Below are 51177 nucleotides of genomic sequence, written 5' to 3' on the forward strand. Positions count from 1 at the left end.
CTAAACAGTATCCTCTTTCCTAAAACCCTTCTCACTCTCCTCTGAGGGTGCACTCACACTAGGGGCCCTACTTTAACGGTCTGAAACGCAAGTGGGAAGCGCAAAGCGCAAGTAGCTTTGTGGGCGGTTCTACGGCGCTATCGCTATTTTACAGGCGGATCGCCAGAACACGCCTCCTCCTTCCGCCGAACCGCCCCTTGGGGCGCATGATCAATCCCTAATTTACCGGCGAGTGGCGGTGGTGGGAAAAGAACGCTCTGCGCCAGTTGTAAACTAGCAACGACACATGCGCCAGTGACTAAGTCACTTGCGCCAGATGCAAGATAGGGCCCTAGGCCATCTGGCCGTGGCCGTTTTCACACCTAACCGTGCTCAAATCTGCCAGTGTGAGTGTGGCCAGTGTGGCCAGGCCAGGCCAACTTGGCCACTTGGGAGAGGTGTGCTGCTACGGTACGGGCCGCCACAGTACAGATGCTAATGAGCCGACACGCGCACACGCACGGCTACGCAACCTGAGCTGGATGATGTATAGTCCATGCGACGACCATGGACATAATAAAGGCGACGAGCCTTCTTTCCAATTAAATGGTAAACATGGCGTCAAGCGGTTCAACTGTTGGTTCACGTTGGTCCCATAGAAAAGTCGAGTGTCTGTTAGCCATTTGGGCAGACGATAAGCAACAGACTCAGCAAAGTGCGAACTGTGTTCTCTGTGTTGTTGTCCATTGCTGTTAAAACTCTGACCGGCGGCAGACTTTATTATGGTCCATGCAGCGGACGCTTGGTGATGACGTGTTACGACGTGATGACGTATGTACAAGAGCCTTCCATGGCCAGGCCACAGTTGCGACGGCCAACGGCCACGGCCAGATGGCCTAGTGTGAGTGCAGGCCAGAGAACAATGGGGCCAGTTGAGCACGGTTAGGTGTGAAAACGGCCAACGGCCACGGCCAGATGGCCTAGTGTGAGTGCACCCTCAATGTCATGAATCAGACCACGTTTATTTTTTCTGGCCTGGTTTAGTGGTCATGGGCACTTACCGATGAGCCAAGCTGGCCCATGTTCAGACATGAGGGGGCCGTGCTCTGTTGTAAACATGTAAACTGTTGGCTTATTGATGGATTTAATGGACATACATGTACGATTTAACACCAAAGAGTAGTTCAAATTGAAAACTACAGGAGTAAATGGGAAGCAATAATTATAATTAATGCTTGACACATGGCAATAGAGTCTCTATAATCTTAATGTCACCTATGCCAGATAGAAAGCAATGTGCCATTGGTGCATTTCATTGAGGTCAAGACATAATAGACTCAAGGCTACAAAAACAACTTCGGACGACAATAATGTGATGAAGAAATTATATATTAAGCCAGTGGTTTTCAACCTGTGGGGCGCGCCCCCCCTGGGGGGCGCCAGAGTTCTACAGGGAACAAAAATAAACCCGAAAAAAACCCTGAAAGTCGATGATTCAAATCATCAGTCGTACTTCAACTGTAGAAGTAACATAACTAAATAAATTGTCAACCGTTTATCTTCGTGCAAACCATTTAACAAATCTACACACTTGTATCTTCAATAATGTCCAAACAGAATTTCGATATCATTTAAAATTTCTTCAGAATCAGTTTTAGTTTCATACCGCTTTGTTTTCAGCTGTTTTCATTGAAGACGTCAGCCCATTCTGATACACCTACTTCTAGACATCGTAACTCATTCATTTTTCAACCGTTTACCATCGTTCAAACCATTATGCAAATCTACACACTTGTATCTTCAATACTATCGAAACTGAATTTTGATAGCATTTATATTTTTTTCAGAATCACAGTTTTAGTTTCAAACAGGAATCGTTTTCAGTTGCTTATAATAATTTAGGTCACCATAGCAACGCCGGTAAACAAACCCCGCCGAATAGAGTGGCGAAGTCACGCCCCTTCCGGTAGAGCTCATGGGACCTATGAGATCGAAAAATATGAATGGGCGTCAATGGAGAGAAAATAATTATTTTCTGGTCCCGGTCTTAATATGCCCTGGATTACACATATGTTGTTTGTGGATTTAAATGATATTTTTTCATGCAAAGAGTTCAACCGTTTATTGTGCAATTGTTCAGATAAAGGCTGTAGAGAAAACACAACGAGAAAGACTACACGGCTGACGTCACGCTCCCTGCGACTGGCGTGGAGAAGACCGACAATCTTCCCATCGGCATAACTGAAACTCTGCACGTGCCCCGATTTATGATGGTTTTCACCTCTTTCGATGCTTTTATCCTCCCCTTGGAAACAGCGGTGAAGTGGGGCAGAGAGATCGCCATCTCTGTGCAGAGTTCCAAGTGCGGGTGTTGTGACGTATATCATATGCGTCGAGAGCAGCGAAGAGCTGTAGCTCACAAAGCGGCCTCACATAAAACCTAAAATTATCAATCTTCTTCACGAAAATTTTTAGTTTTCTTTGCATGAAAAATTATCATTCAAATCCACAAACAACATATGTGTAATCCAGGTCATATAAAGACTGGGACCAGAAAATAATTATTTTCTCTCCATTGACACCCATTCATATTTTTCGATCTCACAGGTCCCATGAGCTCTACCGGAAGAGGCGTGACTTCGCCACTCTATAGAGTGGCGAAGTCTTTGGGCGAATCTCATTCCTTTGCTACATGGAAAATCTCAGCCCTAGCCCTCGCTGTTGCGCGTTCACGCGCCGTGGAGCCATGTCCCAATACAGTTTTAAGGTAGCTTAAGGGGTAAGGGGGAGGGCTAACATCCCCTCAAAATTGAGATTTTCGATGGGCACCCTCAAAGCGCTTCAGTTGTGACTTGCTCCCACAATACCTTGCGAGAAAACGGAAAATCAAGAAATATCCTAGACAAGATGGAGGGCGAAAAGATGCGACAGGATTGGAAAAACCCAAATGTAAGTGTTTTCTCTGTAATTAACTGTAATTATTTTATTAATTATATTCTGCAGCCCGGCCGCGGGCTTTGAAGCCCGGCCGTAGACTCTCGGAAGATTGCGAAAGTCCGCGGCCGACTTTCGCGGAAGATCGCGAGGCTGACTTTCGCGGGCTGCCCGACCCCGGTTCTCGGCCGGCAGCCCGGCCATCGACCGGGCTCAGCAGCCCGGCCGTCAACCGGGCTCTGCAGCCCGGCCATCGACCGGGCTGCAGACCGGGCTGCATATCATGTCGTATGATATCCAGATCTTCCATTTTCTAGTGACTCCAGGTTAAAAATAAGATTTATACTAATATATTATATTGTATTAGTAATATTCTATAAGTAATATTATATATACTAATATATTATATTATATTAGTAATATTACATGGTTAATCAATGTATTTTTTGGCAGTACTATATTGTGTACATAGCTATTATATATTGTACATAACATATGGCCATATCAACCAGTTCTGGCATATAATTCCTAATTCCTTCTTATTCGTTTTCTTTCAGGACTTCGTTGAGTCCACTGCCACCAGCCCCCCCCCCACCTCTCCCTCATGCTCCTCCACCCAGGCACCTCTTCCACCACCCCAGACACCCCTTCCAAGAGGAGAGTGCCATGGAGCAGGCGAGGCATGAGGAGAGCGAGGCAAAGTTGGCGGAATGGTTGAGAAGATGTGATTCTCCACCATTCTCTCAAAAGCTGAGAGAGAGAGTGTGTGTGTGTGTGTGTGTATTTTTAGATGCGTGTGTGTGTATTTTTAGATGCGTGGTTCAGTGTTCCTTATTTAAATAAAGTGTTTCTTCTAAAGTGTTCTTGTTCATAACCGATTATTATCTAAGGGTGCACTCACACTAGGCCATCTGGCCGTGGCCGTGGCCTAACCATGCTCAAATCTGCCAGTGTGAGTGTGGCCAGTCTGGCCAGGCCGGGCCAATTTGGCCACTTGGGAGTGTTGTTGTCCATTGTTGTTAAAACTCTGACTGGCGGCAGACTTTATTATGGTCCATGCAGCGGACGCTTGGTGATGACGTGTTACGACGTGATGACGTATGTACAAGAGCCTTCCGTGGCCAGGCCACAGCTGCGACAGCCAACGGCCACGGCCAGATGGCCTAGTGTGAGTGCAGGCCAGAGAACAATGGGGCCATTTGAGCCCCAGGTGTGAAAACGGCCAACGGCCACGGCCAGATGGCCTAGTGTGAGTGCACCCTAATACCTCCTTTAACATGTAGCTAAGTGACATTCAAAATAAAGGTATATTACGAGGGACAAATAGTATTATTTTTTTTATTTTTTTTAATACTTTATTTAAACATGCCAATTACAAAATATAAATACCATTTCAGGTTAAACATCTTTACAATGGGTCTTGCTCGTTGCCCGAGACAATGGCAGCCAGTCTGTCTCTTGTAACATTACCAGGGGTCTGGTTATCCAACCCGGTATCACGCGATTGCGTGCTCCTGCGCACGAACGTTAATCTATTGAAGCGTGTTCCCGAGCACGATAGTCCGACTTTTTGCGTGTTACACAAAACGAAATGTATACCAATGCATTCTGAATGGGAGTGTTCTAAGACAATTAACGTGCTCCACAAAACGGTACGAGAGAGAGAGAAAGAGAGAGCGGGAGGGACAGAGAGAGAGAGCGAGAGAGAGGCTTCAGAAAGGGTGTGCGCAGATAGTACAGTGCACCCTAGTTATGTTTGTGCCAAAACCTATATATATAATTAGGCTGTGGAAATTGCAATAAGTTAAGAACACAACTTCGCACGTTGAGCACACAGCCGTGTGACTCGTTTATTTTGTAAAAAAGAAAACCCGAAAACAAAGCGTGCTGAAGGTAAACAAATCCAGCATGGTCTGTGACGTCATGAGACGCACGTAATCCTTGGGACCGCGATCCCTGAACCACCAAGAACGTAAATGACATGCAGTAAACAACAACACAATTGAAAGAACAACACATAACGAAATACTGTAGGTGAATTATGTTACGGTCACTACAAGGCTATAATTATATTATTTAGCGTGTAATGAGACAATCTATAGCCAAATTGTCGAAGATGCCCGAGAATCTTCGGGGATATCAGCATGGGAAATCGGCGAATCAGACCCATGAAGGGGGGGGGTGACGGACACATTAGTTGAAGGGGGGGGGGGGGGGGGGGGACACGTTTGTTGAGGGGGGGGGAGGCACGTTTGTAGGGGGGGGCACGCTCAACAACGAGAGTTGGTTTTTATTGAACGCTCGACAACGAGAGTTGGTTTTTATTGAACGAGACTTCAACACGGAACAGCTGCACGAAACGATGGTCACGTCACTCTCGGTGACGGTGTCGACAATAATGAACACACGAACAATGTTAATAGAACAACACACAACCACATAACATCCCGAACCCATTAACCCCACTTAATCCTAACAACAAAACAAGTTAACAAAAGCCCCATTTGTCAACTGAGAACCCCAATTCCCAGAATCCCCCGCGGCTCCGGAACACGGCGTAGCTTATATTAATCTTTATTATCTGAATGGGAAATGCAATATTTTAGGACAGACACACCATTAAACGCGTTTCTAATGACTTTTCTAGCGAGAAATGTACATTTTCCTTACATAATCTTCAGTCAGTGAATGTGTATGATCTTTATTAATCTTTATTATCTGAATGGGAAATGCAATATTTTAGGACCGATTCACCGTTAAACGTGTTTCTAATAACATTTCTAGCGAGAAATATACTTTTTACTTGCATAATCTTCAGTCAGTGATTGTGTCTGATCTTTAGTTTTATAGTTATTAGGATTTGATCGGCTCGCTCGCATGTTTCAACGACGTCAGGTTGCTTTCGCTAAACTAGCAGCTCACGTGCTTCCTGCGTTTGTGTTATTAAACTGTTACTTTATGTAACTTTTAATGATATCATCTTGTTAGAAACACGTATATCTGAGAGCCAACCCAGTCGCCAAAAGCATACGTTGACAGTGTACTTTTCGTGAACACTGGATTACGTCGCATTTCAACATAAAATAGCGTGTTATACACACACACACACACGCACGCACACGCACAGACACACACACACAAGCACACACACGCACGCACAGACACACAGACACAGACACACACACACACACACACACACACACACACACACACGCACACACGCACACGGTGCATTTCGCTGCTAAAACAACAACAAAAAAATATTCCCTAAAATATTATTACTTTCAAAACGTTGGCCAAAATGGCCAATAATATCATTTTTTATTTGTGATGCTTCTAGGACATTTTGGGTGGATTTTGAACGGTATGTGGGGGGCACGTTTTTTGCAGGACCTGGCAACCCTGCGCTGTTGCCCGAGATCTGGATCCACCCCGGCGTGGTGCCGTCTCCTTTTGACCTTTTGACCCCAGACTTCTGGGGGAATAGCTGAATCAATTCATTAGTCAATCAGAAGCATGTAAATATCTTCCCGGTGGCGTAAGAGGACGAACAAGGTGTCCTTCAACATCTACGCTTCCAGGAGATTGCAACGGTGCCACACATGAGCATATTCGAACATGTTTAATGGTAGTAATTAGCTGTCGAAATTGGAGGCCTTAATCAATACTGAGCAGCTATTGATTTGCTTCCCGATAAAGATTTGTCACAAATGACATGTTATTTAGCATTTACACGTTGAGCTGAGTCCAATGACACCAAGAACGACACTCTAGCTAATGGTAACATGTGTTTTACATGGTACACCTAGGTCTAGGACATGATCTCGGTGTAGCAAGAGGCCGAGCTTGATCTCATTGGACTCAGCTTAACGTGTAGATGCTAATTAACATGTAATTTGTCAAAAATCTCCATCGGGAAGCAAATCTATAGCTGGTCATTATTGATAAAGGCCTCCAAAATCAACAGCTAATTACTACCCCGAAACACATTCAAATATGATCATGTGTGGCACTGTTGCAATCGTCTCGAAACGTAGATGTCAAAGGACACCTTGTTTGCTCTGTTGCACCACCGGGAAGATATTTTCATACTTCTAATGGATTGATTCATATTTTAAGGTTCTCGGAGTGAGACTTTAAGTGGCTGCAGCAGAAGTGTTGAGACAAAAGATGATATCAAGAGATTTATAGAATATTCCCATTCACATTATGATTCTTCGTCGTAACATCCGACCAAACATCCTTTACATTCACAGAGCGAAGATTATGAAAGTCCAGGCTCAGCAAGTGCTCCATCTCGTTGCACCTGCACCCAGCGGCTCGCTTGCAAGATTTTGGCCTGAAGTTCTTCCCAGACCAACACCCTAGCCATCCAACATGCATATCTGAGAATCAGGCCTCTCTTTAATAATGACAAAAAGTTATGAGAGAAACACACATTAACTTTTTGTTATCTCATAAGCGGCGTGGTGCCGGCTCCTTTTGACCTTTTGACCCCCGACTTCAAAAACGTGGCCACAGGCCAGCTGTACCGAAACTTGGCCCGGTCGGACCCCGAGGGCAGGAAGGGGGGGCCTGCCCTCGGGGTCTGACCGGGCCAAGTTTCGGGCAGGAAGGGCCCCCCCTTCCTGCCCTCGGGGTCCGACCGGGCCAAGTTTCGGTGCGGAGGTCCCAGTTAGGCCCTAGAATAAGGTATTAAAATTTCAGGGCGGTAGGACCTTCCTATCTCAAAAACTGTTTTTCCACCACATTCTGAACCATTAGGTCTTGCAGGCTATACACTTCTGAGGGGCTTTGGCCATTTTGGCCAACGTTTTGAAAGTAATAATATTTGAGGGAATATTTTTTTGTTGTTGTTTTAGCAGCGAAATGCACCGTGTGCGTGTGTGCGTGTGTGTGTGTGTGTGTGTGTGTGTGTGTGTGTGTGTGTGTGTGTGTGTGTGTGTGTCTGTGTGTGTCTGTGTCTGTGTGTCTGTGCGTGCGTGTGTGTGCTTGTGTGTGTGTGTCTGTGCGTGTGCGTGCGTGTGTGTGTGTGTGTGTATAACACGCTATTTTATGTTGAAATGCGACGTAATCCAGTGTTCACGAAAAGTACACTGTCAACGTATGCTTTTGGCGACTGGGTTGGCTCTCAGATATACGTGTTTCTAACAAGATGATATCATTAAAAGTTACATAAAGTAACAGTTTAATAACACAAACGCAGGAAGCACGTGAGCTGCTAGTTTAGCGAAAGCAACCTGACGTCGTTGAAACATGCGAGCGAGCCGATCAAATCCTAATAACTATAAAACTAAAGATCAGACACTATCACTGACTGAAGATTATGCAAGTAAAAAGTATATTTCTCGCTAGAAATGTTATTAGAAACACGTTTAACGGTGAATCGGTCCTAAAATATTGCATTTCCCATTCAGATAATAAAGATTAATAAAGATCATACACATTCACTGACTGAAGATTATGTAAGGAAAATGTACATTTCTCGCTAGAAAAGTCATTAGAAACGCGTTTAATGGTGTATCTGTCCTAAAATATTGCATTTCCCATTCAGATAATAAAGATTAATAAAGATCATACTGTAGTGACTACATTATAGGTTCGTGTTCCCCTCTTACGGATCGAGTGGGAGGGAACCTGTTAGGAGTCACGGGGCTAGGGGGACGCTTTAGAGTGTTGCACTAGAGTACAAACCATGCGCTGTGACCGATTGTTCTGTTCTGCTTTATTGGAATAAATAGTTATAATTAAGTTGCCTACGTCCTCCTTTTCCTCCGGCACTACACTGGTGACCCCGACGTTCGTTTTTGTTATTTATTTGTTTACGAAAACAAAGAACACTGCGATTCTCAACATGTCCGCCCGAGGGAGACATTCACGGCGGCAGACATCACCGTCCCCTGTCAGGATGACGCAGGCCGTGCGCACCCCCACTCTTAAACTGCCGGAGTTCTGGGAATCAACACCTGCTGCATGGTTCGCTATAGTGGAGGCACATTTCAATAAAAGCGACGTTACCGACGACGACGACCGGTACAACCATGCTGTGGCTATGTTGGGCAGCTCCACCGCAGCGCGTGTGGTGGGGTTTCTCTCCGCCCCCCCGACGACCAACAAATATGGGCGCCTCAAGGCCCTGCTCCTGGAGACATTTGAGCTTTCCACCGCAGAGAAGGTGCGCCGCTTATTTGACGTGTCGGACTTGGGTGATGAGAAGCCCTCGGCCCGTATGGAGAGGATGCTAAACCTGCTCGGTGCAGAAGACCCCATGATCCTCTTCACGGAGCTGTTTATGCGCACGCTGCCAGCTCAGGTCAGGATGGCGCTGGCTAACACCACCATCGTTGGACCCCGCGCCCTGGCCAGGGAGGCGGACCGGTTCGTCTTGGCCATGCCTCAACGGTCCCCCGACCTGCTTGCTCCCGCGGCTGCCCCGCCACCGGACCGTCGCAGGAGGGCGAAGGACGACGCCGGACCCTCTGGCCAGCAGGGTAACGCTGCGGGCCATTGTTTCTACCACGCCAATTTTGGCGCCAAGGCCAAACGTTGCCGCTCGCCCTGCTCCTTTGGACGGACGGGAAACGGCAGGGCCGGCGCTCAGTAGTAGCCCTGAGCGCTGGTGTCACCAACAGGCTGCTCTTCATCCAAGACACCGTCTCCGGTCGCAGATTCCTCTGTGACACAGGTGCCCAGTGGAGCATCATTCCATCAGGGGGATCGGAGGTGGCGAAGGGGGAGCACGGCCCGCAGTTGGTGGGTGCGGACGGCACGCCTATCCGTTCCTTTGGCACTAGAGCGGTGGACGTGTGCTTCGGAGGGCAACGCTTTACCTGGGATTTTGTCGTCGCAGCTGTTACATTTCCCCTCCTTGGCGCAGATTTTCTGTGCGCCCATAACCTGTTGGTGGACGTGGGGAACAGGCGCCTGGTGAACTCACAGACTTTCGCTTCCTTCGCCTGTACGCAGGGGGAGGCGGTCTACAACGGGTTGTCCAACACGCTCGCTGAAAGTGACCAGTACCTTCGGCTGCTGGCAGAATTCCCTGACCTTAGTAGACCCACCTTCTCCGCGCCCACGGTGAAGCACGGAGTGGAGCACCACATCGAGACCAATGGGCCTCCCCTCCACGCCAGAGCCAGGCGCCTCAACCCGGAGAAGCTGTCCGTCGCCAGGGCAGAGTTCGCGCACATGGAGCAGGTGGGCATCGTTCGACGCTCGAACAGCCCCTGGGCGTCTCCCCTGCACATCGTCCCTAATCCAGACGGTGGGTGGCGCCCATGTGGGGACTACCGCCGCCTCAACGACGCGTCCAAGCCTGACCGCTACCCGGTCCCGCATATCCAGGATTTTTCAGCGCACCTGGCGGGCAAACGCATCTTCTCCAAGGTAGACCTGGTACGAGGGTACCATCAGGTCCCGGTGCACCCAGAGGACGTCCCTAAGACAGCCGTCGTCACCCCCTTCGGTCTTTTCGAGTTTCTGCGGATGCCCTTCGGCCTGAGGAACGCGGCGCAGACCTTCCAACGCCTCATGCACTCGGTGCTCCATGACCTGCCCTTCCTCTTCGTCTACTTGGATGACATCCTCGTCGCGAGCACCACGGAAGAGGAACACCTGTCCCACCTCCGGACCCTCTTCACGCGGCTCAGCCAACATGGGCTGATTGTCAATCCGGCAAAGTGTGAGTTCGGAAGGGACAACCTTAACTTTCTCGGGCATCAGGTCTCCGCGGAGGGTGTGATCCCCCTCCCCTCGAAGGTGGAAGCGGTTGCAGCCTTCCCACGCCCCTGCACGGTCAGCGAGCTCAAGGGGTTCATCGGGATGGTGACCTTCTACTACCGTTTCCTCCACCACATAGCTCACATCCTGCAGCCGCTGTACGAGGCCCAGAAGGGCAAAGCTCTGAAACATCAGGTTGACTGGACGGCGGAACGTGTCAAGGCCTTCCAGGACACCAAGGCGGCCCTGGCCCGCGCGGCCATGTTGGCCCACCCCTCACCCTCTGCGCCCACTGCTCTCACCACGGACGCGTCAGACTTTGCCGTGGGCGCAGTGTATGAGCAGTGGGTTGGGGATGCCTGGCAGCCACTCGCATTCTTCAGCCGCCAGCTGTCTCCCAGAGAGCGTAAGTACAGCACCTTCGACAGGGAGCTCCTCGGGCTGTGGCTCGCGGTCAGACACTTCCGTTTTTTATTGGAAGGCCGTGAGTTTACTGCCTATGTGGACCACAAGCCGCTCACACACGCCATGTCCAAGGCAGCGGAGCCATGGTCCGACCGCCAGCAGCGCCAACTCTCCTACATCTCCGAGTTCACCACAGACATCCAGCACGTGGCTGGGAAGTCCAACGTGGTCGCGGATTGTCTCTCCAGGGCGGTGGTCGGTGCAGTCCAGCTGAACCTGGACTACTCCCGCATGGCTGTGGATCAGGCCGCCGACCCCTCCGTCCAAGCTCTGAGGTCGTCGGACACGGGGCTGCGTCTGGAGGAGGTGCTCTTTAGTGATGCAGGGGCCAAGCTCCTGTGCGACGTTTCCACGGGTCAGCCAAGGCCTGTAGTCCCCGCCAACTGGAGACGCCCCGTCTTCGAGGCGGTACACAGCTTGTCTCACCCAGGTCGGAAACCATCCTCGCGGCTGGTGTCAGAGAAGTTCGTCTGGCACGGACTCAAGAGAGATGTGAGGGCCTGGGTCGACACTTGCACTGCCTGTCAACGCGCCAAGGTGCATCGCCATGTCAAGGCCCCCCTGGAACACTTCTCGGTGCCAGAGCGGAGGTTCGACCATGTCAACGTGGACCTGGTGGGACCCCTACCCCCCTCGCATGGCTTCACTTACCTCTTCACCATGGTGGACAGGACGACGCGCTGGCCGGAGGCAGTCCCGCTCTCCTCAACGACAGCCCCCGACCTGGCCCGGGCGTTCATCGCGGTGTGGGTCTCCCGCTACGGCACTCCTGCTGACCTCTCCTCTGACCGTGGCCCGCAGTTTACTTCAGGGCTGTGGGCGGCGGTGGCGGAGAATCTGGGGGTCAAGCTACACCGCACTACCGCCTACCACCCGCAGGCTAACGGACTTGTTGAGCGCTTTCATCGCTCCATGAAGGCCGCCCTTCGAGCCAGCCTCACAGACAGCAACTGGCTCGACAAACTGCCATGGGTCATGCTGGGGCTCAGGACAGCGCCCAAGGAGGACCTCCGGTCGTCGTCGGCCGAGCTGGTGTTCGGACAGCCGCTGCGGGTCCCTGGTGACTTCATCCCCAAGTCGACCGAGCCCTGGTCCGCCTCCGCTCAGCGCGCCTCCCTGCTGGACGGCGCCAGGACCTTCGCCCCGGTCCCAACCACGCAGCATGGCGTCCCTGCTTCGCGGGTGCCCCCGGAGCTGCAGTCTGCGGGTTATGTGTTCATTCGCCATGACGGCCACAGAGCTCCGCTACGACCTCCCTATGACGGACCATTCCGTGTCATCGAGGCAGGAGCCAAGAGCTTCATGGTTGACATGGGGGGTAAGCCTGAGTGTGTGTCGGTTGATCGCCTCAAACCGGCTCACTTGGACCTTGAGCTGCCCCCGGATTTGGCTCTGCCACCGCGCAGGGGCCGCCCGATTGTTCTGTTCTGCTTTATTGGAATAAATAGTTATAATTAAGTTGCCTACGTCCTCCTTTTCCTCCGGCACTACAATACACATTCACTGACTGAAGATTATGTAAGGAAAATGTACATTTCTCGCTAGAAATGTCATTAGAAACGAGTTTAATGGTGTATCTGTCGTAAAATATTGCATTTCCCATTCAGATAATAAAGATTAATATAAGCTACGCCGTGTTCCGGAGCCGCGGGGGATTCTGGGAATTGGGGTTCTCAGTTGGCAAATGGGGCTTTTGTTAACTTGTTTTGTTGTTAGGATTAAGTGGGGTTAATGGGTTCGGGATGTTATGTGGTTGTGTGTTGTTCTATTAACATTGTTCGTGTGTTCATTATTGTCGACACCGTCACCGAGAGTGACGTGACCATCGTTTCGTGCAGCTGTTCCGTGTTGAAGTCTCGTTCAATAAAAACCAACTCTCGTTGTCGAGCGTTCAATAAAAACCAACTCTCGTTGTCGAGCGTGCCCCCCCCCCTACAAACGTGTCTCCCCCCCCCCTCAACAAACGTGTCCCCCCCCCCCCCCCCCCCTTCAACTAACGTGTCCCCCCCCCCCCTTCATGGGTCTGATTCGCCGATTTCCCATGCTGATATCCCCGAAGATTCTCGGGCATCTTCGACAATTTGGCTGTAGATTGTCTCATTACACGCTAAATAATATAATTATAGCCTTGTAGTGACCGTAACATAATTCACCTACAGTATTTCATTATGTGTTGTTCTTTCAATTGTGTTGTTGTTTACTGCATGTCATTTACGTTCTTGGTGGTTCAGGGATCGCGGTCCCTAAGGATTACGTGCGTCTCATGACGTCACAGACCATGCTGGATTTGTTTACCTTCAGCACGCTTTGTTTTCCGGTTTTCTTTTTTACAAAATAAACGAGTCACACGGCTGTGTGCTCAACGTGCGAAGTTGTGTTCTTAACTTATTGCAATTTCCACAGCCTAATTATATATATAGGTTTTGGCATAAACATAACTAGGGTGCACTGTACTATCTGCGCACACCCTTTCTGAAGCCTCTCTCTCGCTCTCTCTCTCTCTCTCTCTCTGTCCCTCCCGCTCTCTCTTTCTCTCTCTCGCGTACCGTTTTGTGGAGCACGTTAATTGTCTTAGAACACTCCCATTCAGAATGCATTGGTTTACATTTCGTTTTGTGTAACACGCAAAAAGTCGGACTATCATGCTCGGGAACACGCTTCAATAGATTAACGTTCGTGCGCAGGAGCACGCAATCGCGTGATACCGGGTTGGGTTATCTGCTAGGGGGCACGGGGAGGCCATGATGACGTCACAGGGTAGGGTTGTCCCATTTGGTAGGGGATCGGTTAGGGGTAGCAATGAGGGGTAGCAATGAGGGGTAGCCATGAGGGTTAGGGTTGAGACAGTGAGCAAAGAAACGGGATTGGGCCTTTATATGACCTGGATTACACATGTTGTTTGTGGATTTGAATGATCATTTTTCATGCAAAGAAAACTAAAAACGTTCGTGAAGAAGATTGATAATTTTAGGTTTTATGTGAGGCCGCTTTGTGAACTACAGCTCTTCGCTGCTCTCGACGCATATGATATACGTCACAACACCCGCACTTGGAACTCGGCACAGAGATTCAAATATGGCGATCTCTCTGCCCCACTTCACCGCTGTTTCCAAGGGGAGGATAAAAGCATCGAAAGAGGTGAAAACCATCATAAATCGGGGCACGTGCAGAGTTTCAGTTATGCAGATGGGAAGATTGTCGGTCTTCTACACGCCAGTCGCAGGGAGCGTGACGTCACATACGAGCCGTGTAGTCTTTCTCGTTGCGTTTTCTCTACAGCCTTTATCTGAACAATTGCACAATAAACGGTCGAACTCTTTGCATGAAAAATTATCCTTTAAATCCACAAACAACATATGTGTAATCCAGGGCATATAAAGACCGGGACCAGAAAATAATTATTTTCTCTCCATTGACACCCATTCATATTTTTCGATCTCATAGGTCCCATGAGCTCTACCGGAAGGGGCGTGACTTCGCCACTCTATAGTCGAATCTCTGGACTGAAAAGGCAGATCTGATTCGACCCTGAATGAATCTGTGTAAACTGGCAGTTTACACCGATTAAGATGTTCAAATGTATTTATGTAGATAAAGTTGTTAAATTGTGTTAAGAAATGTGTTTAAAAACGCACAAAGATGTTGGAATGTTTCAGAAATATGCTTAAAATATTCTGACGTGTTGCTGAAAAAATATGTTTCAAATGTTTCAAAAATATGTTTCAAATGTTTTAAAATTATGATCAGAGATGTTTAAAATGTGTAAAATAATTAAGATAGCTTTCAAAACACAGGTATTTAGAAAAAAAAATTGGGGGGGGCTCAGCTGAAATTTCTTCTCTGAGGGGGGGCTCACTCTCTCACACTTTGAAAACCCCATTAAGCTTTATGCCTTTAAACACAGGTAAACATTATCTTCTCTGAAATGTCTACCTGGATTGTCCACAGTTCAGTTTCAATTGAGTAAAAGTACAGTATCAACATTGCCACTTAACAAGTCACAGTTCAGTATTAATTTGTCTCGTCGTTAATAATTTTGTTGACTTTCAATGTATGTGGCAAAGTCAGTAACAACACTCCACCTAGGTGAATAGGGTTCTCCAGACAAAAGAGGCAGGGTGGTGGCATTAAAAATCTGGTTTATTGCAAATGTTTGATAATTAACATGGCAGGGGTGCTCCACTGCCATCAACATGTGCGCACTGATTCCTCATTGTGCAACAGGTGTGCAGCCTCACCCAGCCCCATAGTCCAATCAGACTCAGTCACGTTAGGCTGCTTAAACCAGCCGTCATCCATACACACCATCAAAGAAAATTAACTGGAACCTGAACCCCATTGTCCCTGCACCCCCTGGGATACACACCAACCCACCCTCCCCCTCCTCCCTGGAGACCGGAGACATGGGATGCTGCCTTGCCTGGCTGAGCTTCAGCGGATGCGTTGGTGGCAGGGCTGTCAGGACAGGGCTGCTGGGGTTGAGGTTCAGATGGGCTACAGTGGAAGCTCCTCGGATGGCCGGAAACAGCCCCTGGTAGGGCCACCTTCTCCCAGGGCCATTCCACAACCCCTCATGTAGCATGCAGCCATTTTTTGTTCCTGTGCTGGCTGGCCGAGGGGTGACTGGGCCTGGGCTGCTTTTGGTGCAGGGCTGGGCTAGCTGTAGACACTTGCCTCCCAGTGGCTGCCTCCCCTGGTCACCACTGCATTGTTGGGGAAAGGGCTGATGCTGGCTGCCCATCTCCGCTGCTGGTGGTCAGTGCGTCCCTGGACATTCCTTCTGGGGCCCCAGCGGTTTTGAGAGGCCCCACATTGGCCGCCAGTGTAAGACTGGCTATTGCCAGGCCAAGATCAATCGTAGATTGCACGTTGGTCTGGGAAAGCTGCCGTCATTTTCTTCAGCACAAGAGGCATGATCAACGGGCCTAGTTCAAATGACTCTGTACGCGATTGGCTGCTTGCTGTTGCTTCCCTGTCGTCATTGTGTTAAACCAGCCAATAGCGCGCCAAGGGTAAAAGCCAACTTGGTAATTGGCTCCCGCAAAAAAGCTTCAGAAGCAGAAAGAAATGTATTGCTCTTCTCCAGACCCTTGTGCAGGGCGAACCCAAATCGCCGGCAGAATGGGCGGGGGTACCCAGTTTATGCCAGTGTAGCAAAGGCCATGCCACACTCCACCGAAGAGACTCTTCCAGCCGTCATCCAAACACCAGAAAAGTCCCCTAGGCTCCTCCAAACATGAAGGACAGGACAAGGGTGGTGATGTTAAATCTGGTTTATTGTTAATGAACATGGCAAGGGTGCTGTGCTGCCATACATGAGATCTGTGTGGAGATTGCTGGTTAAGCCAGTACACACTGATTACCCAATGTGCAACATGTGTGCAGCAGGGTCCAAAGCAGCCATCATCCATACACTGCCACAATGTCAACATTGTAAAGTAGACACTCAATACGATTATCAAGAACATATCGACATGTATTAAATTAAGTCTCATTAAATAACGGTTATAACAGTTTCATTATTTAATCAACCACATGAATAGCAACTTTTTCCAACTCATTTTCTTCAACTAATATTGTAATTGAGTGCTTACTGCATACATACCAATCTATATTTCTTTAATTTGTATATAAATACAAAGAGCAATACTTTATGGTAGCGTGACTGTATTATACTACTATATGCACAGCCAGTAGTAACCATGAGGACAATTCATTGATTGCTGGTCTGATGAACATTAAGGTAGAGAACAGCGAGCAGAGTGAGTGAGCGGTAGTTGGATCCGCCGGCCAGGGCCAGATTATCCATAAGGGCATGTGGGCCCGTGCCAAGGAGCACCAACCATTGGCAATGGCAACCACTGGGGGGGCCCCATATGAAAGAAGCTTTACTTTTCTTTTTTTTCGGAAATTGTTAGATTATTCACTTGAAATTGTTGAAAGACCATACATTACTCGTTTATGAATATTAATTTCACAAAAATAACAATAATAATAATAAGAATTAAATCAAGATGACCACTATCACTCCCCCTCCCCAATCTGTCAGAATTGAGTTGGTCCACAAGCGCGCGCAAATGTGCAAACGCTCAACTTGATAAATTGGAAACCGTGATTATGACAGATGTTTGGGAAAGCATACTTACCAGGTTCAAGGCCACTACTTTGCAAACCCATGACATAACTTTAGATAATGCACAACGTCTTTTGGAGTCACTGCGTTCTTAATTGGCATAGCAGAGGGATCAAATGTAACGCTAGCCCTCATGTACTTCACTATACTATACAGTTTATATCTTCTAATATGATACATCTATTCAAATTCTACTGTATTTGCGGGTGCTGAATGCAATAAAGATGATAAAAAAGACATGATGTGAAAAGTTCCGCTTTCAGCCTGCATTTCATACACAACATTAAACTGATATGTAGCTGAAGCAAAAGTTTAATCAGGAAGACATTGAAAGCACCTCCACTTCAACTCTCAACCAATTAGGACCTCATGCATTAACAGTACAATTGCGCGCCAACACAAGCATTCATGCTTGTCACTTGTCTGTTGTTTTCATTGCGACTCGCTGCAGCCCTCCTCTATTCTCTATTCTGTAGCCTCTAGACAGCGTCTAGACAGCGTCAAGGGGGTCAGGGGTCGGGGCGCAGGGTCAGCTTAGCTCAGGAGGTAGAGTGGGTTGACGTGTAAACGGAAGGTAGCTATTTAGATGCCCGGCTCCTTCTAGAGTGTAGAGAAGACCCTGAGTAAGACGCATCACCCTAACTGCTCCCGATGAGCTGGCTGTCGCCTTGCATGGTTAACTCCGCCGTCGGAGTGTGATGGTGTCTAATCGCCAAATGTGTTGTCAATAAATGTTGTGGTTCATTTAAAATACTTTGCTCTCCTGATTAAAATACCTACTATCGGACCAAAATAAGGTTCGACATCAATGAATACAGTACAAACATTGACAGGTTTGAAAGCATTTTTCATATCTGTTACATTTATTTTAATCAAGTATGAATTATTTTCATACAAGTGAGGAAAATATTTTCAATCCCATTTATACTCCTGCTCCTTGGTATTTTTCTGTTCAAACACTGACTCATTCCATATGCAGTGTGTTTGACAGCTGCCGTAGTGATCTGGTACATGTTGAATCAAAGGTCAGGCTACTGATTTCAATGTTCTTGACATACAAACTTTATAAGTCACACACACACAAACACACGCACGCATGCACGCAGGCACACACACATGCACACGCACACACATACACACAACCACACACAAACACACTAATAATTTTGGTTGAAGCTATATGCATCCTTATATATCGCGTTTCATAAATGTATGAGGTTTTTTTCTGCATACATAAAATAGGTAATCCGATAACTAGATGGATAGCCAGACAGATAGGAAGATATATGCTGTGTGGAGCCACAATAACTTTATAAATAATTTGTAAACGGATGTTTATTAGTTTATTCTAAGTAAAAGATTTGTTACATAGCACACTACATTGATGAAATAATAATAAAAAAACATAGTAGCAATGGAAACACTGGAAGGTGTGGAACCTAAAGGTATAAATACATGCAACACTATACCCTCCAGTATCAGGCCTCTATAAAATCTTAATCCCTGGCATTATGTCATCAACATCTTTAAATTCTAACCATGCCTGGAAAGGAATGCAGGCTCGCAGTTGCAACTGCTATCAAACTATATATTTATAGAGTCAACCGATTTTCAGCTTATCAAACATAGCAAATGTTCAAAACATCAGCATGGAAACACATTAGAAAATGTGCATTAAATATCTCCACACGTTATAGCATATACAATTTCAATAAATTATAATATTACATATTATTATATAATATTTGAATCGTGGAAAAACATAACATATACGTTAACATTATAATGCATTCTATTTTGTATTATTTGAAAGAGATTATGAATCGTATTCCAGGTCTACACTATTGTGATAGAAATTATTAATCTATATATATACTGCTATCATGTATGATATTCAAGGTATGAGCCAATGAAAAAATCTAGTGCAAAGCTAAATAAAACAGCCATTTGAAGATCTGTCCTTATATAGTTGGCCTGGACTGCAGGACCACCTATATATAAGAGGCTAGAAGATGAGATGGATAGTCTGCAGGGGAGTTCAGGTTATTACAACTGGTGGTAAGTAAGACAGAGGCATCAGCTGCTGTGTAGGGGAGACCACTGCATTAGAGTGGAGAATCTTTCAAGCATGTTTTCTTGGAGGTTATTTTCCTGTATTTCAATTGCTCTTACCTACCTAATTCTTCTTTACCTTATTTATTTATTTTACTTGAAAGATACTTACCTATATTTTAGTTTAAGAAACCATTAGAATGCACATTTGCATGTAGTTGTTTCCTGTAAGGTTACGTTTTTTATGCATTAACTCTTATCTACTTTTATTTAATTTTAATTATTTTTATTATTATTATTTAAGATTTGTATTTGATATTAGTATAGTTGTTTTCAGATGATAAAATGTCAATGGAAGAGATACATCTATTAGGTTATAAAGTATACACAATCAATTTCTATTTTGTCTGCAAATTTCTACTCAAAATACAGATTAAACATTTTGAAGTCAGTAAATTGTGAAAGTTAGACTCTGTGACTTTTACAAGTGACTCATTAACATAATGACCAACTTTTTTTGAAGGAACACTTTCTTCTACAGTTGAAGGAAAGAAGACGGTAAGAATAATTAAATATCATCTCAACATTATCATCTCAAACTTCTCCAAACAGCTTAAAATATGTTTATAATATTATTATATATGATATTATGTATAATATATATATATTTTTTTTTTCATGAAATAAGCCTCCATCATGAGTACGGACGCAGAGATGGCCGCTTACGGCCAGGCTGCCATTTACCTCCGGAAGCCAGAGAAGGAGAGGATTGCGGCCCAGAGCGCGCCATTCGATGCGAAGGCTGCTGCATATGTCACTGATGTTAAGGAACTGTACGTAAAGTGTACCATCAATAAGAGGGAGGGTGGCAAAGTCACCGTCACCGTTTTGGCTACAAAGGAGGTAGGCAGAGGTTGATCATGGCAGAGGCAAATCTGTTGGAATCAACAGTACGAAAGGGAAAGTTGCAATAGATGCACTCGTAAGAAAACTAAAAAAGGATTTCCATATTTTAGGAGAGAACAGTCAAGGAGGACGATGTCACACCCATGAACCCTCCCAAGTACGACAAAATTGAGGACATGGCCATGATGACCCATCTCAATGAAGCCTCTGTGTTGTATAACCTTGCAGAGCGTTATGCAGCATGGATGATCTACGTAAGATACTTAACATTCTAAATGAAAATACATAATATATACAATATATAATAATATATACTCTCTGTGAATTCCTTCAGACCTACTCTGGGCTGTTCTGTGCCACTGTAAACCCCTACAAGTGGCTCCCAGTGTACGATCAGGAGGTTGTCAATGCCTACAGAGGCAAGAAGCGTATGGAGGCTCCACCCCACATCTTCTCTGTCTCTGACAATGCCTTCCAGAACATGCTCACTGGTTTGTAAATTCAAAGTTTCAATTCCCTAATTTTATTAATTAGAAGCATACTCATGCAATGTTTGATACATTTGTTTTACAGATAGAGAGAACCAGTCTGTCCTGATCACGTAAGTTTGATTCTGTCAACATTATATAAATATACTACAACGATTCCTACATTGGAAAACATGTCAGAATTAACTTACTTTATTCTTCTTTTCATACCCAGTGGAGAATCCGGTGCTGGAAAGACTGTGAACACCAAGCGTGTCATCCAATACTTTGCTACCATCTCAGTGGGTGGAGAGAAGAAGAAGGATGAAGGCGCTGGAAAGATAAAGGTGTGTTTAAAAATGAACAGTAAATCAATGAATCAATACATAAAGAAATCAAATAATAAGAATATGAAGAATATAAATATGATTCAATAAAAAGGTATTCATATTTTATGTTTTGATTATAGGGGTCACTTGAGGACCAGATTATTGCAGCCAATCCCCTGCTGGAGGCCTATGGTAATGCCAAGACTGTGAGAAATGACAACTCCTCCCGTTTTGTAAGTATGACGTTAGAATTCCTCCCTGAGGAAGCTCCTTAGATTGAATACTGTTTTTAGGATGCTTAAACTAATTATTTCCAAACAGGGTAAATTCATCAGAATTCATTTTCACGCAACTGGTAAACTGTCCAGTGCTGACATTGAGACGTGTAAGTATCTCATTCTAAATTTGAATTAACTATGATTATTAGTGGATGTGGTAGTTTTGTTTATCGAATGGGCCTTTTAGACCTGTTGGAGAAGTCCAGAGTGACATTCCAGCTTCCTGATGAGAGAGGCTATCACATCTTCTACCAGATGATGACCAACCACAAACCTGAGATCATTGGTGAGGTTGTTTAATAGTGAAGCATATGTATTATGTAAAGAGGCATTGTTATTAAAACTTTTTTTAATTATAATTATTTTTAAATGTATTTAACTTTGTGAAGGAGTGTGCTTTTCATTCTAGAATTAAATGGTTGCTGGTAACGTTTATATCTCTCATTACAACGTTTGTAACCATGTAAAGCATGCAAGTGCAAAGAAAGAGTTCCAATCTTTGATTTGGAAGTGTTCTGTTAGCTGGTAGAGCAAACAGGAGACATTGATACAATTTGAGGAGAATATACCTTTATTTAATCCCTCAGAAATGACTCTCATCACGACAAACCCCTACGACTTCCCCATGTGCAGTCAAGGTCAGATCACTGTGGCCAGCATTGATGACAAAGAGGAGCTGGATGCTACTGATGTCAGTAGTTGTTTTGAACACACATGTATTCTCCACGCTATATTTACTTTCTGAATTATGTGTAACATTAGCCTTGTTTTCACACAGACTGCTATTGATATTTTGGGCTTCACTAATGAGGACAAGATGGGCATCTACAAGTTCACTGGTGCTGTGCTTCACCACGGTAACATGAAGTTCAAGCAGAAGCAGCGTGAGGAGCAGGCTGAGCCTGATGGCAATGAAGGTAACGATTAACATGAATTCATCAGTGAACTACAAGTTATATTGATGCATATTTGCTTGTATTACATTGGAGTAATTATTATACTGAATAAAAACACATTTTTCATGTTACCTTTGTAGAGGCCGACAAGATTTGCTATCTACTGGGTCTGAACTCTGCTGATATGCTCAAGGCTCTTTGCTACCCAAGAGTGAAGGTCGGAAATGAGTATGTCACCAAGGGACAGACTGTACCTCAGGTAAGAAAAACACAATGTGTTCATGAAATATGGTACAAATTGTCAAAACATGATGCATTGTCTAACATCAGATTAATATTTTTGAGGATTTTTGATGAAAATGTATTTTCAGGTCAACAACTCAGTGAGTGCCCTGGCCAAGTCTATCTATGAGAGGATGTTCTTGTGGATGGTCATCCGTATCAACACGATGCTGGACACCAAGCAAGCAAGACAATTCTACATTGGTGTGCTGGACATTGCTGGTTTTGAGATTTTTGATGTAAGTTGTTACATATGTGGCCGCATCGCTTCCTAGCATTTCCTTCATTCAGACAGAATAGTACCATTCAATTATTGAAAACTTGTAACAGTTGGTTTATTAAATGTCCCCTAATAGTACAACAGCATGGAGCAGCTGTGCATCAACTTCACCAATGAGAAACTGCAACAGTTCTTCAACCACCACATGTTCGTCTTGGAGCAAGAGGAGTACAAGAAGGAGGGCATCATCTGGGAGTTCATTGACTTCGGCATGGACTTGGCTGCCTGTATTGAGCTTATTGAGAAGGTATACCTGAGTAATATAACAATATATCATTATTCTATGTGTAGCTAAAAAGGTACTTTTCAAAATTTGTCCTCTTTTGAATATGTCCTTTTTTCTCTTAAGCCAATGGGCATCTTCTCCATCCTTGAAGAGGAGTGCATGTTCCCCAAGGCCTCAGACGTTACCTTCAAGAACAAGCTGTATGACCAGCATCTTGGCAAGACCAAAGCATTTGAGAAGCCCAAGCCTGCAAAGGGCAAGGCCGAGGCCCATTTCGCCATGGTGCACTATGCTGGTACCGTGGACTACAACATCACTGGCTGGCTGGACAAGAACAAGGATCCCCTGAATGACTCTGTTGTCCAGCTGTACCAGAAGTCCTCAAACAAACTGCTGCCCGTCCTGTACCCACCTGTAGTTGAAGGTACATGTTCAGACTGTAACCGTAGTTTATAACTGTTGATATATTGTATTAAAATACCCATTCATTTAATCCATTTATTGCCTACATTTTATCAATAAAAACGTATATATATATATTTCTTTTACTAATTAACAATAATTTAAAACAGAGACTGGGGGTGCAAAGAAGGGAGGCAAGAAGAAGGGTGGCTCCATGCAGACTGTGTCTTCACAATTCAGGGTAAGGGAAAACTAGCAAATTAATGTAAAAATATATGTAATTTGATACCAAATGTCACATGTATTTTCTGAATTTGTTCTTTATCAGTTCATTTGTACATGTTTCATATTTTACTCTGTGATGTGTCTTTAGGAGAACTTGGGCAAACTGATGACCAACTTGAGGAGCACCCATCCTCACTTTGTGCGTTGCCTGATTCCCAATGAGTCAAAGACTCCAGGTACAGTGAGCACTAACAAATGTGTGTATTGTCTGGGTTAGGATATGACATGTTAGTCACTGATATACCAAACTAATTATATTGACGATGTATTTATCACCAATGTAACAGGACTCATGGAGAACTCCCTGGTTATCCACCAGCTGAGGTGTAACGGTGTGCTGGAGGGCATCAGAATATGCAGAAAGGGCTTCCCCAGCAGAATTCTCTATGCTGACTTCAAGCAGAGGTATTAACTCAAGGATTTTTCAAGGACAACTTTACAAATGCCTTTGGACATTTTAATGAATGTTAAAAACATTATAATGGTCTTCTTCAGGTACAAAGTACTGAACGCCGGTGACATCCCTGTAGGCCAGTTTATTGACAACAAGAAGGCTTCTGAGAAACTGCTTGGGTCCATCGATGTGCCTCACGATGAGTACAAATTTGGACACACCAAGGTCAGTTTATTGTTGTCAAAAACTATGTTTATACTTCATTGTAAGTCACTAGCTGACAAAAGTCTTTTTTTACATTAAAGTGTTCTTCAAAGCTGGTCTTCTGGGTACTCTTGAGGAGATGCGAGATGAGAAGCTGGCTGCTCTTGTCGGAATGATTCAGGCTGCATGCAGAGGTTATGTCATGAGAAAGGAGTATGTTAAGATGACAGAGAGGAGGTATGTTTTTAGACATAGTGCTCAAAACTCAAAAAGCTTTTTAACTGCCAAGTAGAACTCCAAACTTATGGTTTATTTTATTCTATAGGGAAGCCATCTACACTATTCAGTAAAACATCCGCTCATTCATGAATGTCAAAGACTGGCCATGGATGAAGGTGTACTACAAGATCAAGCCTCTTCTGAAGAGTGCTGAAACCGAGAAGGAGCTTTCCAATATGAAGGATAACTATGAAAAGATGAAGACAGACCTGGCAGCTGCCCTGGCCAAGAAGAAGGAACTTGAGCAGAAGATGGTTTCTCTCCTGCAGGAGAAGAATGATCTTTCACTGCAAGTTGCTTCTGTAAGTAAACATTATTTTTGTATCCCTGTCCGTACACAGTGAGGTAAATGTGATGTTACATGTTCTACATCTCTAAATATCACACAGGAAGGAGAGAATCTGAATGATGCTGAAGAAAGGTGTGAAGGACTCATCAAGAGTAAGATTCAGCTGGAGGCCAAACTTAAAGAGACAACTGAGAGACTGGAGGATGAGGAGGAAATAAATGCTGAGCTGACGGCCAAGAAGAGAAAACTGGAGGATGAATGCTCTGAGCTCAAGAAGGACATTGATGACCTGGAGCTTACCTTGGCCAAAGTGGAGAAGGAGAAACATGCCACTGAGAACAAGGTTTGTACATATTTTAGCACAATACCAACATCCTCAACATTGTCCAAACCATCATCAGTAGAGTTCAGTCATTTATGAGGAAGTATGACACATGATTTTGTTTTGTTCAGGTGAAGAACCTGACTGAGGAGATGGCCTCTCAGGATGAGAGTGTCGCTAAGCTGACAAAGGAGAAGAAAGCCCTCCAAGAGTCACATCAGCAGACTCTTGATGACCTGCAGGCAGAGGAAGACAAAGTCAACACTCTGACCAAGGCTAAGACCAAGCTTGAACAGCAAGTGGATGATGTGAGTACATAAAATCCAATTGAGCTTTGAGCACGAAGTGAATTTTTATTAATCCATTCGATCGTTTTGAATTAACCCTTATTTTAAATGATTGACATCCAGCTTGAAGGTTCTCTGGAGCAAGAGAAGAAGCTCCGTATGGACCTTGAGAGATCCAAGAGAAAACTTGAGGGTGATCTGAAACTGGCTCAGGAATCTGTCATGGATCTTGAGAATGACAAACAACAGTCTGACGAGAAACTCAAGAAGTAACGTATATATTTTCTGAACCACAAAAGGATGAACTCCATATTCCTTCTGATTAAATTGAGCTGACCATTGTTTAAATTAATTATTCACAGGAAGGACTTTGAGACCAGCCAGCTACTGAGCAAAATTGAGGATGAGCAGTCCCTGGGTGCTCAACTTCAGAAGAAGATCAAAGAGCTTCAGGTTGGGAATACCAGAAATTTCTCTTAATGACGTTTTTTATTGATTTCTGAAATCATATGTTTGGATATTAATCCCAATACTTGCCCATTATTTAGGCTCGTATCGAGGAGCTAGAGGAAGAGATTGAGGCTGAGCGTGCTGCTCGTGCCAAGGTTGAGAAGCAGAGAGCTGATCTCTCCAGGGAACTTGAAGAGATCAGTGAGAGGCTGGAGGAGGCTGGTGGAGCCACTTCTGCTCAGATTGAGATGAACAAGAAGCGTGAGGCTGAGTTCCAGAAGCTGCGTCGTGACCTTGAGGAGTCCACCCTGCAGCATGAAGCCACTGCTGCTGCTCTGCGTAAGAAGCAGGCTGACAGTGTAGCAGAGCTGGGAGAGCAGATTGACAACCTCCAGCGTGTCAAGCAGAAGCTTGAGAAGGAGAAGAGCGAGTACAAGATGGAGATTGATGACCTCTCCAGCAACATGGAAGCTGTTTCTAAGGCCAAGGTAAGTTATTCTTAAATGCCTTCATTGAATTAAGAAGTAATAAAAAAATAATATAGAAAATAAGTACGTAAATATTAATAAATTAACATGATTTCAAATTGATAAAATCTTTATCATCAGGGAAATCTGGAGAAGATCTGCCGTACCCTTGAGGACCAACTGAGTGAAATCAAGGCTAAGAGTGATGAGAATGCTCGCCAGATAAATGACATCAGTGCCCAGAGAGCAAGACTGCTGACAGAAAACGGTTGATAGTTCTTCCATTCAGTCATTTGAAAGACTATTTTGGGAACATAATTTAACATACATTTTATGTTTCACAAATTTTACATTTTTTTTATATTTCTCCTCCAACTAGGTGAGTTTGGTCGTCAGCTTGAGGAGAAGGAAACTCTTGTCTCCCAGCTGACCAGAGGCAAGCAGGCTTATACTCAACAGATTGAGGAGCTGAAGAGGCAAAATGAGGAGGAAGTAAAGGTAAGGTAGTATCATTCTTAAAAGTTTCAGGGTACAAAGATAAAAAAATATCTTGGATTGACATGCTCTCTTTCCCCTTTTGTAGGCCAAGAATGCTCTCGCACATGGTGTGCAATCAGCCCGCCATGACTGTGACCTTCTGAGGGAGCAGTTTGAGGAGGAGCAGGAGGCCAAGGCTGAGCTGCAGCGTGGAATGTCCAAGGCCAACGGTGAGGTGGCTCAGTGGAGGAGCAAGTATGAAACTGATGCTATCCAGCGCACTGAGGAGCTTGAGGAGTCCAAGTGAGTTAAACATTTAATACTTTCGCTAAATAACACATACAATTTGATGAATGTAGACAAATTAAGCAATGCTATAATTCATTAACAGGAAAAAGCTTGCCCAACGTCTTCAGGAGGCTGAAGAACAGATTGAGGCTGTGAACTCAAAGTGTGCCTCTCTGGAGAAGACCAAACAGAGACTCCAGGGTGAAGTGGAAGACCTCATGGTTGATGTGGAGAGGGCCAATGGACTGGCTGCCAACCTAGACAAGAAGCAGAGGAACTTTGACAAGGTTTGTACACATTGATTTAAAACTATAGTTTAATCTTGATTATCCCGATCCCTCGTTAAGTGCTAAACATTGCTAAACAACAATTTTCTACAGGTTTTGGCCGACTGGAAGCAGAAATATGAGGAGGGCCAGGCAGAGCTTGAAGGAACGCAGAAAGAGGCTCGTTCTCTCAGCACTGAGCTTTTCAAGATGAAGAACTCCTATGAGGAAACTCTGGATCAGCTGGAGACCCTGAAGCGTGAAAACAAGAACCTCCAACGTGAGTTTATGCTCTGTGATGTTTACAGCACTAGTCTGTGGATAAGAAAAATATACCATACCTAAACACATAACATTACTCTACAGAGGAGATTTCCGATTTGACTGAACAAATTGGTGAGACTGGAAAGAGCATCCATGAGCTGGAGAAATCCAAGAAGCAGGTGGAGACTGAGAAGTCTGAGATCCAGACAGCCCTTGAGGAAGCTGAGGTGAGCATGACGAAATAAGCAACCATAATTATAAAACGTTCTGTCAAGTTTTTAATACATCTGCCTAATACATCTTTGACCTACATCAGGGAACTCTGGAGCATGAAGAGTCCAAGATTCTGCGTGTCCAGCTGGAGCTGAACCAGATTAAGGGTGAGGTTGACAGGAAGCTGGCTGAGAAGGATGAGGAGATGGAGCAGATCAAGAGGAACAGTCAGAGGGTCACTGACTCCATGCAGAGCACGTTGGACTCTGAGGTTAGGAGCAGGAATGATGCCCTGAGAATCAAGAAGAAGATGGAGGGTGATCTGAACGAGATGGAGATCCAGCTGAGCCATGCCAACCGCCAGGCTGCTGAGGCCCAAAAGCAGCTGAGGAATGTTCAGGGACAACTCAAGGTATGACACAACCTAATGTATGGCGCATGTAAAACATGTCATGTAGCTATCTTGTTAGGGATGTTTTCTGATATGTGTTTTCTGTATAATATTAGGATGCCCAACTGCATCTTGATGATGCAGTCAGAGCTGCAGAAGACCTGAAGGAGCAGGCTGCCATGGTGGACCGTAGGAACGGTCTCATGGTGGCTGAAATTGAGGAGCTGAGGGCAGCTCTGGAACAGACAGAGAGAGGCCGCAAAGTGGCTGAGCAAGAGCTGGTGGACGCCAGCGAGCGCGTTGGACTGCTGCACTCTCAGGTAAACAAACATTCTAAGCCTATCATTTGAATACAAGAACACGTATTTGTTTTGATAGAAATTTTATAATAATTTGTTTCAGAACACAAGCCTGTTGAACTCAAAGAAGAAGCTGGAGACTGACTTGGTCCAAGTCCAGGGTGAGGTGGATGACAGCGTCCAGGAAGCCAGGAATGCTGAAGAGAAGGCCAAGAAGGCCATCACTGATGTAGGTCCACACTAGTTTGTTTGTCGATGCTATGAAAACTTAATGGAACTCTTAATGAATATATTACTTGACCTTGTAGGCTGCCATGATGGCTGAGGAGCTTAAGAAAGAGCAGGATACTAGTTCTCACCTTGAGAGGATGAAGAAGAACCTTGAGGTCACAGTGAAAGACCTACAGCACCGCCTGGATGAGGCTGAGAACTTGGCCATGAAGGGTGGCAAGAAGCAGCTCCAGAAACTGGAGGCCAGAGTAAGATGATAATCAGAATGCATTTTAAAAAGTATACGTCCAATGTAAGGACAAGATTCATTCATTCACTTTTACTCTCAAGGTTCGTGATCTGGAGGCAGAGGTTGATAATGAACAGAGACGAGGAGCAGATGCTGTAAAAGGTGTCCGCAAATACGAGAGGAGAGTAAAGGAACTGACCTACCAGGTATGTCCAACTTAAATCTCCAAACATGTTTCTACTGCAATGGCATTTTGATCATATCTAAAGGCCACATAATGTTGATCTTTCACTTTCAAATGTGGATCAGACTGAGGAAGATAAGAAGAATGGTGCCAGACTCCAGGATGTTGTGGACAAGCTGCATCTGAAGGTGAAGGCTTACAAGGGGCAGTCTGAGGAAGCAGTAAGTAGAATTACTTAACAAAATCTGGTTATTGCATCAATTGTATCAATTATTTAAACAAAATATGAATGTTTCAACAGGAGGAGCAGGCCAACTCTTACCTGTCCAAGTGCAGGAAGGTTCAACATGAGCTGGAGGAGGCTGAGGAACGTGCTGACATCGCTGAGACTCAGGTCAACAAGCTGAGGGCCAAGAGCCGTGATGGTGGCAAGGTAATTGGATGGCAAAGTACTGTTCAGATTATTGCGCAAACATCAGAGAATCAACAAATTAATATTTACTAAAAATCACAATATATCTAATTCATACATTTGTTTTTTATTTCTCTAAGGGAAAGGACAGTGCTGAATAATTCCTTCCCATTGGAAATATTGCACATTGTACAAGTCATATAATGTGACACAATTTCGAATGGCATACAATAAACTATATATAAACTTTTCACCTTGTAACGTGTAGTTATTTGTTTGGCTTCCTCTGCCCAGTTCTAAAAACAGGGCTTACCCTTACTAGAGCTGAACTCATAGGTCATCGGATGTAGGCCGAAAGGTTTAACATAAAAATGCTTTCAGGCTTATGGATATCAATGTAGTGAAGGAAGAAGTTAAGCAATGCAAAGTGCCTACCTTATTACACAACGCAAGGATCTAGAAATATTATAAATGTGGCTTTAACTGGTCCAACACAAGTGCTACAGATATCTCAGTTTTCCGAATTCCATGTGGAAGATAGGCTACCTAATGTGTTATATTGAGGGTAAGAGGACTGGGAGATGTAGAAAATTTAAATATGCATTAAATATTAGGCTATAGTTTAATAGCCTAGATACACACAACTTAGAAGAAGAAGAAGAAGAAGAAGAAGAAGCCTTTATTCAGTAGGGCCGAGCTCTCTGAGCGGCCAACGACGTGCGTCGCGACGTAGGTCGCAGTGGTCGCTTTGTTGGTCGCTCGTCAGGCTGCTTTCAGTCGCTGTGGTCGCTGGCAGGCTCGCTCAAAGTCTATACAATCAGTTGATTTGCATGTTATTAACGTTTTTTTTGCGACAGTTGAAGTACCAGAAAGCCATGCTCTCTGGCGAAAGCTAGCCTACCTACAGCTCTTTATTGATAATATTATTTAATATTTTTCTATTGAAGTACAGTTTGAAATGATGAAATCGTTGGTCTATCAGTATCAATAAAATATATTAGTTGTAATTTGGGGCGTATTCAAATAATGTATTTTATATATTATATATAGCCTATTTATTTTGTTAAATTTCATTAAGCCTAATAACGTATTTTATGCACAAAGTTCTTCATTATAGAGTGATAAACTTCAATATAAGTGCAATAATTTGAAGCCAATGCCATAGTGGTACAAGCGGTAGTCACGCTAGGCATGTAAACATGAAGGCTGGTGTTCGATTCTCTCAACTGAGGGGCATATTATTGCTCTTTTAGTCAAACTTATTGACGCAATCGGCCTCTTTCATTTTAACATTTTTGTATTTTTTAGCATGATGGTATGATAATTATACGACGTAATGACGGGCTGCGACGCCTGGCTGGTATCGGCTGGCTGGCTGCGACGACAGGCTGGCTGCGACGACTGTTGTGTTTTTTTTCATGACGACCAATAAAAAACAACAGTGTTACCCCCTATGTTTTAATTGATAAATATCAACAGTGTTGCCCCTTATGTTTTTTTATCATGACGACCGATAAAAAATGACAGTGTTACCCCTTATGTTTTTTTTCATGACGACCAATAAAAAACAACAGTGCGACCCCTTAGGTTTTTTTTCATGACGACCAATGAAAAACGACAGTTTCAATCCTTATGTTTTTTTTCATGATGATCAATAAAAAACAACAGTGTTACCCCTTATGTTTTTTTTCATGACGGCCAATAAAAAACAACAGTGTTACCCCTTATGTTTTTTTTCATGACGGCCAATAAAAAACAACAGTGTTACCCCTTATGTTTTTTTTCATGACGACCAATAAAAAAAACAGTGTTACCCCCTATGTTTTATTTGATAAATATCGACAGTGTTACCCAGTATGTTTTTTTCCCATGGTGACTGATGAAAAACAACAGTGATACCCCTTATATTTTAATTGAGAAGGACAATTTTTTTTTTTATATGTTTTTTTTCATTACGACCAATAGAATACGACAGTGTTAACCCATATATTTTATTTGATAAAGACAACAATGTTAACCCTTATGTTTTTTTTTCATGACGACCAATAAAAAACAACAGTGTTACCCCTTATGTTTTTTTTCATGACAATCAATAAAAAACAACAGTGTTACCCCTAATGTTTTTTTTCATGATGACCAATAAAAAATGACAGTGTTACCCCTTATGTTTTTTTTCATGACGACCAATAAAAAAAACAGTGTTACCCCCTATGTTTTATTTGATAAATATCGACAGTGTTACCCCTATTTTTTTATATGTTTTTTTTCATTACGACCAATAGAATACGACAGTGTTAACCCATATATTTTATTTGATAAAGACAACAATGTTACCCCCCATGTTTTTTTTTCATGACGACCAATAAAAAACAACACTGTTACCCCCTATGTTTTTTTTCATGACGAACAATGAAAAACCACAGTGTTACCCCTTATGTTTTTTTTCATGACGACCAATAAAAAACAACAGTGTTACCCCTTATGTTTTTTCTCATGACAACCAATAAAAAACTACAGTGTTACCCCTTATGTTTTTTTTGAAAAAGACAACAGTGTTACCCCTTAAGTTTTTTTTCATGACGACCAATAAAAAACAACAGTGTTACCCCTTATGTTTTTTCTCATGACGACCAATAAAAAACAACAGTGTTACCCCTTATGTTTTTTTTCATGACGACCAATAAAAAACAACAGTGTTACCCCTTATGTTTTTTTTCATGACGACCAATAAAAAACAACAGTGTTACCCCTTATGTTTTTTTTGAAAAAGACAACAGTGTTACCCCTTAAGTTTTTTTTCATGACGACCAATAAAAAACAACAGTGTTACCCCTTATGTTTTTTTTCATGACGACCAATAAAAAACAACACTGTTACCCCTTATGTTTTTTTTCATGACGACCAATAAAAAACAACAGTGTTTCCCCTTATGTTTTTTTTCATGACGACCAATGAAAAACAACAGTGTTATCCCTTATGTTTTTTTTCATGACGACCAATAAAAAACAGAAGACATCTACCAGACTTGAACCCCGGTCTCCAGAGGGTTAGCCAGAGTTCACTCCACTGCACCACTGAGGCGATGACAATACACAAAAATCAATCATAAATAAAGAGGATATACATTTTTTCATGACGACCGATAAAAAACAACAGTGTTAACCCTTATGTTTTTTTTCATGATGACCAATAAAAAACAACAGTGTTACCCCTTATGTTTTTTTTCATGACGACCAATAAAAAATAACAGTGTTAACCCTTATGTTTTTTTTCATGATGACCAATAAAAAACAACAGTGTTACCCCTTATGTTTTTTTTCATGACGACCAATAAAAAACGACAGTGTTACCCCTTTTGTTTTTTTTCATGACGACAGGTCGTCATGTTTTTTTTCATGACGACCACTGAAAAACAACAGTGTTATCCCTTATGTTTTTTTTCATGACGACCAATAAAAAACAGGAGACATCTACCAGACTAGAACCCCGGTCTCCAGATGGTCAGGCAGAGTTCACTCCACTGCACCACTGAGGCGATGACAATACACAACAATCAATCATCAATAAAGAGGATATACTTTTTTTCATGACGACCAATGAAAAACAACAGTTTTACCCCATATGTTTTTTTTCATGACGACCAATAAAAAACAACAGTGTAACCCCCATGTTTTTTTTCTGGACGACCAATAAAAAACAACAGTGTTACCCCTTATGTTTGTTTTCATGACGACCAATAAAAAACAACAGTGTTACCCCTTATGTTTTTTCTCATGACGACCAATAAAAAACTACAGTGTTACCCCTTATGTTTTTTTTGAAAAAGACAACAGTGTTACCCCTTAAGTTTTTTTTCATGACGACCAATAAAAAACAACAGTGTTACCCCTTATGTTTTTTTTCATGACGACCAATAAAAAACAACAGTGTTACCCCTTATGTTTTTTTTCATGACGACCAATAAAAAACAACACTGTTACCCCTTATGTTTTTTTTCATGACGAACAATGAAAAACAACAGTGTTACCCCTTATGTTTTTTTTCATGACGACCAATAAAAAACAACAGTGTTACCCCTTATGTTTTTTCTCATGACAACCAATAAAAAACTACAGTGTTACCCCTTATGTTTTTTTTGAAAAAGACGACAGTGTTACCCCTTAAGTTCTTTTTCATGACGACCAATAAAAAACAACAGTGTTACCCCTTATGTTTTTTTTCATGACGACCAATAAAAAACAACAGTGTTACCCCTTATGTTTTTTTTCATGACGACCAATAAAAAACAACAGTGTTACCCCTTATGTTTTTTTTCATGACGACCAATAAAAAACAACACTGTTACCCCTTATGTTTTTTTTCATGACGACCAATAAAAAACAACAGTGTTTCCCCTTATGTTTTTTTTCATGACGACCAATAAAAAACAACACTGTTACCCCTTATGTTTTTTTTCATGACGACCAATAAAAAACAACAGTGTTATCCCTTATGTTTTTTTTCATGACGACCAATAAAAAACAGAAGACATCTACCAGACTTGAACCCCGGTCTCCAGAGGGTTAAGCAGAGTTCACTCCACTGCACCACTGAGGCGATGACAATGCACAAAAATCAATCATCAATAAAGAGGATATACATTTTTTCATGACGACCAATAAATAACAACAGTGTGACCCCTTATGTTTTTTTTCATGACGACCAATAAAAAACAACAGTGTTACCCCTTATGTTTTTTTTAAAAAAGACAACAGTGTTACCCCTTATGTTTTTTTTCATGACGACCAATAAAAAATCAACAGTGTTACCCCTTACGTTTTTTTTCATGACGACCAATAAAAAACAACACTGTTACCCCTTATGTTTTTTTTCATGACGAACAATGAAAAACAACAGTGTTACCCCTTATGTTTTTTTTCATGACGACCAATAAAAAACAACAGTGTTATCCCTTATGTTTTTTTTCATGACGACCAATAAAAAACAACAGTGTTACCCCTTATGTTTTTTTTCATGACGACCAATAAAAAACAACACTGTTACCCCTTATGTTTTTTTTCATGACGACCAATATAAAACAACACTGTTACCCCTTATGTTTTTTTTCATGACGAACAATGAAAAACAACAGTGTTTCCCCTTATGTTTTTTTTCATGACGACCAATGAAAAACAACAGTGTTATCCCTTATGTTTTTTTTCATGACGACCAATAAAAAACAGAAGACATCTACCAGACTTGAACCCCGGTCTCCAGAGGGTTAGCCAGAGTTCACTCCACTGCTCCACTGAGGCGATGACAATACAAAAAAATCAATCATAAATAAAGAGGATATACATTTTTTCATGACGACCGATAAAAAACAACAGTGTTAACCCTTATGTTTTTTTTCATGTTGACCAATAAAAAACAACATTGTTACCCCTTATGTTTTTTTTCATGACGACCAATAAAAAATAACAGTGTTACCCCTTATGTTTTTTTTCTTGACGACCAATAAAAAACAACAGTGTTGCCCCTTATGTTTTTTTTCATGACGACCAATAAAAAACGACAGTGTTACCCCTTTTGTTTTTTTTCAAGACGACAGGTCGTCATGTTTTTTTTCATGACGACCACTGAAAAACAACAGTGTTATCCCTTATGTTTTTTTTCATGACGACCAATATAAAACAGGAGACATCTACCAGACTTGAACCCCGGTCTCCAGATGGTCAGGCAGAGTTCACTCCACTGCAACACTGAGGCGATGACAATACACAAAAATCAATCATCAATAAAGACGATATACATTTTTTAATGACGACCAATAAAAAACAACAGTGTTACCCCTTATGTTTTTTTTCATGACGACCAATAAAAAACAACAGTGTAACCCCCATTTTTTTTTCTTGAAGACCAATAAAAAACAACAGTGTTACCCCTTATGTTTGTTTTCATGACGACCAATAAAAAACAACAGTGTTACCCCTTATGTTTTTTCTCATGACGACCAATAAAAAACTACAGTGTTACCCCTTATGTTTTTTTTGAAAAAGACAAAAGTGTTACCCCTTAAGTTTTTTTTCATGACGACCAATAAAAAACAACAGTGTTACCCCTTATGTTTTTTTTCATGACGACCAATAAAAAACAACAGTTTTACCCCTTATGTTTTTTTTCATGACGACCAATAAAAAACAACACTGTTACCCCTTATGTTTTTTTTCATGACGAAGAATGAAAAACAACAGTGTTACCCCTTATGTTTTTTTTCATGACGACCAATAAAAAACAACAGTGTTACCCCTTATGTTTTTTTTCATGACGATGCTAATACACAAAAATCAATCATAAAAAGGATATACATTTTTTCATGACGACCGATAAAAAACAACAGTGTTAACCCTTATGTTTTTTTTCATGACGACCAATTATGTTTTTTTTCATGACGACCAATAAAAAACAACAGTGTTACCCCTTATGTTTTTTTTCATGATTTTCATGTTTTTTTTCATGACGACCAATAAAAAACAACAGTGTAACCCCTATGTTTTTTTTCTTGACGACCAATAAAAAACAACAGTGTTGCCCCTTATGTTTTTTTTCATGACGACCAATAAAAAACAACAGTGTTACCCCTTATGTTTTTTTTCATGACGACCAATCATGTTTTTTTTCATGACGACCAATAAAAAACAACAGTGTTACCCCTTATGTTTTTTTTCATGATTTTCATGTTTTTTTTCATGACGACCAATAAAAAACAACAGTGTAACCCCTATGTTTTTTTTCTTGACGACCAATAAAAAACAACAGTGTTGCCCCTTATGTTTTTTTTCATGACGACCAATAAAAAACAACAGTGTTACCCCTTATGTTTTTTTTCATGACGACCAATAAAAAACAACAGTGTTACCCCTTATGTTTTTTTTCATGACGATGCTAATACACAAAAATCAATCATAAAATGGATATACATTTTTTCATGACGACCGATAAAAAACAACAGTGTTAACCCTTATGTTTTTTTTCATGACGACCAATTATGTTTTTTTTTCATGACGACCAATAAAAAACAACAGTGTTACCCCTTATGTTTTTTTTCATGACGACCAATAAAAAACAACAGTGTTACCCCTTATGTTTTTTTTCATGACGACCAATAAAAAACAACAGTGTTACCCCTTATGTTTTTTTTCATGACGACCAATAAAAAACAACAATGTTACCCCTTATGTTTTTTTTCATGACGACCAATAAAAAACAGAAGACATCTACCAGACTTGAACCCCGGTCTCCAGAGGGTTAGCCAGAGTTAACTCCACTGCACCACTGAGGCGATGCTATTACACAAAAATCAATCATAAAAAGGATATACATTTTTTCATGACGACCGATAAAAAACAACAGTGTTAACCCTTATGTTTTTTTTCATGACGACCAATTATGTTTTTTTTCATGACGACCAATAAAAAACAACAGTGTAACCCCTATTTTTTTTTTCTTGACGACCAATAAAAAACAACAGTGTTGCCCCTTATGTTTTTTTTCATGACGACCAATAAAAAACAACAGTGTTACCCCTTATGCTTTTTTTCATGACGACCAATAAAAAACAACAGTGTTACCCCTTATGTTTTTTTTCATGACGACCAATAAAAAACAACAGTGTTACCCCTTATGTTTTTTTTTATGACGACCAATAAAAAACAACAGTGTTACCCCTTATGTTTTTTCTCATGACGACCAATAAAAAACTACAGTGTTACCCATTATGTTTTTTTTAAAAAAGACAACAGTGTTACCCCTTGTGTTTTTTTTCATGACGAACAATGAAAAACAAAAGTGTTACCCCTTATGGTTTTTTTCATGACGAACAATGAAAAACAACAGTGTTACCCCTTATGTTTTTTTTCATGACGACCAATAAAAACCAACAGTGTGACACCTTATGTTTTTTTTCATGATGACCAATAAAAAACAACAGTGTTACCCCTTATGTTTTTTTTTATGACGACCAATAAAAAACAACAGTGTTACCCCTTATGTTTTTTTTCATGACGACCAATAAAAAACAACAGTGTTACCCCTTATGTCTTTTATCATGACGACCAATGAAAAACAACAGTGTTATCCCTTATGTTTTTTTTCATGACGACCAATAAATAACAGAAGACATCTACCAGACTTGAACCCCGGTCTCCAGAGGGTTAGGCAGAGTTCACTCGTCACTCCATGACGATCAATAAAAAAACAACACTGTTACCCCTTATGTTTTTTTTCATGACGACCAATAAAAAACAACAGTTTTACCCCTTATGTTTTTTTTCATGACGACCAATGAAAAACAACAGTGTTATCCCTGATGTTTTTTTTCATGACGACCAATAAAAAACAGAAGACATCTACCAGACTTGAAGCCCGGTCTCCAGAGTGTTAGGCAGAGTTCACTCCACTGCACAACTGAGGCGATGACAATACACAAAAATCAATCATGAATAAAGAGGATATACATTTTTTCATGACGCCCAATAAAAAACAACAGTGTTAACCCTTATGTTTTTTTTCATGACGACCAATAAAAAACAACACTGTTACCCCTTGTGTTTTTTTTCATGACCACCAATAAAAAACAACAGTGTAACCCCTATGTTTTCTTTATTGACGACCAATAAAAAACAACAGTGTTGCCCCTTATGTTTTTTTTCATGACGATCAATAAAAAACAACATTGTTACCCCTTATGTTTTTTTTCATGACGACCAATAAAAAACAACAGTGTTACCCCTTTTTTTTTTTTTCATGACGATCAATAAAAAACAACAGTGTTACCCCTTATGTTTTTTTTCATGACGACCAATAAAAAACAACAGTGTTACCCCTTATGTTTTTTTTCATGACGGCCAATAAAAAATGACAGTGTTACCCCTTATGTTTTTTTTCATGACGACCAATAAAAAAAACAGTGTTACCCCCTATGTTTTATTTGATAAATATTGACAGTGTTACCCATTATGTTTTTTTCCCATGATGACTGATGAAAAACAACAGTGATACCCCTTATATTTTAATTGAGAAGGACAAATTTTTTTTTTTTATGTGTTTTTTTTCATTACGACCAATAGAATACGACAGTGTTAACCCATATATTTTATTTGATAAAGACAACAATGTTACCCCTTTTTTTTTTTTCATGACGACCAATAAAAAACAACAGTAATACCCCCTATGTTTTATTTGATAAATATCGACAGTGTTACCCCTCATGTTTTTTTCATGACGATCAATAAAAAACAACAGTGTTACCCCTTATGTTTTTTTTCATGACGACCCATAAAAAACAACAGTTACCCCTTACGTTTTTTTTCATGACGGCCGATAAAAAACGACAGTGTTACCCCTTATGTTTTTTTTCATGACGACCAATAAAAAAAAGAGTGTTACCCCCGATGTTTTATTTGATAAATATCGACAGTGTTACCCCTTATGTTTTTTTCCCATGATGACTGATGAAAAACAACAGTGATACCCCTTATATTTTAATTGAGGAGGACAATTTTTTTTTTTTTATGTTTTTTTTCATTACGACCAATAGAATACGACAGTGTTAACCCATATATTGTATTTGATAAAGACAACAATGTTACCCCTTATCTTTTTTTTCATGACGACCAATAAAAAACAACAGTGTTACCCCTTATGTTTTTTTTCATGACGACCAATAAAAAATGACAGTGTTACCCCTTATGTTTTTCTTCATGACGACCAATAAAAAACAACAGTGTTACCTCTTATGTTTTTTTTCATGACGACCAATAAAAAACAACAGTGTTACCCCTTATGTTTTTTTTCATTACGACCAATAAAAAACAACAGTGTGACCCCTTATGTTTTTTTTCGTGACGACCAATAAAAAACGACAGTGTTACCCCTTGTATTTTTTTTCATGACGACCAATAAAATACAACAGTGTTACCCCCTATGTTTTAATTGATAAATATCGACAGTGTTACCCCTTATGTTTTTTTATCATGACGACCAATAAAAAATGACAGTGTTACCCCTTATGTTTTTCTTCATGACGACCAATAAAAAACAACAGTGTTACCCCTTATGTTTTTTTTCATGACGGCCAATAAAAAACAACAGTGTTACCCCTTATGTTTTTTTTCATGACGACCAATAAAAAAAACAGTGTTACCCCCTATGTTTTATTTGATAAATATCGACAGTGTTACCCCTTATGTTTTTTTCCCATGATGACTGATGAAAAACAACAGTGATACCCCTTACATTTTAATTGAGATGGACAATTTTTTTTTTTATATGTTTTTTTTCATTACGACCAATAGAATATGACAGTGTTAACCCATATATTTTATTTGATAAAGACAACAATGTTACCTCTTAAGTTTTTTTTCATGACGACCAATAAAAAACAACAGTGTTACCCCTTATGGTTTTTTTCATGACGACCAATAAAAAACAACAGTGTGACCCCTTATGTTTTTTTTCATGACGACCAATAAAAAACGACAGTGTTACCCCTTATGTTTTTTTTCATGACAACTGATGAAAAACAACAGTTTTACCCCCTATATTTTATTTGAGAAGGACAATTTCTCTTTTTTTTTTAAATATGTTTTTTATCATTACGACCAATAAAATACGACATTGTTACCCCTCATATTTTATTTGACAAAGACAACAGTGTTACCCCTTATGTTTTTTTTCATGACGACCAATAAAAAACACCAGTTATGGGTTTTTTCAACCCTACAACAGAGTTACCCTTCACGTTTTTTCCATGTTGACCAATAAAAAATGACAGTGGTTGGCTGCCACAGGTCGCCCATTCAGCCATACCTCTGGTTGGTTGCGACCTATTTGCCGCCAAAAGGGTCGCGACGCTTTTATGGTCGCGACCTAGTCGGTCAGCCTGCCAGAGCCAGCTGCCAGCCGCAGCCAGCGGCCAGTGGCCAGTGGCCAGCCAGCCAGCCGATACCAGCCAGGCGTCGCAGCCCGTCATTACGTCGTATAATTATCATACCATCGTACTAAATCATACAAAAATGTTCAAATGAAAGAGGCCGATTGCGTCAATAAGTTTGACTAAAAGAGCAGAAATTTATCTGATCCCGGAGATTAGAACAATCGCCTACTTGACTACTAACCAGGCGACGCTACCGCTTGTACCACTGTGACAATTTATTCTAAATTTTGCACTTATATTAACCTATATCACTCTATAACGAAGAACTTTGTGCATAACATACCTTATTAGGCTTAATGACATTTAACAAAACAAAAAGGCTATATATAATATATAAAATACATTATTTGAATAAGCCCCAAATTACAACTAATATTACACTCTATAACGAATAACTTTGTGTATTAATATACCTTATTAGGCTTACTGTCATTTAACAAAACAAATAGGCTAATATCTAAAATACATTATTTGAATCCGCCCCAAATTACAACTAATATATTTTATTGACACTGATAGACCAAAAAACCCGTTAAGTTACCTTAACATGCAAATTAACTGATAAACGACCGCCCATAGATTTTGAGCGACCAAGCCAGCCAGCGACCACATCGACTGAAAGCAGCCAGACGAGCGACCTACGACGCGACCAATGCGACCTACGACGCGAACATTGCGACCTACGACGCGACCAATGCGACCTACGTCGCGACGCACGTCGTTGGCCACTCAGAGAGCTCGGCCTTCCTCCCTTTATTTGTCATTGCACAGGATACAACGTAATTGGACAGGATACGTTATGGACTCACGTTGGGTATGAGTTGAGTTTAATGTCCTGCTGGTAACAATAATAAAAAAAGTCTCTAGAGAATGTTTAGCCTGTACTAGGACAGTGGTTCTCAACCTTTTTTCAGTGATGTACCCCCTGTGAAATATTTTTTCAGCCAAGTACCCCCTAACCAGCGCAAAGCATTTTTGTTTGAAAAAAAGATGTGAAACACAGCGTTATGCCATCATTGTCTGATTTATTGAACTGTCAACACTGACAGTTCAATAAACAGAGAGAATGAGAAACACAGAAGTTCAAACATTTCTGATTGAGCACAGCTCTCTCCATGCCACCCTGTTCCAGGACACAGACTGGATTGCAAAGATGTGTTATCTGGCAGATATATTCAGCAAACTCAACGAGCTGAATATGTCTCTGCAGGGAAAAGACACCAGCCTTTTGAACCTATATGATAAGGTGGATGGCTTCCTGAAGAAAGCAGAGCTGTGGAGAAGAGCCTCTTCACAGGGGGATTTCACCTTAATCATTAAGAGATGACAGATCAAAATGTACATGCCTGACAAACTCATATAACCTTCATTTTTTTAAGTTTTCAAGCGGCAAATAGTTCTTCACCAGTAATGGGAGGATACAGTGAGGTCAAACTTGGGGGGGTGTTGGAGGTGTGTCTGGTACAGGTGGGAAAAGGGTATGATCTGGATCAGACGATGGCCCCAAATAGTGGATAAGTGTTGATTATTCCACATTGTGTTTTCCGTGAGTATAACACCTGTTGTATTCAACATCTGGGACAGGGAGGGAGGTCTGCTGAGGTGGAATGGGACATTGTTTTTATTTTATTTAGCATAGGCCCTGGCCCAGACGATCATGGCTGACACACACACACACACACACACACACACACACTGGGGCAATAGTAATATGTATATCAGCGCAAACGCTCACAGGCACGAACGTTAGCCTACGGAAATAAATACGAATATCCCGCTTATCATACGGTGACTTGCCAAAACCTAAGAAGACATTCCTCCAAAATACCTATTTATTTAATGATTTTGTTGCCATTTCGTGATTTCTGCTAAGAAAAAATAGTTCTTCACGCAAATGCGCAGTAACCCACTCTCTGGCTTCATGTTTCAATGACTTTCTGTTATGTTAAATTACCGGACTGCGGATTGATATGAAAGATGTGAAGAAAAAAAAAAAAAAAAGAATTTTTTTTTTTTTTTTTCTAACCCTAAAAAATCTCTCGTACCCCCTGGACTACCTTCACGTACCCCCAGGGGTACGCGTACCCCCGGTTGAGAACCACTGTACTAGGAGGTGAATGATTCTGTACGTTTTTAAATTCTATTTAGTAGCCTATTATTAGATGTGCATTTAAACTGCGCTCAGATATTTTTAGCCTGCGCTTGCTCTACAGCCCTGCACTTTGTTCACGTGAGACAGACATGGTAAGATTGCTGCTTTTTCCTTCTCACGTTATAATTGCGTATAGGCCTATTCACAGCTCCATTACATATATATATATAAATATATAAATATATATCACGGGGGGAGAACCCCCCGATTAAATCGACCTATGACTTTACATTTCTGGCCTAAAAAAATCTGCCCCCCGCAGGGCAATGCAAGCCCCCCCCGCAAATCTGTGTATGGCGCCGGGTCTGTCAACGCAAAACATTTGGCTGCAAGCTCGCAGGTATGAGCTGCCACAGCCCCTGAAGCTGGCGCTAGCAGGCAGCCTGGTCAAGGCACACTCGACTGAGATAAATTGAATCTTGAGTGAGATGGAAATGTTATTAATTTGATCTTAAAATGCACCGTATGTTAATGAAAGACATGTTTTAAATAAAAGTGGCATTGAATTTTAAAGTATATTATGTATATTATTCATTGAATCACTCGTCTGCCATAATTAAAAAATTTAAGTATGCGATTAATTTAGATGAATTAATCACAGAGCCTGTAATTAATTAGATTATTTTTTTAATCGCTTGACAGCCCTAACGAAAACAATTATTCACTTTGCCTTCAGCGAATAATTGTTAAATATATATATATATATATATATATATATATATATATATATATATATAAATATATGTATATATACACACACGCAAACATATATATATTTTTTGAATATGAAGCGATGTGATGCATTATAAATAGCACAAGTAAACATGATATTCTCCTAGATATAAACTGTAGTACTTAAAAAGCCTAAAAACTTTAACTCAAAGAAAGTATTTTCAAAGGAAATTTGGTTATTACTAACCTAATGAAATGCAATCTTACAACTATTTATGTATGTGCAACCATATTCCAATATTTCGTCAGATGCCAAGAAACCAGTCCAAAAAGGTATTTCTGGTCTCAGCTGCAATGTGAACCTGAATTATTTATAGACAGTTGGCCAAGCATTTTTTTTATCTGTCAAAGAAGATAATTGATAGTGAATATAGCTTACAACAAATATGAAAATGATATCTCGCTTTTAAAATTGTAAATAAAGAATGGTAAACGGACGGAAACAATAAGCTTGCGTGGTATCGCTGCATGTGGGCGTTGAAAAAAAAGTGTTGTGAAAGGATCCAATTGCAGCCTAGAAACTTTTAGGCATAGGACATTCAATGGAGTGAAGTAAAGCAAAGCTTTGGAATGTGCATGAGTTTTTTAATTGTCAGTTGATAATACAATGCACAACTAATGTAAAAGTTTTCTGTCAAGAAATTGAGTTAACCAGTTCAACAACACTCAGTTAAGTTTGGTGTGAATGCTAAAAGGCTAGATTTCACAATACACACTTCTAGCCAGATTTTCCAGTGTCACACACCATTTGTAAAACACAGAACAAGACCCACAGACCTAACCCAAAACAAAAGTATTTTCTTCAAGTATAATTATTTACAATTTCAAACACAAATTATATTAAATAAGGCCATGACTCTTAGCAGGTGGATTGCTTACTCCAGGTAGGAAATGAGTCCTTAGCCCAAGTGAAGGACTTCAAGTACCTCGGGGTCTTGTTCGCGAGTGAGGGTACGATGGAGCGTGAGATTGGCCGGAGAATCGGAGCAGCGAGGGCGGTATTGATCGATCTTTGTTCCTATCCTCACCTATGGTCATGAGGGTTGGGTGATGACCGAAAGGACGAGATCGCGGGTACGAGCGGCCGAGATGAGTTTTCTCATAAGGGTGGCCGGTGTCTCCCTTAGGGATAGGGAGAGAAGCTCAGCCATCCGTGAGGAACTCGGATTAGAGCCGCTGCTCCTTTACTTAGAAAGGAGTCAGCTGAGGTGGTCCGGGCATCTGGTAAGGATGCCCACTGGGCGCCTCCCTTGGGAGGTGTTTCAGGCACGTCCAGTGGGGAGGAGACCTCGGGGAAGACCCAGGACTAGGTGGAGAGATTATAACTCAACACTGGCCTGGGAACGCCTCGGGATCCCCCCTTCAGAGCTGGTCAATGTGGCCCGGGAAAGGGAAGTCTGGGGCCCCCTGCTTGAGCTGCTCCCCCCGCGACCCGACCCCGGATAATGGATGAAGATGAGATGAGATGAGATGAGAACAAGACCCAAGTTGGAGGCATATGGCATCATATCGGGAGACAGGAACTGGAGAGCAGACAGACCGACAGGGCCTCGACGTTGGGTGGGAGGTCAGGCAGGCGAAGGGTCGATAACAGGAAGTCAGGCAGGTGGATCAGGAGACGGGGACAGAGGAGCAGACAGACCGACAGGGACTGGACGGCAGGCAGGAGGTCAGACAGGCGAGGGTTTGTTAACAGGCAGAGTGGAGTCGACGAAGTCAATCGGGAGTTGCGGAAAGCTCTGAATGAAACAAGAGACAATCTGGCAAGGACTGAGTGAAAGGAGAGGACTGTTATAGGGGGAGCACAGGTGAAGGTGGTTGGGTTAATTAGGGGAGATCAGGGTGGCAGGGAAGTGAATGGGAATACCAGGGGCGGACCATGACATCCTATTAAAATATTGATCACCAATTGTCTCTGCCTGTACTTTCCAATGATTATGCTGTAATAATAAATCAAATATTTTGCTGGCTGACGTGTACCAAAAATAAGTTTCTCTTCATCAGCATGATATATTTATAAACATTGGAGTACTTGAGAAACGCACAACTAATGCAAAAGTTTCCATCCCTGGTGTTAACCCACGTATTCCCTGTTTATGATTTGGGTGTGAATACTCAAAGTCTCTCAATTTCCAGAGAAAGACAAGATTTGAAATCCGAGACAAAAGCGCAGCGTAAAGGAATATCATAGCATGTGCAAAAGAGGGCAAAAACTGTAAAGAAGCAATCCGATATGCGCAGCGATACATCGCAGTGAACCAAGAGATATCGAGCAGCTTTGATATCTGGACATGTCTGGGAGTCCAAATCCTGCAGATTGAAAGGTGTTGCAACCGCAATGACAGGAGCGAAGACCCTCAGCCAATGCGACTGCAAGACGGGGGCGATAGAAATACATGGAGGAGGAATCGTAACACATAGAAAATCTGCATTCAATATTGTGTATATCGGGATGGGCAACTGGCAGCCTGCGGGGTTGCCAGTTGCCCGAATCCTCACTCAGTGCGGCCCATAGTTAATTTAAATTACATTTAAATTTATTAAAAATAAAAACTTCAGATTTTTTTTCTTTGAGGGGGGGATTTCATTTTGGAGACTGCTACCAGAAGCACGTTTTGGCCAGCATGTTTTGGAGCACTTACATTTGTAAGAGCAGTTATTCAGTAATGAAGCACATTAAGTCAAAAGAGAGGAACATTCTCACAGATTACACTCTTTTTCATCCGATGCGGATTGGATCTGCAAAGATTGATATTGATTTTCAGTCGATGGTGCGCCAGCAGGCGAAACCACAAGTATCTCATTGAGAGAGCATGATTTAGGCTACCTGCTCTGGGTGAGGATGGGCATGTTTATGTGGGAAATGTTTGTAAATTCTAAAAGTGGAGTGGGGAAAAAAATGCAGTCAATCTAATGCTAGTTGTTGCACTCAATGTTGGGCCACTGATTTTCAGTTTGCAGCCATCATTGAATGATGATGTAAGTGAGCCCTCTGCAGTGAAAAAAATACTCATCACCTATGTGGCTGTTCTTATTTATGTAAAAACAAAAGTGTTGTATCTGTCGTTTAACAAGAGTATCGAGATGTTGAAATTGCATTGAAAATATGAAATTAATTTATGTTGGTTCAATAAACATACAGACATATATACAAATATTTCGTTCTTATTTAGAATTTTTTTGTAGCCTCTCTAATATCCGATAAGTTGTAGTGCGCAGGCATGTGGCCCTCTGATGGGGATGATGAAAAATTGTGGCCCTCTTTTTAATGAAAGTTGCCCATCCCAGGTGTATATATGCATGTATATGAATGTATAATATCTGTATTCTCTTTTTTGTTGTTTTATAACAACGACCTGGATGGCTAACTGTGGCGGGGATCCAATTTTGGAAGTGTTGTATCAGGAGTCTTTTTGTGACGTAGTTTGAAGACCAGTGAAGAGACTGCAAAACTACAACAAATACCAAATGATTATGCAACTCAGCTAAACAGTATTTTCTTTCCTATAATGCTTCTCAGTCTCCTCTCAAAGTCATGAATCAGTCAGACCACATGTATTTATAACTGGTGTGTAGCAGGGACTGTGCCTGGCGTTCACAGGTTGCTCACCATGGATTTAGTGGTCATCGGCACTTACACATGGGCCGAGCTGGCCCAAGTTCAGGCACGAGGGGGCTGCACTCTGGGCCAGAGCTGTGGCCCTGGTATGGGTAGCAGTGGTAGACAAGACATGCAAACTGTTGGCTTTCGTCACCGGATGAATTTGAAAAGGAGATTAAGAGCTCCATCAAGACACATAAACACACACTTCATACTTTAAAGCGTGAACTTTTGAATTATTCCAACACATATATATCTATACAAAACATATTATTTATATTAGTATTATTAATGCCATGACTAATATTATTGTGTTGAAACTACGAGACTAAATTGGACATTATAATTATACTTACTTGCTTGCTACACATGGTGATGAAGCAACTTCAATCTTTATCTGTCAGCCAAATAGGTAGCAATGTGCCATTGCTGCATTTCATTGAGGTCAAGCACTCAATCAAGCTAACAAATTCATTGCTACAAAGATCAGACATAAAAGTACTGACATAATATAAAACGCAATACAATTTAGTGAGGTGTTCTTATATTGCAAAAATAACTAAATAAAACTATCTTTATACTATCTATGTTTATAGACGTATATAAATGTACACACAAACACATCTTTTTTTTATCTGAAGCGATATGCCTCATAATTTTCACAAGTAATCTGTATTACTTTAAAACATCCTCAATCTTCAGTAAAGGTAAGTATTTTCATATGAATTTGGTTATTACTCAATAATGGAATGGAAAATACTAACTAATGGAAATGCAATCTTAAAAATCTATGTAAGCATATGCAACACTATTCCTTGGCATGTTGTTCCAGTCAATATAGTCTTATGCCAAAAAAACAGTCTAAAAAGGTATCTCTGCTCTCAGCTGCAATGCAAACCTTAAGTATTTATAGATAGATGCCAAAATAGCTTTTCATCTGTCCAAGACGGTAAATGATAGCAAAGATAGTTCCAAAGCAGATATTAATTAGATATCTAGCTATTAAAATTGTACACTAGGAATGGTAAACAGACAGGAACAATGACCTTGTCTATCTGTGTATTTGGGTGATGACTGCAGTAAAGATGATAAGAAAGAGGCGTTGTGAAAGGAAATTCAACGGAGTGAAATAAACCTTGGGAATGTGCATGACTTTTTTAATTGTGAACATTGGATACTTAAGTAATACATTGCACAATGTACAACTAATGCAAAACTTTGCAGTTTAAAACGAGTTAACCTGTTCAACTTGAGCTTGGGGTTGGGATTGAATACCTAAGGCTAGAGTTCACACTACACAATTCTAGCCAGATTTTCCAGTCACCTACATCATTTTGAAATCACAAAAAAAGGCCCAAGCTGGAGGCATTTGGCATCACGGAAAGGATGTTCGTGGAGTGTGAACTGCAAAGATGCAATATGAGCGGCTCAACAATGCGTTGCAGAGCCCTGAGTGATCTAGCAGGTTAAACATCTGGACGTGTTGGGAGTCATAATCCTGGAATGTGAAGCGACTGTCAATGACAGTAGCAACCTTCATCCAATGAGAGAGCAATACTAAAGGAAAAGGTAATCCTTTGGAGGAATCACAACACCTACAAAAGATATCGGAAAACATGTCTGAGAGGAAGACTCAGCGGTGTGTATATTGTACATAAAATGTATACTTTTTTTATTATAATTGTTTTGAAGGGAGGATTCCTCCTCCTAAAACATCTTGAAATATGACTCCCTGCAAAACTATTTTTGAGGCTAAACAGTATTCTCTTTCCCATAAAACTTCTTATTCTCCCCCCAATGTTTATTAATCAGACCACATGTATTTACAACTGGCATCTGCAATGAAGTTACACATCTAAGACAATTTTTGATATGGGTGGAAATGTTGTATGTGTATGGGTGCCAATATAAATATAATTGCTTTTGACCGGTTACACAAGCCAATAAAGTCTGTTCAATCTTAATATCCTTTCTGCCAGCCAAATAGCAAGCGATGTGCCACTGGTGTATTTATGTGAGGTCAAGCACTCCGACATCAAGCTAGAGGATACAGTGTAACATAAACAACTGTCCATTATGAAGATATCAAACATACAATAGTACAATAAAAAGTATTTTCATACAATTGAATAAGAAGGTGATTACATAGTAGAATTAATTTGTGGATAGACCTTTGAATATATATATATGTTTATAGATATATGCCAAAAAACAAGTAAACATCTTATTCCCTTGGTGGTCCACTTTTGCACATTAGATTGAATATGTATTCAGTTTAAAAGCACAATCATTGCAGATTGAACAAATAATTGAAGCAAAGCTGAATGGAAACACAATCTGAAAAAAATGTAAAAATACATTCATCACTATTCCTTGGCATCATGTCATGAAATTTGATATACTCTAACCATGCCAAAAGGGGTAATCAGGTGACAGTTGCAATGTTGCAATATAGACAATAATTTGGATATTTATAGAATCTCAAACTTCTTCTTCATCTTTTAATCTGTTAAAGTAAATAAATGATACTAAAGATAGTTTTGGAACAGATATGCACATGGTATATCTATTAATATAGGGAGACGGCAGATGAGTGTCTGTACACCTGTGGATACAAGTATACAAGAACTTAAAAAATCAGTCATGATTAAAATAAATGAACACATGCAGCCCTATACCCCCCGGCATAAGGAACTCTATTGAATCGTCTACCTTGGCATAATGTCATAAATGTTTGAATACTGTGACAAAGCCAAAAAAGGAACCCTTGCTTACAGTTGCAATGTGGCATGGATACGTATTCAACGTTTGTACATGATATAATTATAGATTGTGTGAAACTGATTGTTAAATAAGTGATCACAATCTGCAAGGAAACAAAATATGAATAACAAAATATACGTTGAGAAAATACAATAAGCTAACATTATATTGTATTCTATATATCTTCAAAGTCAATTATTAATTTGCTTTCAGAATTGTAACTGTTGGAAATGTATATGCCAATGAACAAATTAAATGCAAAGCTCAACAGAACAAGAAGATCTGCCCTTATTTAGTTTCAGCCTGGACTGCAGAACCACCTCTATATAAGAGGCCACAAGATGAGATGGAGAGACTGCAGGGGCTTTTAGGTTATTACAACTGGTGGTAAGTCAGACTGATGCTTCAGCTGCTGTGGAAGGGAGGGCATTGCATGGGGGATCAGAAATGCTTTTTTTATTGCGTTCATTGGAAATATTCCTATTTATCTACCTCTTAAAAAGAATCATGAAGAATATTTTTAATTCACATGTCTTTTAGATAATGTTTAGGATCTTTGGTTATTCAAATTACTATCTAGTGTTGTTTACATTCGTAACGATTTTTCAAGTAATCTTCTTTCTAGGTATTCTTCTTATTTTAGAGGTCATTAGAGGTGTCTTATAGCTGCATCTTATCTGAATTTTTTATTTAATTGTTTTGTTGTCAAAACAAAACATTGATGTAAGTATGTAAAAATCGACCTTTACTTATACATGTGACTTAATAACACTAATAATAACTTTTATATTTTAAAGGAACAATTTATTCTGCGATTAGAGGGAAGGAAACGGTAAGAATATGAATATCTCGTGGACAAACACCATCACAAAACCTTCTTGAAGCCATCTATATATGTCAGTTAAAATAAATAAATGAGTATGTTTGTTTTCATGAAATAAGCCTCCATCATGAGTACGGACGCAGAAATGAAAATTTATGGCGATGCTGCCATTTACCTCCGGAAGCCAGAGAGGGAGAGGCTTGAGGCCCAGAGCACGCCATTTGATGCGAAGGCTGCTGCATATGTCACTGATGTTAAGGAACTGTACGTCAAGTGTACCATCACTAAGAGGGATGCTGGCAAAGTCACCGTCACAGTTTTGGCTACAAAGGAGGTAGGCAGAGGTTGATCATGGCATGGACTAGATTGTTGGTATCAACAATGCGAAAGTGAAAGATGCATTATTAAGAAAACTAAAAATGGGTTTCCATATTTCAGGAGAGGACAGTCAAGGAAGACGATGTCTATCCCATGAATCCTCCCAAGTATGACAAAATTGAGGACATGGCCATGATGACCCATCTCAATGAAGCCTCTGTGTTGTATAACCTT

At 41.5% G+C, this 51177-nt stretch overlaps 2 pseudogenes; both read left to right on the forward strand.

Annotated features, from left to right (window-relative positions):
* The first annotated feature begins 19970 nt into the window (after positions 1-19970).
* Positions 19971-41881, forward strand: LOC130380580 (myosin heavy chain, fast skeletal muscle-like; annotated as a pseudogene).
* An 8256-nt stretch (positions 41882-50137) lies between these two features.
* LOC130380572 (myosin heavy chain, fast skeletal muscle-like) overlaps positions 50138-51177 on the forward strand; it is a 16617-nt pseudogene continuing 15577 nt past the window's right edge.

The sequence above is a fragment of the Gadus chalcogrammus genome, chromosome 4 (assembly GCF_026213295.1).
Source record: "Gadus chalcogrammus isolate NIFS_2021 chromosome 4, NIFS_Gcha_1.0, whole genome shotgun sequence".
Lineage (NCBI taxonomy): Eukaryota > Metazoa > Chordata > Actinopteri > Gadiformes > Gadidae > Gadus > Gadus chalcogrammus.